The following is a 72,089-nucleotide window of genomic DNA, read 5'->3' as shown; positions in this document are numbered from 1 at the left end:
CCCAATCAATGCGTCTGAACCTGGTCTGTAATCTCAAGGTAACTGCTCACTGTTAACACGTTTTAAGTAATACAGTGTCCCCTTCAAACATGTTAAAGGAGAGATCCGTAAATAACATTCAAAACTATGCGCGAGTAAATACCACCCTAACTCCTAACATCCAAAAAAAAAAAAGAAAAAAAAATAACAATAATAAAAATTATATATATATATATAAATATATAATTGCATGCCCCGGTAGCTATGATATGGAGTCTTTCCATCCACCTCCGGTTGCTTCAATCGGAGGTGCATGCAATATATATATATATATATATATATATATATATATATATATATATATATATATATATATATATATATATATATATATATTTGCATGCCCCGGTAGCTAAATGCTTAGTTACGGGTCTGGGCAAAACCAAAGCCCATTGCCAGTATACAATATTCTTCTGTATGCATTCTTTTCTGTTGAGCACTACTGACACCGTTGAAACGGTGAGTCTTAGGTCGCCTGCGGATACATTAGTCCAATCAATGCGTCTGAACCTGGTGTGTAATCCCAAGGTAACTGCTCACTATTAACACGTTTTAAGTAATACAGTGTCCCCTTAAGACATGTTAAAGGAGAGATTCGGAAATAACATTAAAAACTATGCGCGAGTAAATACCACCCTAACTCCTAACATCCAAAAAAAAAAAAAAATAACAATAATAATTATATATATATATATATATATATATATATATATATATATATATATATATATATATATATATATATATATAATTGCATGCCCCGGTAGCTACGATATGGAGTCTTTCCATCCACCTCCGGTTTCTTCAACCAGAGGTGCATGCATATATATATATATATATATATATATAATTGCATGCCCCGGTAGCTAAATGCTTAGTTACGGCTCTGGGCAAAACCAAAGCCCATGGCCAGTATACAATATTTTCTGATGCATCCTTTTCTGTTGAGCACTATAGTTTAATGTGAAAAAAAGCCTTTTGTGTTATTTTTGTAAATAATGACTTTGTTTTCACAATTTCGTATGTACATATAGCAGTTTACACCTGTTTACACAATATCTTCTTTTGAAATGTTTATTTTATTAGTTTTTCATTTTTTTTACGTCATGCATTATATGCGCTAATTCCGAAAATAAAGCCTTTTATATGATTTATATATATATATATATATATATATATATATATATATATATATATATACACGTTATTTAATGTTCTAGCTGTAGTTCATCAGCACCAGGTATTGCAAAGTATAACCTAGGAAGTGCGTTACACTGTTTACTTTTATGGTCAAGAGAGGCCCCTAGTGCGTTTAATACAGTGCTGTGTTTTGTCTGTGATTGGTACAGTAACATACGTTTTTTTGTTTGTTTTTTTTTTTAAACCTTGGTAATATTAATAGTTGCGTCCCTGCAGCGCTTATTCCTTACACAGCTGCAGAGTTCTAGCATCAAGGGTTACCTGTTTCACACTGCAAGCACCAGATCCTTTCAGTGCCATTCATATAAATATACAGTACTGTTAGAAAGAAAGGTACACATCTGTACTTAAAAAGGTAGAAATGCTTGTCTCTGTAGTGGTACCTTTCAAGGTACAATATATGTACTTTTTTGGAGGGTGCAAATTTGTACCATTTCGTTTTGTACCTCATATGTCAGTTATGTACCTATTAATGGTACTAATGTCTTGGTACTTATAAGTACCCATCGTGACCAAATTGTAGCGCTTGCTAATTTACCATGACGGGTACAAACACTTGTATTTGTACCTTTAAGGGAACTTTAATTAAAATGTACCCCATAAAAAATGATACAGATTTGTCACTTTATGGTACCACTACAGTGACAAAGCAGTTGTACCATTATAGGTACAGCGGCAAGGCTCCACATTTCACTATGTTCTTTAAGTACAGGCATTTGAATTGGTAGTAAACATAAAGCATGTTTCAAAAACAGTCATAGCTGGTAAGTAGTTTAAAAATGAACAAAGTTAAAAATAATGAAATTGGATGCATAAAAGTATATGTAAAATGAATGGCAGCCAATCTTTTTAACACCTCTGCAAAAATCATTCACTCAAGGACCAATAAAACAGGAATTTCACCTTTTATTAATCATGTATGTAAACAATTACAAAATTATTTTTCATTACAATTCATAGTTATAATATGGGGACAAACATTGGAAATTAAAATAAAGAGCACAATTTCTGGGTGTGTAGTCAAACTCAATTGCCTTTAAAAATAGGTTATATAAGCAGCAGCTTTTCTTAACTTACATTTCTTATTGAATGTTAGGTAATACTTTGAGTATTGTAAAGGTACAGAGGATATGTATTACCAATACATATGTGTTAACCAAATTAATTGCCAAGTCCAGTTGCTGGACAGAGCATAGTAGTCACAGTTGAAAACAAAAAGGAACCTTAATATTCTACAAAAAACACATATACATAAAGCCACATATACATATTAAAAACAACTCCAGTTCATAAGAAATTAATGCAATCCAAGTATTATGTTCTGACGACGTAGTTCAGAGGGAGTATTTACAAAGCTTCTAGTGTGCTTTACTATAGGCTACAATTTTTAGTAATGAGTGACAGTGAATTAAATTGAAATTCATATATTAGTGTCTCTTTAGAATGCATGCTAAAATTGCCTTGCAATGAAATGATCATGCTGATTGCTAATTTGTGCAGCATCTTGTTGCTACACAAAGATTATCATCAACTGAATACATGTCAAGTGCCTGAAAATCTATTTCATCTCCTGGTTTTACCACAGTCCAGTCATTATCAAATATTACCCGATAAGCATGGTAGTGTTTCTTATAGGCAACTGGTACTAACATTTTCCCACACAAAAGCCACCGAGTATCCATGTTCAATATGTACTTTATTTGAAAAAATAATGGGATTTCTTCTGCATGTAACAATCCAATAAACACATCCCTTGTAGCATATTTAACACAGTTAATATTAGGATCTGTCATATCAAGTTTTGATTTACAGTATTATTGTAACATGTGCTGAGAACGAATTACTTCTGCACCCTCAAAAAAAGTTAGGTGTCTGAACTAACTGTTCAAGTTCAGGACATTCTGAAATATTGAAACCACTCTGTTGGAGATGATACACAATTAAGGAGTCATAGTTCTCTTTGAAAAATGTGAACAGGAAATTTACATCAAGAATGTCCTGCTGAACAGACCGTGGAAGAATGTTCTTTTCTCTGCACTTCAGGATAAAGCTACATACATTTTCTCTGAAATTTTCCATCAACTGACCTAAACTCAAAGGATGACTATGAACATCCACTGCATTAACATGCTCATATTCCTCCTGACTGATGACTTCTTGAACTACATTTTCATGCGTAACTGTTGTACTATGTTTTCGATAAACATGTCATCTGTAGGATTCATATTTAAAGAAAGTACACCGACAGTTGTTTAGGCCACACATTATAGTAAAACTTGGTTCATGGGCATGGATTAAGCCAACATGTTATATTAATTTAACCAATGTATAAGTACTAAATGCACATTTTGGGCAATGGTAATGTGTTCTAAAAGACATTGTTGGTGAAAATTTAATTAAGGAAGTTAGTAATTCGTGCCAGTGTTGTCGGTAGTGGTTTGTCCTGATCTAGTTTCAACTGTAGAACATTCCGTTGCAGGAAAGTCATAGTGTTCTTGAGATGTGTGGGTATGATACATCGTACACAAAGTAACTTAAATGTTGAGACAAGTTAGCCCTGCAGATCAACCCAATCCATCTTGACTAACACCACTGCATTACTCTTGGAGAATACAGAGCTCCACCCAGTGATTTCTAGCAACTGCATGCTTGGATAAGGAGTAGCTGGCTCATTCTCCAATAAAAAAAAAAAAAACAGGTAAGTCAAACAAATCAGGTGGTAAAGTTTATGTTTCTAACCTTACACTTTAGATGTCTCCTTTTACTAAACTCCAAATACCAGTTGTCCTATAAAATAAACATGGAACCCATTGTATGGTCCTTTTCATATAATGTATTATACTATATTTTGGGAGGGGAAGTGACCTTCAGAATTCTAAATAAGGAAAAAAAAAAGTGGGGAAAACAAATTAGTGCGCAGAATGTGTTTTTAGGGTTTTAAAATGTGCAGAGATTGGAAATCATATAAATTACAAGACAAATGTAATTCTTACATATACTTGAATTAATATGGATTGTTTGTTCTGTATCATGACATTGCCCAATGCTTTGGATGGCAGAAAGACTCATGTTGCAGAGCAGTTGGATCCATTCCTGGTTTTACTGGGAGTGTAATAAGATACCTGATCTTGTTACCTGTACACAATGTGGCTAATCAAGCTAGTAGTTTTATTTCCATCCCTGAGCTTTGAGGCACATCAAATATATATTCAACTTTTGTTCAGTGTCCAAAGTTTTAGGTTGTGGTTCTTTGGCACTATGTGGTGGTTCAAGTACAGCAGATGTTAGTGCATGGGGAGCTTTTTCCCCTGCTCTCAGGCGGTGTAATCCCACCAGACCAAGGTGGGTATGGAGGCTGTCACACTTCCTTTCTAATGAAACGGAAGGCGAAAGTTGGTCCTAGATTTGTGGTTTCCTCAGCACATACCAGCATTCAGTCAGTTTATAGTCATTTAGCAGACACTTCTCCAAAGCGACTTGGAGATGAACTACGCAATAGCAGAGTCACTTACAACAGGAGCTCTGTTTCAAGTCTCATCCTTAAACCAAACAAAAGCCACCATTCTAAAAAGATAGAGGGGAGGCCATTCAGCCCATCTAAAATCGGAGGTGGTTCAGAGGAGCCAACTGATCTCAACTTATTTAACCCAGCCCATTTGTTTACTGGGTACATTTAAACCAATTCAGATGAGGGACAAAATAACTGAAAGTACAAAAAAGGTATAAAAAAATGTCAACACCTTTATTTAGCAGTCATGATAATCCAATAACTAGACAGAACTGCATCTTCAGTTACCACCTGGAGAAAGAAACACGGATGATCAGTATTAGAATTGCATGCAGAACAAGGGCAATGTGTATTTTAAAAGTGCACCACAACTACAGAGTGCTTCATCTCCAAAAACTAAACAATAAAAAAACGTGCCATATCCTCAATAAGACAATCGAAATATTACTTTGCTTCTTCCCATACTCCTCATGGTAGACCCTCCGTACGCCAGTTAAAAGCCACAGAATGTGCAAGAATTAAAAAAACATACCGGCTTCCTCTGCAGACAGAGCCCTCCACTCATCCGCCTCTTCGAAGGGACCAGGCTCCCCAGCCCCCTCATAGTTCTCAGTGTCACTGTGCTCTGGCACCTTGGAGGCATCATAGGTACCTTCCAAATGCTGGTTAGGATCATCAGAATTGTCATTGCCTTCTGCCTCAACATCCAAAAGCCGGTTATAGTCATTCTCGTCAAAGGCATCGTCCTCTGGAGACAGTGCCTCCCGATCCTCTTTGGACACGCCTTCGTAAGACAGCAAGTCCTCCTCCAGTTCAAGAATGGCCGCGCCAGTCTTCCTCTCCCCGTCGTCACCTCCCTGCTTTTCAAGGACCAGCAGGGCATCGCTGCTTATGGTGCTTTTAGTAACTGAGGGGATACATTTAAAAATAAATACATTTTAGCGTACAAGCCAAGGTCTTACCACTGCTACAAGAGTCACTCAAGCAGAAGTTACTGGATCTGCAATTTTTACACCCTTCCCCTTGCTTTCTGGGGGTCGTATACATACCGATGGGCAAAGTCACATCTTCATTTATGCACACAGAGTCACAGCAGGAACAGACACTGTGGTTACCTTCAAGTTCCACCCACCTGAACAGAGACATTAGTAGTTATTCACATGGAACTGCCTCAAGTTACATGCTCCTAGAAAGAGCATGGTGCCTCATTGGAATGCCACCCTCCCAGAACTATGGAAACCAAATTTTTAGTTCTAGAAAATTAACACATCATTAATGGTTGCCTTCATCTTGCACTACCCAAGACATGCAAGGGAGCGATACCTTTAACCCTTAAATGGAACCTACCTGTTCACGTTCTTATCATAGTGGCAAGATTTGGTACTCTGCGTTACCATGCTGTTGCTCGTTACCACCATTGTGCAGTGCATGTAGTACTGGTTTACCTTGGGAATAGAATGGAGAATTATTTCCTTAGCAATATTAGACAGACTATACACCAGATGACTGGAGAGCAACTTGGTCAACTTCTGCAGCTAACCATTTGTGTTCATGCATGCAAGCAGTGCGCGTCAGACATCTTAACTACATTGAATGAGCGTCAGGCCACACCACCTAAACACGGCACGATCATAGCCATTAACTTTGGGCTGCCATTCACTTCATGCAAAAGTCACACTTCCAACACATGCTGGCAATATCGTTTTACGAAGAGTGAACACGGCACTGGTGTCAGAGTAGCAGAAGAAACTCCAATTGCATTGGAAGAGATCTGGGTGCCAAAGCCCAGTATAGGGATGAGCAGGTACAAAGGGAAACCTACCAGAGGGGACAGCGTGTTGAACTGGAAAGCATCAACAATTAAATTGATTGTATTGTTGGTTCTGGGAGGCACAAAATGGGAGCTACAGGTTTCATACTTGCTGTCCACCATGCACCTGGAAAGGGAGGAAGTGCAATGAAAAGAGCATGTGGGTTTCAAGCACAGAACAGGATTGCAAAAAGTAATTTGTAAGCCCTGGCATATTTAAGATGCAATGTCATTGCTGTGGTGTGGTGAGGTAATGCAACTCCAGTGTCAATAAAGTCACTCCCAAGTCATTACCTTGCAACATGCAACACCAAAGCCATATACTACAACTGCCATAAAGTTGAACATTTGCCTCCATCTAAAATTGTAGTTCATGCAAAGTGAACTGTGAGCACAGGGTTGGAGCATCCCTGTGAAGCATTATCAGTCATGCAGTGGTTTTAGAACAGCTGACCTCCACAGAAAGCCAGGAGAGCAGCATCCAGGTTTTCATAGAATAACCAATAGTCTTACCCATAAATTCTCAATCACTGTGTATCTGGGCGTTGAATTTGAAGCTGGAGATGCGGTTGCATAACAGCTGTGGATGAAAAGCTTTGTCCCAGGAATAGTAAGATTTGTAGTAGCTTGAAAGTGTATGGGTTGTCCAAGGTAGAATGTATTCATCATGCGCTCAGGAACCCAGTCACCTAAGGAGTAAAAAAAAAAAAACACACAAGGGGGGGGGGGGGGGAAACAGACAGTTGAAGCATGCAGTTGGGGGGATTAGCATTAAAACGGGACACTATTTTGACATGTGGACTCCCAGGAGAACCACAGTACAGTGTAGCACCCCCGCTTCAACAGTACTTGTCCTCATCTGTATACACCCTATTTAAAATCATAGATAATAGGGAACCCTTAATGATATACAGATCCCAAGACATGCTGTAGGTACTACACTACGCTTTATATAGTTATATAACCGTTGAAGAGTTCTGCTTACCATTAATTATTTTTAGGGCAAAGCCGTATGGGGTCTTGAGACTCTTGAACCGAGTTGGATTCCTCCAAAGCGGACGAATACCGTGCCTGTAGACATGGTGATACCTACAAACAGGAAGAATCAAGCGGACGAGTTTTTCAATGCAATATGACTCTTGGACATTAGCTTTGTTAAACCGCTTTTAAAACCGGGGTGATTTAAAAGAATAAACAAGTCCGCTTTTGCCATGCCGTATAATTAGAAAGAGGTTCCTTACCTATAGTAACGACACTGAAGGGGTACAGTGAATGGCATAGATCTCCGAATTGTACTGTTTTGCACAGATGGAACATATTTAAGGACGTTCTTGTACACCAACTGTCCAGCTTCCACCTTGAAGGTGGTGTAGAAAGAGAATATGAAGTTAGAACATCAGAAAGCAGGTTTAAAATGACACACAAATAAAAGCACACACTACATACATAGGAATCGTAACGTTACACATTGTGCCTGAAACTACAATGACGTATATTTAAAAAAGCGCCACCCCACACACCCTGATGCATCATCCATTGCTTGTAACAGTCAAGTGAAGCTAGAAATATGTAAAGTCAGAACTCTCTACAGCATGGGATACTCACAGACGCCTGGCTTCCACATTCTTTGAGGCCGTATGTAAAGAGAAGATACCCACCAGAGACTCCATTGCTTCTGCAGCTGGTCCCCAGAGTCAACTGGCCTGCTTTACACTTGAATCCGTACAGGTCAGTCCTTACCCTCACGTACATTTTGTTTTCGCTGCACAACACCCGGACCGCTGCAGCAAGACTAATGGGTAGCGGCCAGGGCATAGGAACAGGCTTGGGATTCATGACCTTTTGGAGCTCAGGCGGCACGGGCGCATTGACAGGGATCACCCGAGGGCTAAGCAGCTTGAAAGGAAAGGGAGTGACAGGCACTGGGATGCCGTAAGGTGGAATAAACTTCACAGGGTAAGGCCTTGGTTGTATTGGAGGTTGAACCGGAACATTTTCCTCACTGTGTATCTCCGTCTCAACCTGCTGAATGGTATCGTGCTCCTCGCCCTGCACCTGCACAATGGGGTCGTGCTCCTCGCCCTGCACCTGCACAATGGGGTCGTGCTCCTCGCCCTGCACCTGCACAATGGGGTCGTGCTCCTCGCCCTGCTCAATGGGGTCGTGCTCCTCGCCCTGCACCTGCTCAATGGGGTCGTGCTCCTCGCCCTGCACAATGGGGTCGTGCTCCTCGCCCTGCACCTGCACAATGGGGTCGTGCTCCTCGCCCTGCGCAATGGGGTCGTGCGCCTCGCCCTGCGCAATGGGGTCGTGCGCCTCGCCCTGCGCAATGGGGTCGTGCTCCTCGCCCTGCGCAATGGGGTCGTGCTCCTCGCCCTGCGCAATGGGGTCGTGCTCCTCGCCCTGCGCAATGGGGTCGTGCTCCTCGCCCTGCGCAATGGGGTCGTGCTCCTCGCCCTGCGCAATGGGGTCGTGCTCCTCGCCCTGTACCTGCTCAATAGGGTCATACTCCTCGCCCTGTACCTGCTCAATAGGGTCATACCCCCTGCCCTGTACCTGCTCAATAGGGTCATACTCCTCACCTTGCTCAATAGGGTCGTTCTCCTCGCCTTGCACCTGCTCAATAGGGTCGTACTCCTCCCCTTGCACCTGCTCAATGGGGTCGTGCTCCTCACCCTGTACCTGCTCAATGGGGGCATACTCCTCTCCCTGTACCTGCTCAATGGGGTCGTACTCCTCACCCTGTACCTGCTCAATGGGGTCGTACTCCTCACCCTGTACCTGCTCAATGGGGTCGTACTCCTCGCCTTGCTCAATAGGGTCGTTCTCCTCCCCTTGCACCTGCTCAATGGGGTCGTGCTCCTCGCCCTGTACCTGCTCAATGGGGTCGTACTCCTCGCCCTGTACCTGCTCAATGGGGTCGTACTCCTCGCCCTGTACCTGCTCAATGGGGTCGTACTCCTCGCCCTGTACTTGCTCAGTAGGATCATTTCCCTTGCTGCGTAGCTCGCTATACGTCTCTGTTTCGCCGTGCTCCGCAGAGATCTGCGAAGCAAAAATACCTGCAACTAAAAAGCAGGAAAAAAGGAGGAAAAACTGCATCGCCGATGGAACGGAACGGCGCAATGACCGGGACGCTCCACGGCACCCAGCAAACAACTCCATTATACCCTTAACAAGAACCGAAGAGATACCATAGTTTTTCCAGACCACACTTTTATAGCGCGTCCCATTGACAATAATCACCTGTGACCAATGCCAGCTAATTACCCCTGTAGTCAAATGTGACGATCACCTTTAACACCTTCAATGGACTCCAGTTAAATCAGATGATTCTTCTTGATAACCTCCCATTCAATCGACTGATTCTAGTCAGATCGGGTGTGAAATGTCAGTCTGTCTCTCGTGTGCTGGCAGTTGCTTTTGTTTTTTCTTTATTTTGATTTGCAAATCTAACCCGTAATCTTTGCAGAAACGCATTTATTTGAGTCGTATTGCGTTGCTAGAACTGCAGTACCTAGTAGTAATGCTTGGGATACCACTGCACCTGTATGATTCAAACCACGAGCCATTTTTCTAGCCGCTTTGGTGGTAATCCTACACTATATGTTTAGAACATGTAGTTCAAAAATAATAATTAAACGGGAGAGCTATTTCTTATTTAATGTGACGTCACTTCCATATGTTATATAATAAATATTCTATATGCTATAGAACCAATGTTACCCTCCCTTCCATTCAATCACTTCCAATTATTGGTCCCGACATTTTTCTCCAAAATTTAAAAAATGTCCCGATTTCCAAGGGCGCCAGATTAGCACTCGTTACTTTAATTACAGAAACACTCGGCAATCATATTCAAAAATATGGTTCCAGAATAATATTTTGAATCTAGGTTCCTGTATGCCTACTAAATAAAAAATATTCAAAATGATCTAAATTAAGGGTAGAAATGCAATACATCTGGCTATAACATCTAGTTGAACCTGTGCACGAACTGGAAATTGAAGGCGGCGTGCTTGTGCCGCAGTCAGAGGTTGTTTTTCTTAGTTTAATGCTAAAGCACTATATTCAAATAAGCAGCATGCTTAAAAAAAATAGGTCAGAATCGCAAAAATAAATAAATAAAGTTATGAGCACTTCTACCTAGAACAGCCAAAAGTAGTCATTTTGACGGCTTGCTACAACACATGCTTTTATTGTTAGTTTAACCTACAATACGCTATGTTTTTTTAAAACGTATACAAGCCTGTTTGTTATCTGTACCTCCGAGTTTACAGCAGTATGTATTTGAATAGAATAGAATATTGCTCTTGACTTCTAGATATGTGTTATCCAAATATCTAGTGTAATCCTATCAATTCCTTGGAGACCTGCCGTCTGGCTGTCTAAGTGAGCATATATAGTCTGCTGTATTATAATATTACTGTTACAAGAATTGTTCGATAAATCCTTGATATTTTTGCGTTTTGATCTGAGAGCAACTACAAATATATTTGCCTTGGCATCAAATATTTGGAACGACTTCATTGAAAACAAAAATGCCTGTTTCAAGCTAAACATAAAACATTACATGGACAAGCAGCTGTTTCCGACAAAAGCACGGTGTCGCTGGACAAACAAACCTGTCAAATATGGGATCAGGTTTTGGCTGGCAGCGGACCTGCCCCTACCTGTGCAAAGATAAAACTCGCCCCCCGCTGGTCAGAGACTGGGTGACAGTGTGTTAGGCTGATGTAACCGTGCTTAGGAAAAGAGATGGATGTTACCAATATACATATCTATTATTTCACTGTAATTAGCGAAACAGTTGAAGAAAATACCGGGGAAAATATCAGCAGGATATATCTCTTATAATGCTAGCCACGGTGCTTTGGCAGAAACATTTGGCTCAGAAAACTGCAAAGCTGCAGAGAAACGCAGCTCAAACTGGATACAGTGCGTAGCCATCAAGTGACACACGCATCAGACAACAATGCCAGGTAACTAAATACAATACAAATAAAACTTCTGATAGCTGTGCCGAGTGTGAAAGAGCAGTATGTGGTAAATGCACACAAGTTGATAAGCGTTACATCTGTGTGGATTGTGCTAATATGGGGGCTACTTTGAAGCATGTTTCCCTGAATGCGCATTCCCGTTACACTTTGGGAACGGAGTTATTTTCTTTTTTTATGTTATTTTTTATAAATAATTATTTCGATTTTACAATTGTGTATGTAGGCCTACATATAACCAGTTCGCAGCTGGTTACACAATATTTTCAATACTTCTGATCAGACTGATACTTCTGATCAGACATTATAGTTTTTCATTTTCTGGAAGTCGTGCTATGCAGTAGGGCAATGGTCGGCAACTGTAAAATGCAGCTGTATTTCATTTTTCAAATACATATTTTTCTTTTATCACTTACAATTCATATATATATATATATATATATAAATATATATATATATATATATATATATATATATATATATATATATATATATATATATATATAATGTTCTAATCTGTACATTTAGTTATCCAGACCACATAATGTACCGTACTGTGCTAAGTACTTTGTGCTGTAAGATTTCTAAGGGATGACAGCCAAACTGGATATGTGAGTGTAAATTTGGTAGTTATATTCATATAAGAATTAGCCAAATAAACATTAATTTGTCAAAATTATGCAGCGTTAAATATATTTTTACTAGTTGATATGTAGTTTTTATAGCCATATAATGGACATAGGTTTAACTTTCTATCATTGTTTCAGGCTACTCTACTTGAAATACTGAGAAATAAATTCAAAAAAGAGAGAAAGTCACTTAGTTCAGTGGAGACTTTAGAAGACATGAAAAAAAGTTTGGTGCTGTGGGTCAAGGAAGGAAGCGTGCTTTAATTGCACCAGAGCAACAGCAACCGCTCATGAAAAAGAGAAGAGAATCTGTAAGCCTAACTCTTGGATCTGCATTGACAGAAATAGATTGAAACAGTACATTTCAAATTATTTATTTTTAATTTACATATAATTATACTTTATATATGTGCATACATGTGATTGTGTAGTTTATTAGCTAATTGGCTTTCATGGACAGTACTTGATCTTTAGCATTTTCTCAGAGTAAAGAAAAGCACAGAGAATACATGCAGTAAATGTCTGATCAGAAGTATTGAATTACTCAACGTTATGGTAAATATTGCACATGCAAAGTGAGGAGTTCCCAGGAGAAGACGAGCATAGTATTGCAAAACACTTGGACTCCATAAGAAAAGAAATAACGAAACTGAGGCCGAACATTGAAGCCATATGTGACAGCATGAATAGAATTGTACACACTCGGGAAAGAATGATGGAGAAGAAGTCAACTGAAGAAGTCCTTGGTCTGTTTCCATTCCTAAAGCATCCTAAACTGGTAGGTACTAGTTTTTATTCTACTATGGTGATTGATCAGAAATTAATATTTTTAGTTATAAGCATGTATAATCACTTTAATTAGTCCTCCTAGGTGACCTTTCTGCATCAGCAATCCACCTGCTCCAGCTCTGACAAAACTCCAGTGCTCCTGGTTTTTCCCATGCAACTTCTTTCTGCTCGCGTTCAATTTAGTTTGATTTTGTTTTATTTATTGATTTTTTTTAACTACTACATTATTTATAATTATTCAACTCAATTATTCAACTTTTTTACAGCTCTGTAGGGTCGCCTTGGATAAAGGCATCTGATAAATAAATAAATAAATAAATATAATAATAACTTTACCATCTGTATTTTAGCTGTTGCACAAAGTAGAACTACATTTTGGAGTAAACTTGGAACGGAACCTAAAGAGTGGCCTATCCAGAATGGTAGATCCTATTTTCAGACTCTCTAGTGGGCCTCTTCTAACTAATGTGATGTCCTACATTGAAGATGCTTCAGATAAGACACAGGAAAATGGTAATGTATAAGAAATATTTATTGTACATCAAATTGTTTTGACCTATCTCAGAATAGGATCTATAAATAACTATTAAACAGAACATGATGCAACTTCATTTCGTACACTTAGAGCATAATATTTCATGGGGAAGATAGCTGGTATTTAACTCTCACGGGCATAAAAACCAATGTGAAAAACCTGCATAAACAGGTTTTTAGAAACTTTGTTGATACTGTTCTTAACATTTTTTTGCTCCAATCCATAATAACATTTGTATCAGTGGTGGTCAGTCCTGGTCCTGGAGAGCTACAGTCTTGTGTGTTTTTTTAGGTACCTTTAAATCATTTAAACTATTCTTTATCTGTGCAGTTTAGCAAATAATGAATTCATGAATGTAACTGAGAGCACTGGTGGAATTATTAATTATTAATTATTATTATTATTATTATTATTATTTCTTAGGAGACGCCCTTATCCAGGGCGACTTACAATTGTTACAAGATATCACATTATTTTTACATACAATTACCCATTTATACAGTTGGGTTTTTACTGGAGCAATCAAGGTAAAGTACCTTGCTCAAGGGTACAGCAGCAGTGTCCTCCACCTGGGATTGAACCCACCACCCTCCGGTTAAGAGTCCAAAGCCCTAACCACTACTCCACACTGCTGCTTAAGTTAATATTAGTTTCTGGGGAAACATGGATGTGTCTACACAGTACTTCTGTTAATCCAACCGTCTTGTATGTCACTTACATTTTTGCATATATCTGGAGAACTGCTTATTAAACTGTTATTAAACTTTTCACTGCTAATTCTACTCTATTTAGCACATACTGGTAATACACTGGTGATGCAAAGCCACAGATCCTTTACCTCTCAGACCAGAGTTGCTCAACACTCTTCCGTGTGGTTTGTACTTTGTGTTGACCAAGTAAGTTAATTGAGCTCTACTTTTTAAATGTAGCTTAACTGAATTGATGTATTTAATGTTAAGTACAAAGCCAAATTATCATTTAGAGATATCTCAAAATGAGTTTGAGATATCACAAAATTAATTCCAGATATCTGTAAACCATTTTGAGATATCTTAAAATATGTTACGATATCTCGAATTATTTCAAAATATCTTAAAATATTTTAAGATATCTTCAACTGATTTAAGGATATTTTGAAATATTTAAAAATATCTGTTAAATATTTAAAGGTATCTCTTAATTTGGCTTGCCATAAATTTGTACTTAATGAATTATGAGGGAGACTTGTAGGCAATTAACAATCCCTTTAAAGTAGCCGCAGCCCCACCACACGAGCCGCCACTGCTTGTAGGTATGGTGAGATGCTGCTGAAGTACAATTACACATAATTTAAAACAAATATTTTACAAATCATTTAGTTTAGCCAAATATATTAATTGTTGAATAAAGTTATTAATTATTATTTTAAAATCTATACATGTACCACCATCACCTACGGCAACTATCGTTTTCAAGGGAACAACAAGCCCATTGGCAGCAGATGACATCTCTGTTTGTGTTGATGGAATTGAGATACTCAGTGATTATTGTCCAGGAATGGATATCACCCTTGCTGTTGAATGTATTTTTTCTCTTTATTTTTCCTTGGGCATTGAGTATCCTAAAGCTCTAAAAAATGGTCTGACTTTCATGGAAAGGTACTTCATGAAGCTGAGTACCTCTGACAAAGTACCTTTGCCAGTGTTAAAGATGTACAGTCAAATAACTGCACTTTTACTTGGGGAATAATGATATTGATCTGATGGAATGCCATTTTAACATTTAATCTGAAATTAAATGAATTTATTGTATCAACAATTTAATTTGATTACAAAAACAGAATGTTTGATATAAAAATGTAATTGTACATATCAAAAAAATATTTCTTTTAAATGTAAATGGCTGATTAGAAAATTAATTGTTTCTAACAAATGTAAATTGTTTTTAATAGAAGTTTTGATCTAAAAAAAACTAATACACTTTCAGTTTTAATTTATAGATATCATAAACTCATAATAAGCTCTGATCTAAATACTGTACTCTATCTCTTCTAATTTGTGCCACCAAAAAATGAATAAGAAAAAAGAAACCCACGTTCATCAGTTTCAATATGCATTTTATCTCAAGTTTTTCAAAGTCTATTACATGTTCTTGAAAATGTATTTTGTGTAAGTTCCAGGAAAATCTGTGGGATGCATAGATTTATTTTCCAGTTTGCTCTGAGACACTTTTTTTCACTGTGTAAATAATATGGCTTAATTACTAAAAACACACAGGTCGAATAAAACTGTAAAACTCATATATAACTAAACCTGAAACTGAAACTACACTAATGGTTTAACCTGTAAAAACACTAAATTGTTATATAAATGTTTAATAAATAAAAATTGTTGGCATCTTGAATTGAGTGATTTATCAAAGCATTTACACTTCTGAGGTTGGGGGATTCTAAAGGATGTGAAGACCTCTTAAAGGTATACATTTGTTTTTTTCTCAGATGAACCACAAGTTTCTACATATCACTAAACTGGTGTTTCCATATTAACTAAAACAACCCTCCATAGAATGTTTATTGTAATGTTCATTAGAGTAACTCTGATAGTTCTATATTAAACCTCAATACAAGGTTCTTCAGAGGAACCAATATGGTTCTGTATTATACCATTAATATAAAAATCATGGTGGTTCTTTATTAAACCCCTAATGCAGGGTTCTTCCAAAGAACCATTTTAAAAGGTTCCATATGGCACTTCAAAATTGTTCCAAATCTATACCAGCAGATAGAACCTTTTAGTGGCTAATCAAGCTAGTAGTTTTATTTCCATCCCTGAGCTTTGAGGCACATCAAATATATATTCAACTTTTGTTCAGTGTCCAAAGTTTTAGGTTGTGGTTCTTTGGCACTATGTGGTGGTTCAAGTACAGCAGATGTTAGTGCATGGGGAGCTTTTTCCCCACTGCTCTCAGGCGGTGTAATCCCACCAGACCAAGGTGGGTATGGAGGCTGTCACACTTCCTTTCTAATGAAACGGAAGGCAAAAGTTGGTCCTAGATTTGTGGTTTCCTCAGCACATACCAGCATTCAGTCAGTTTATAGTCATTTAGCAGACACTTCTCCAAAGCGACTTGGAGATGAACTACGCAATAGCAGAGTCACTTACAACAGGAGCTCTGTTTCAAGTCTCATCCTTAAACCAAACAAAAGCCACCATTCTAAAAAGATAGAGGGGAGGCCATTCAGCCCATCTAAAATCGGAGGTGGTTCAGAGGAGCCAACTGATCTCAACTTATTTAACCCAGCCCATTTGTTTACTGGGTACATTTAAAACCAATTCAGATGAGGGACAAAATAACTGAAAGTACAAAAAAGGTATAAAAAAATGTCAACACCTTTATTTAGCAGTCATGATAATCCAATAACTAGACAGAACTGCATCTTCAGTTACCACCTGGAGAAAGAAACACGGATGATCAGTATTAGAATTGCATGCAGAACAAGGGCAATGTGGATATTAAAAGTGCCACAATAAACACACACCACAACTACAGAGTGCTTCATCTCCAAAAACTAAACAATAAAAAACGTGCCATATCCTCAATAAAGACAATTGAAATATTACTTTGCTTCTTCCCATACTCCTCATGGTAGACCCTCCGTACGCCAGTTAAAAGCCACAGAATGTGCAAGAATTAAAAAAAGCATACCAGCTTCCTCTGCAGACAGAGCCCTCCACTCATCCGCCTCTTCGAAGTGACCAGGCTCCCCAGCCCCCTCATAGTTCTCAGTGTCACTGTGCTCTGGCACCTTGGAGGCATCATAGGTACCTTCCAAATGCTGGTTAGGATCATCAGAATTGTCATTGCCTTCTGCCTCAACATCCAAAAGCCTTTTATACTCATTCTCGTCAAAGGCATCGTCCTCTGGAGACAGTGCCTCCCGATCCTCTTTGGACACGCCTTCGGAAGACAGCAAGTCCTCCTCCAGTTCAAGAATGGCCGCGCCAGTCTTCCTCTCCCCGTCGTCACCTCCCTGCTTTTCAAGGACCAGCAGGGCATCGCTGCTTATGGTGCTCTTAGTAACTGAGGGGATACATTTAAAAATAAATACATTTTAGCGTACAAGCCAAGGTCTTACCACTGCTACAAGAGTCACTCAAGCAGAAGTTACTGGATCTGCAATTTTTACACCCTTCCCCTTGCTTTCTGGGGGTCGTATACATACCGATGGGCAAAGTCACATCTTCATTTATGCACAGAGTCACAGCAGGAACAGACACTGTGGTTACCTTCAAGTTCCACCCACCTGAACAGAGACATTAGTAGTTATTCACATGGAACTGCCTCAAGTTACATGCTCCTAGAAAGAGCATGGTGCCTCATTGGAATGCCACCCTCCCAGAACTATGGAAACCAAATCTTTAGTTCTAGAAAATTGACACATCATTAATGGTTGCCTTCATCTTGCACTACCCAAGACATGCAATGGAGCGATACCTTTAACCCTTAAATGGAACCTACCTGTTCACGTTCTTATCATAGTGGCAAGATTTGGTACTCTGCGTTACCATGCTGTTGCTCGTTACCACCATTGTGCAGTGCATGTAGTACTTGTTTACCTTGGGAATACAATTGAGAATTATTTCCTTAGCAATATTAGACAGACTATACACCAGATGACTGGAGAGCAACTTGGTCAACTTCTGCAGCTAACCATTTGTGTTCATGCATGCAAGCAGTGCGCGTCAGACATCTCAACTACATTGAATGAGCGTCAGGCCACACCACCTAAACACGGCACGATCATAGCCATTAACTTTGGGCTGCCATTCACTTCATGCAAAAGTCACACTTCCAACACATGCTGGCAATATCGTTTTACGAAGAGTGAACACGGCACTGGTGTCAGAGTAGCAGAAGAAACTCCAATTGCATTGGAAGAGATCTGGGTGCCAAAGCCCAGTATAGGGATGAGCAGGTACAAAGGGAAACCTACCAGAGGGGACAGCGTGTTGAACTGGAAAGCATCAACAATTAAATTGATTGTATTGTTGGTTCTGGGAGGCACAAAATGGGAGCTACAGGTTTCATACTTGCTGTCCACCATGCACCTGGAAAGGGAGGAAGTGCAATGAAAAGAGCATGTGGGTTTCAAGCACAGAACAGGATTGCAAAAAGTAATTTGTAAGCCCTGGCATATTGAAGATGCAATGTCATTGCTGTGGTGTGGTGAGGTAATGCAACTCCAGTGTCAATAAAGTCACTCCCAAGTCATTACCTTGCAACATGCGACACCAAAGCCATATACTACAACTGCCATAAAGTTGAACATTTGCCTCCATCTAAAATTGTAGTTCATGCAAAGTGAACTGTGAGCACAGGGTTGGAGCATCCCTGTGAAGCATTATCAGTCATGCCGTGGTTTTAGAACAGCTGACCTCCACAGAAAGCCAGGAGAGCAGCATCCAGGTTTTCATAGAATAACCAATAGTCTTACCCATAATTCTCAATCACTGTGTATCTGGGCGTTGAATTTGAAGCTGGAGATGCGGTTGCATAACAGCTGTGGATGAAAAGCTTTGTCCCAGAAATAGTAAGATTTGTAGTAGCTTGAAAGTGTATGGGTTGTCCAAGGTAGAATGTATTCATCATGCGCTCAGGAACCCAGTCACCTAAGGAGTAAAAAAAAAACCCACACAAGGTGGGAGGGTGGAACAGACAGTTGAAGCATGCAGTTGGGGGGGGGGGATTAGCATTAAAACGGGACACTATTTTGACATGTGGACTCCCAGGAGAACCACAGTACAGTGTAGCACCCCCGCTTCAACAGTACTTGTCCTCATCTGTATACACCCTATTTAAAATCATAGATAATAGGGAACCCTTAATGATATACAGATCCCAAGACATGCTGTAGGTACTACACTACGCTTTATATAGTTATATAACCGTTGAAGAGTTCTGCTTACCATTAATTATTTTTAGGGCAAAGCCGTATGGGGTCTTGAGACTCTTGAACCGAGTTGGATTCCTCCAAAGCGGACGAATACCGTGCCTGTAGACATGGTGATACCTACAAACAGGAAGAATCAAGCGGACGAGTTTTTCAATGCAATATGACTCTTGGACATTAGCTTTGTTAAACCGCTTTTAAAACCGGGGTGATTTAAAAGAATAAACAAGTCCGCTTTTGCCATGCCGTACAATTAGAAAGAGGTTCCTTACCTATAGTAACGACACTGAAGGGGTACAGTGAATGGCATAGATCTCCGAATTGTACTGTTTTGCACAGATGGAACATATTTAAGGACGTTCTTGTACACCAACTGTCCAGCTTCCACCTTGAAGGTGGTGTAGAAAGAGAATATGAAGTTAGAACATCGGAAAGCAGGTTTAAAATGACACACAAATAAAAGCACACACTACATACATAGGAATCGTAACGTTACACATTGTGCCTGAAACTACATTGACGTATATTAAAAAAAGCGCCACCCCACACACCCTGATGCATCATCCATTGCTTGTAACAGTCAAGTGAAGCTAGAAATATGTAAAGTCAGAACTCTCTACAGCATGGGATACTCACAGACGCCTGGCTTCCACATTCTTTGAGGCCGTATGTAAAGAGAAGATACCCACCAGAGACTCCATTGCTTCTGCAGCTGGTCCCCAGAGTCAACTGGCCTGCTTTACACTTGAATCCGTACAGGTCAGTCCTTACCCTCACGTACATTTTGTTTTCGCTGCACAACACGCGGACCGCTGCAGCAAGACTAATGGGTAGCGGCCGGGGCATAGGAACAGGCTTGGGATTCATGACCTTTTGGAGCTCAGGCGGCACGGGCGCGTTGACAGGGATCACCCGAGGGCTAAGCAGCTTGAAAGGAAAGGGAGTGACAGGCACTGGGATGCCGTAAGGCGGAATAAACTTCACAGGGTAAGGCCTTGGTTGTATTGGAGGTTGAACCGGAACATTTTCCTCACTGTGTATCTCCGTCTCAACCTGCTGAATGGTATCGTGCTCCTCGCCCTGCACCTGCTCAATGGGGTCGTGCTCCTCGCCCTGCACCTGCACAATGGGGTCGCGCTCCTCGCCCTGCACCTGCACAATGGGGTCGTGCTCCTCGCCCTGCTCAATGGGGTCGTGCTCCTCGCCCTGCACCTGCTCAATGGGGTCGTGCTCCTCGCCCTGCACAATGGGGTCGTGCTCCTCGCCCTGCACCTGCACAATGGGGTCGTGCTCCTCGCCCTGCGCAATGGGGTCGTGCTCCTCGCCCTGCGCAATGGGGTCGTGCTCCTCGCCCTGCGCAATGGGGTCGTGCTCCTCGCCCTGTACCTGCTCAATAGGGTCATACCCCCTGCCCTGTACCTGCTCAATGGGGTCGTGCTCCTCCCCTTGCACCTGCTCAATGGGGTCATACTCCTCGCCTTGCACCTGCTCAATAGGGTCGTACTCCTCCCCTTGCACCTGCTCAATGGGGTCGTGCTCCTCGCCCTGTACCTGCTCAATGGGGTCATACTCCTCTCCCTGTACCTGCTCAATGGGGTCGTACTCCTCACCCTGTACCTGCTCAATGGGGTCGTACTCCTCACCCTGTACCTGCTCAATGGGGTCGTACTCCTCGCCTTGCTCAATAGGGTCGTTCTCCCCTTGCACCTGCTCAATGGGGTCGTGCTCCTCGCCCTGTACCTGCTCAATGGGGTCGTACTCCTCGCCCTGTACCTGCTCAATGGGGTCGTACTCCTCGCCCTGTACCTGCTCAATGGGGTCGTACTCCTCGCCCTGTACCTGCTCAATGGGGTCGTACTCCTCGCCCTGTACCTGCTCAATGGGGTCGTACTCCTCGCCCTGTACCTGCTCAATGGGGTCGTACTCCTCCCCTTGCACCTGCACAATGGGGTCGTGCTCCTCGCCCTGCACAATGGGGTCGTGCTCCTCGCCCTGCACAATGGGGTCGTGCTCCTCGCCCTGCACAATGGGGTCGTGCTCCTCGCCCTGCACAATGGGGTCGTGCTCCTCGCCCTGCACAAAGGGGTCGTGCTCCTCGCCCTGCACAAAGGGGTTGTGCTCCTCGCCCTGCACCTGCTCAATAGGGTCGTGCTCCTCGCCCTGCACAATGGGGTCGTGCTCCTCGCCCTGCACAATGGGGTCATGCTCCTCGCCCTGCACCTGCACAATGGGGTCATGCTCCTCGCCCTGTACCTGCTCAATGGGGTCGTACTCCTCGCCCTGTACCTGCTCAATGGGGTCGTACTCCTCGCCCTGTACTTGCTCAGTAGGATCCTTTCCCTTGCTGCGTAGCTCGCTATACGTCTCTGTTTCGCCGTGCTCCGCAGAGATCTGCGAAGCAAAAATACCTGCAACTAAAAAGCAGGAAAAAAGGAGGAAAAACTGCATCGCCGATGGACCGGGACACGCCACGGCACCCAGCAAACAACTCCATTATACCCATAACAAGAACCAAAGAGATACCTTAGTTCTTCCAGACCACACTTTTATAGCGCTGCCCATTAACAATAATCACCTGTGACCAATGCCAGCTAATTACCCCTGTAGTCAAATGTGACGATCACCTTTAACACCTTCAATGGACTCCAGTTAAATCAGATGATTCTTCTTGATAACCTCCCATTCAATCGACTGATTCTAGTCAGATCGGGTGTCAAATGTCAGTCTGTCTCTCGTGTGCTGGCAGTTGCTTTTGTTTTTTCTTTATTTTGATTTGCAAATCTAACCCGTAATCTTTGCAGAAACGCATTTATTTGAGTCGTATTGCGTTGCTAGAACTGCAGGACATAGTAGTAATGCTTGGGATACCACTGCACCTGTATGATTCAAACCACGAGCCAATTTTCTAGCCGCTTTGGTGGTAATCCTACACTATATGTTTAGAACATGTAGTTCAAAAATAATAATTAAACGGGAGAGCTATTTCTTATTTAATGTGACGTCACTTCCATATGTTATATAATAAATATTCTATATGCTATAGAACCAATGTTACCCTCCCTCCCATTCAATCACTTCCAATTATTGGTCCCGACATTTTTCTCCAAAACTTAAAAAATGTCCCGATTTCCAAGGGCGCCAGATTAGCACTCGTTACTTTAATTACAGAAACACTCGGCAATCATATTCAAAAATATGGTTCCAGAATAATATTTTGAATCTAGGTTCCTGTAGGCCTACTAAATAAAAAATATGCAAAATGATCTAAATTAAGGGTAAAAAAGCAATACATCTGGCTATAACATCTAGTTGAACCTGGGCACGAACTGGAAATTGAAGGCGGCGTGCTTGTGCCGCAGTCAGAGGTTGTTTTTCTTAGTTTAATGTTAAAGCACTATATTCAAATAAGCAGCATGCTTAAAAAAAAAAAAAAAAAAGGTCAGAATCGCAAAAATAAATAAATAAAGTTATGAGCACTTCTACCTAGAGCAGCCAAAAGTAGTCATTTTGATGGCTTGTTACAACACATGCTTTTATTGTTAGTTTAACCTACAATACGCTATGTTTTTTTAAAACGTATACAAGCCTGTTTGTTATCTGTACCTCCGAGTTTACAGCAGTATGTATTTGAATAGAATAGAATATTACTCTTGACTTCTAGATATGTGTTATCCAAATATCTAGTGTAATCCTATCAATTCCTTGGAGACCTGCCGTCTGGCTGTCTAAGTGAGCATATATAGTCTGCTGTATTATAATATTACTATTATAAGAATTGTTCGATAAATCCTTGATATTTTTGCGTTTTGATTTGAGAGCAACTACAAATATATTTGCCTTGGCATCAAATATTTGGAACGACTTCATTCAAAACAAAAATGCCTGCTTCAAGCTAAACATAAAACATTACATGGACAAGCAGCTGTTTCCGACAAAAGCACGGTGTCGCTGGACAAACAAACCTGTCAAATATGGGATCAGGTTTTGGCTGGCAGCGGACCTGCCCCTACCTGTGCAAAGATAAAACTCGCCCCCCGCTGGTCAGAGACTGGGTGACAGTGTGTTAGGCTGATGTAACCGTGCTTAGGAAAAGAGATGAATGTTACCAATATACATATCTATTATTTCACTGTAATTAGCGAAACATTTGAAGAAAAAAATACAGCCTGGTTGTAACAGTAAACAAAGAAGAAGAGCGTTTCCACCTTCTGAGCAAAACTAGTACTCACTGAAAGCAATCACCAGTGTCCAGGTGCTGTATTTTACAATGTGCTGGACGTGGCAGCCATCAATTCCTTCGTTTTGTACAATGAATGCACCGGGGAAAATATCAGGAAGGATAGATCTCTTATGATGCTAGCCACGGTGCTTTGGCAGAAACATTTGGCTCAGAAAACTGCAAAGCTGCAGGGAAACGCAGCTCAAACTGGATACAGTGCGTAGCCATCAAGTGACACACGCATCAGACAACAATGCCAGGTAACTAAATACAATACAAATAAAACTTCTGATCTGGTAAATGCACACAAGTTGATAAGCGTTACATCTGTGTGGATTGTGCTATTTTACAATTGTGTATGTAGGCCTACATATAACCAGTTCGCAGCTGGTTACACAATATTTTCTTTTGAAATGTTTATTTTATTATAGTTTTTCATTTTCTGGAAGTCGTGCTATGCAGTAGGGCAATGGTCGGCCACTGTAAAATGCAGCTGTATTTCATTTTTGAAATACATATTTTTCTTTTATCACTTACAATTCATATATATATATATATATATATATATATATATATATATATATATATATATGTTCTAATCTGCAACAGCAACCGCTCATGAAAAAGAGAAGAGAATCTGTAAGCCTAACTCTTGGATCTGCATTGACAGAAATAGATTGAAACAGTACATTTCAAATTATTTATTTTTAATTTACATATAATTATACTTTATATATGTGCATACATGTGATTGTGTAGTTTATTAGCTAATTGGCTTTCATGGACAGTACTTGATCTTTAGCATTTTCTCAGAGTAAAGAAAAGCACAGAGAATACATGCAGGACTATACATTTTATAAAAAACATTGCTAATAGTGAAATTGTTTTAGTTTATTGTATTTTGGTGTGCTTTACATCACTATGACAGACTGCTCATTTAAAGCAAAGGTGTGCAACCAAATGTGTACAGCGGGCCGCACATTACTAAAGAATAATCCGAGTTTAACCCTTAGCTGCAATATACATAGGCATATAAATGTATATAGGCAATTTCCCTTTTATTTCGTACTGCACGATTCACATCACAAACAAAAATATACAAAACATTAATATTCTTCTGTTATCATATACACACTCATTGCATAATAATACGAAACGGTTTTTGTTTTGCAGACGAGTTGTTCAGTTGTAGCAGCCAGCAGTGTAACAAAAGGCACAAGGCAGTGACGTCAGCTCCCTAGCAACAATCTTCTACAAAGAAACAGACTCTCATTCATATCTAAGATACGACTCCTCACATCCCAAAGCTTGTCGCAACTCCATTCCATACTCCCAATTAGTAAGACTGACGCATTTGCAGTGATGATAGTGATTTTTTGAATAAAACAAAAGACATGTGTGCATTTTTCAGAAACTGTGGTTTTCCAGACACTGTACTTAGAGAAGCTGAGTTAAGAGTATCGACAATAAACAGAAAGGATGCCTTGTACAAAACCAAAACACATATCATCCTATGACCAAAAAAGTACAACACATCATACAAAGAAATTTTAGCATTCTTCAAGATGATCCTTCTACAGCTCCTATTTTCAATAACCCTCCTCTAATGCCATACAGAAGAGACAAAAAGAGAGCATCTGGTCCACAGTAACATTCGACCCAATCTGGACAGTCTCAAGCCGGGTACGTTTCCATGCAATAGGTCACGTTGTGCAACTTGTAAATACATTCACAGCAACACAGTAGTTAAGGGATCAAAATCCTCATTTACTATCCATGATACTTTTACTTGCATTAGTAAAGGAATAGTATATTGCATTGGCTGCATCAAATGTAACAAGCTATATATGGTGAAACAAAACGACGCTTGGCTGATCGCTTCGTGGAACATCTGAGAAATATTATTATTATTATTATTATTATTATTATTATTATTATTATTATTATTATTATTATTATTATTATTTATTTCTTAGCAGACGCCCTTATCCAGGGCGACTTACAATCGTAAGCAAATACATTTCAAGTGTTACAGTACAAGTAATACAATAAGAGCAAGATAAATACAATGACTATAGTTCAAGCAAGTACAAGTGTGACAAAATACAATTCAATAATACAGCAGATAATAGTGATAGTTACATCAAGATATGATTAAATACCAAACACTACAGATTAAACACTTGGCAGATTACAGTACTCTGAAGTACAGGATTAAATGCAGTAAAATAGGGAGCAGATAAGAGCAAATAAAGCGCATTTAAGGAAGGGTGATAAAGTGTCCCAGGGAAAAAACAGAGGAGTTATACAGGTGCTGTCTGAAGAGGTGAGTCTTAAGGAGGCGCCGGAAGGTGGTCAGGGACTGGGCGGTCCTGACATCTGTAGGTAGGTCATTCCACCACTGCGGAGCGAGGGTGGAGAAGGAGCGGGCTCTGGAGGCAGGGGAGCGTAAAGGAGGTAGAGCCAGTCTTCTAGTGCAGGCGGAGCGGAGAGGTCGAGTGGGGGTGTAGGGAGAGATGAGGTTCTGGAGGTAGCTGGGTGCAGTCTGGTCAAGGCATCTGTAGGCTAGTACAAGAGTCTTGAACTGGATGCGAGCGGTGATCGGTAGCCAGTGGAGTGAGCGGAGTAGTGGAGTTGCGTGGGAGAAGCGAGGCAGAGAGAACACCAGGCGGGCAGCAGAGTTCTGGATGAGCTGGAGCGGAAGGGTGGCGGACGCAGGGAGGCCAGCCAGGAGGGAGTTGCAGTAGTCTAGGCGGGAGAGTACCAGGGCCTGGACCAGGAGCTGGGTAGCATAGTTGGTGAGGAAGGGTCGGATTCTTCGGATGTTACTCAGGAAGAATCGGCAAGTGCGTGCCAGAGTGGAGATGAACTGGGAATAAGAGAGGCAGGGGTCCAGGGTGACTCCGAGGTTCTTAGCGGAGGAAGAGGGAGAGAGTGTGGTAGATTCCAGAGGAACAGAGATAGAGAGATCAGAGGAGGGGGAGGAGAAGGGAAAGAAAATGAGGTCAGATTTAGAGAGGTTGAGTATACGAATATATACGAATTAACACCTCTACCTTTCCTGTCGCCAGACACTTTAACAGAAATGACCACACTATAGAAGACATCCCAATTTGTGGGATGGTTCAATGCTATGGAACTAATGCTGTCAGGAAACAATATGTGAACTTATTTTCAAACTAGGCACTTTGGAGCCATTTGGAATGCATATTCTATTCTGAGGTCATCATCATCACCATCAGCATCATCAACATTCTGGAATTTTGTTTAAAAGACTACTTGTTTTTTTTATTTTTTTTTATCAACTTCGTAAAGCACTGTTTTTTTGTATTCAGCCGATGAAGGACTTGTAGTCCAAAACGTCCTGATAATTGATTTTTTAATCAATTATTCTACCTTTTTAAGTACCTGAAATATCTTTTTCTTTTTTTCTTTTTTCTTATTGATCATTTTGGTACACAGCAGTTTTCCTTTTTCTCAAACTTTATATATATATATATATATATATATATATATATATATATATATATATATATATATATATATATATATATTTATATATATATTTTAGCTCAAAGAGCCAGCTGCCCATATATATTTTTATGGGTGCTACACTATATTTACAGTATAACCGAATTTGTACGTTAATAAAATATAAACACAATACGCTGTTCTAAAATAATTGTCAAAATAGAGATCATGTTTTAATGTTTAATATTTACGCGCTCTTATATTGGAATTGGAGTCGATACAAAAAGTTACAAATTTCTAGTTAAATACTCTTTCAGGCAAATGGCACACCTTTTAGAAATTAAATTCCCCTGTCCTGTTCCTCTGCTGGTTAGTTAAAATATTCCCCCTTATGTTATTTCACCAGGAAACATTTTTTTAAAATACATTTTCATCTAATTTTGCTATCAGGTCATCTGTTGACAGCGAATGTCAGAATGACATTTTCACGAATTTCAACTGCCAAAACAAAGTTCTTGATCGAGCTCTACAAAAATCACGTGCGCATGCGCAGATTCATTTTCTCCTTTCTGGGACGTAAACAGGAAGGTATTGTACCTTAGTTATTTGTAGGACAAATTTGTACATTTGACTTATATTTTTATATGTTGTACCTTTTTATTAATTGAAAAGTACAAAAATGTACCAACAAGGATCTTAAGCGTACCTTAAAGGGAATATGGTATTGTTTGTTCTTTGGGGCACATAAAAGTACTCCAGTTGTACCCTTTTTTCTAACAGTGATCTATCTATCTGTCTATCTATCTATCTATCTATCTATCTAGATATAATATATTTCAGTAACAAATCACTTAAATGGTTTGAATGTTCTCAAAACTACCCGTTTTTATATGTTCTTGGATGTGCAAGCATACCAGTTACATGTGGACAATTATTAAGGATTACAGGTTTATTATGATTTAGATGAATGCTTTGTGCCACGGTACAGTCATTACAATGTTTGTTATTATGCCTGATTTTTTTGCAGCACTGCATTGTGGTAGCATCGTATTATTAATTTCTTCAAATATCATGTCCTCCTTCCTTTAAATAATTATTTATAACAGATCCTTAAACTAACATTAAAAGCCTTAGAAAAACTATATATATATATATATATATATATATATATATATATATATATATATATATATATATATAACGCTGTTATTGTAGGTCAGCAAGACTGGAAGACAAAAGAAGCCATTAAGAAAATGAAAATGAGATACTTTACCATCATATCTGTAGCAGGTAATATATACATGTTATAAATCGCTCCCTACATTTTTGTACATACAAATAATTTGTTGTTTCAGACACAACCTTGTACGGCGATGGATCCAATGGTTACTGGCCTAAGAGTGAAAAAACAAAAAAGTATGTGTACATAAACAAATAAATACAAAAATTGCCACCTGAATTTACCAGTATATGCCCAAACGAAAATGTATCTAATCCCTCATTCCCATTCCCAATGGCAGCTGAGCTGTATTGGAAACTTGTGAACACGTTTGATTATTAGGCTGTTATGTTGTTCATCCTTGCCAAAATAAACCACTAGTTGTGATTATCTTTTGGTTAGGTGTAAACAAATACATATCCCAGCATCGCAGAGACGTGCTGCATCTATCATAAAATTGTAAAATGCATAAAAATGGTTAAATCATTGTGCTGTTAAATGCTCTAAAGTCCATCTGCGCCTTTTCGAAGTCGATTAGGTTGATCACATCAGTCCCTTCGCCAATTTTCCAAACATTAATGGCCTCATTATTATATACTTACAACCTGTTGGTGTTATGCCATGAGTTACCACATTGGACTTCGCTATTCGTTACCATGTTTTCAAAGTGAGTTATTACATTAAATAAGCCATGGCCCAGGTGTCCATTCAATAATGTATAGATCTGCTTGGATTTGATGTCAGTAATTCTGCCAGACCCTTTTTTTTAGTCTAATTAACGGTCTTGTACATATATTTTTCTTTAGTGTTCTTAACTTCAGAAACTGTCCAAGCAGCAAGTATCACTGTAAGTATACACGATGCAGTGATTATTTTATTATATGTTTTCTGTATTGAGATCTAATAACCACATTATATAATTAGAATTGAATTGCATGCCAAGTATTGAACCTTACAAAGTAAACAAAAATACTGAATATAGTATAGTACAAAGCTGTTAAAACTGTTCCAGGTGCCTGCCAGTATCTGTTTTCATATTGTTTTTTTTATTTACACAAAATGATAATAATAATGAAAAGAAAAAATAGTGTACCTGTTTATTACACAGATACCTGTTTTGGAACTATTCCTTGGTTGCACATAATGTTGAAATTGTTATCAATGTGTATTGTATTTTGTACAGTGATGTAAATGCAAATTTCAGTTAATAATGCATTTGTATGCCAATGACGTCTGTTGTGTTTTTGTTTTTTTTAGCCGTCTTGCTTGAAATACCATAAGAATAAAGAATGTCATCGGGTTTATAAACCTGTTTGTGGAGATGATGAGACCACCTACTCCAATGAATGCATGCTGTGTCTGTTAAATGGGTAAAATACATACCTCCCTTTTAATACTTTCATAAATCTGTTTTTACCATGCATTAATTTATTTAAAAAAAAATCAACTGCATTTTCTGAACACGCACAAAAAAATGATTCCAAACACTAAAGCTACCTTTTCCTTTTTCTTTTTTTGTATCAGAGAAAGAGTGAGAATTGTCAAGGAAGGAGCTTGCTAAAACAACCTGAAAGATGTTCTGCGGCAGTGTCCTGAGAAAAGTTTATATATTACAAGACCTCTATTAATCAGAAATGCAATAGGATACAGGTTGTAGTTACCAGTTCACTGTCAATGTTATAGTCTTAATATATTGCATTGTTAATATAATTATTTATGATATAGGCTTCCGTTTTATTAACAAACCGACCTGTATTTGTTTTGAATAAAACCTGTTTAAAAGGGAAATGCTATACAGAAGTTGTAGTGTACTCTGTTTACAGTTTTACTTGGAAGTTAATTAATTGAATTCAATAAAAGAGAAACCCCAGTAAAGAGACATTCAGAGTCATTGACGCACCCAGTGGTCCCTACTTGACCATCTCAGACTTACAGACTGGTCTACATCCTATACATATACTAATGCAAAATATGTTTACCCTACTTCAGTTAACTGGGGACCAGTGTGCTCTCATCCTTCCAACCTGCTATGTTTTGTAACCTGCATCAATTTTGCCCTTATAAAAGTTTCCCATAGCAAAAGCATAGCAAAGTTTAATAATGCACAGTGAAAGCACGGTGAAGAATCGGTAAGCATTCTAAAGAACAGTGGGGTATAATAAAGCATATTAATAAACATGGAAAATCAGGGTGGTAAATGTATAGCATAACCATGGGAAAACTGCAAAAATAACATGCAAAAACAGCAAAAAAAACTTTATAAGGGTGGCTTCCTCATATCTGTATCATTTGCACCATTTCACAAATATAAAAGTAGAATATAAATGCCATGATAACTGATTTACAATATGCTCACCTAACATTTTGCAGTATTTACTTGCATTTTTCTTGATTTATGAAAGGATTTGTCAGCAAACATAACAAATCTGTTGGTGTAAAGTACATTTGTTTATAATTCTGTATACAAAACCTTGCACTGGAAACCAAATATAACGCAGCATATTTAGAATTTATATACTAAACACTTTATGCTTATTTGGGTAAATAATTTTTTTTGTCTTCAAATTATTATTGTTTTTAACGCATTTAGGTTTAATTCTTAAACAGTCATACTGTGTGCAAACAGATTTTACAGCCACATCCACCCACTTATTTAGTTTGGCAATACTGTACTTGTTTCAGAAGTGCTAGACACAAATAGCAGAGCGAACTATCAAAATGAATCCAAGTTTTGTCCTTGTTTTTCTGATCTTCATTTGTTTCTCTGGTAAGAAGTTTTTTTCTTCTTTTTATTAGTTTGTGAGCAGTCTGGTTTCCATTTCTTCTCAATGGTACTTGGTTAAAGTTTTGAATTCATTTAAATTGCATAAATGGAATCAAATGTACTGTATTTATGTTGCATGTTTTTGTGTTCTTTTTTTAAACTACAAAAACGCTAAGAGCAAGACATTCAAGTATCCAATGGCAGTAATATACAGAAATTGTGGTGCTTAATTTTACTAGATGGTTTATATATATATGGTTTATGTTTTTTTGTATGAAAGGCACTGATTCATACACAATTAATCAGATAAATCTATAAACAGAAATGTACTTGTGAAGCTGCCAATTTTGGCTTGTAAATTATTAAAGTGCAGTACACCAGCAGTACAAAGTTAGAGGAAAACAAATCAAAGTCCATATAATGGATTTATACAGAGAGCCTACCCCTCTTATTACATTTTGAACTATGGTGCCACACTATCCTTCTGGTTTACAGCCCAACATACAATACACAGTATGTTTTTATCCGTGCCATTTAAATAATAGAAGTATCCTGATAATAAGTGAACGGTTCATTCACCCCCTACTGGGACTGTACTGGATACAAATCCAACCTCAAAACCGATTAAGTTATCAGCAAAGATGTCAGTTATTTTTCTTTAATGCATCACAATAGCAATGGTTTAAACAACAGATACCATTTATAACCTGCAACTCATACATATAGCAGGGGTATTCCTATCTGCCATACCTGTTCCTCTGTGGTTTCAAGCAGGATATAGGTTTGTGTCCTACAAACAACATTCACTGTTAACAAGGTCTGGAGTGGAGAGATGACTAAACTGAGAAATGTAAAAAATAGACACAAATGATTATGCATTAGTATTAATTGAACATGGTTCAGGGACACTGGACCTGTGGTTACTTAGGTAAAATGAAAGAATACAATGGGCCTGATTGTAAACTGTGGGCAAATTACCACATAACAGATTCACTATCAGATGAGAAACTTGCCTGCAATTTGCACACAGTGGAATGTATATCCCAATGTAATTTGTGGTTGATGTTTGTTAATATGTACCAGCGATTTCGATTTACTTCAGGCATTTTCTAGGAATACTAATACTTTTTTCTTTCTTTATTATAGACTCAGAAGCAAAACCTTACAGAACTGTAAATACAATTACGATTTTCTTATTTTTATCACTGGATAAAACCTCATATTTGAATCATAAATGTCATACTCTTTGTTTATCACAATGCAATGCACTGCTTGAAGTGATCAAAATGAGATTAGTTATACAAACAAGATTACATTAAAGACCATATTTACCATTGTGCCTCAAATTATTATTATTATTATTATTATTATTATTATTAATATTATTATTATGTAAGTTAGCAAAAAACAAACAAACAAACAAACCAAAAACATCTAAAGACCCCAGCTCCCCACAAAGTTATTTATTTGGTAGCTTTTTAACATCAGTCAACAAATTGGTGGTAAATGCCTTGGGAATATGTAACATGGTCAGGAAGGCCAACTAAAGCAGTGTTAACAAACACTCAATTAATTTGATTAGTTAGCACAGGTACATCACAAATACAAATTGTGCTAAAGAAACACTATTACTGAACTCCTGATTTTAACAATTTGTTTTTAATTGTTATTTATGAAACCACTCACTCTGTATTCACTGGTTTGTGTTTTTTTCCTAGCCTGCCTGTTACAAATACCCACTCGAGGGATGCCCTTTCATTTTCTCACCAGTTTGTGGCACAGATGGCAACAGCTATGCAAATGAATGTGTTCTGTGCCACACAATAAGGTGAGAAAAACAAAAACTATCTACCGATAGATACACACAGCTATTTGTGTATGCACATACACCAATTAATATGCTTACGTTAAATGTTAGCTCTGATTGTTAGCAACACCCACTTTGAGCTCTACTGTCAGTATTTAAAAGAATGCAAAACAATCCTTTAAAATCTTTTTTTCTTCTAATACATCCAACTGGATCTTTACCCATGTCATTGTTCTCTATTATTAAAAATACATCATTTTATTTTCATTCTTTTGTATTTTATATATCGAACAGCCTTAAGAATCTGTTATGAACACAACCTCACGCTCTGTATTGATATTTCAGTTTTAAAATATTCTTCACTAAATTTTCAGAAAAACCAAGATGATGATCCAGATTGTCAAAACCAGACAGTGCTGAGCAAGTTTCCCTTCAACCCAGTTATGCTTCTCATCTTACTGATGTGCACAAACAAGATTGCTGGACAGACACTAGAGGAAATTTTTACTTCTCAATAATACAACTGTTTTATTTCCTGTTTTGACAATGTAATGTGAGAGCTTTTCTTTGTATTTAGCAGTCAGGTACCACATTCTTGATTTTGAGATAAAAGGCCATCTTTTTAGGGTTGTTTTAAGGAATTGTTGTTTTGAAGTAATGCACTTAAACAGTTTCTTAAGTTAAACAGTTCTTTGAAAAATGAGAATGAACTTCTAAACCTGTCTAAAAAAGTTAGGATGTTTCTTTAACTGTTAACTTGATTTAATTAATTAAAAATAGATTTTAAAAAAAGCAGTCCTTATGTTTTGTGAATACATTATAATTACAAATCTGACTTGTACTGTTTTTTTTTTTTTTTTAATTCAGTAGCTCAGGTTGTTTTAAATTCAAATTGGTGCCTGAGCAATCAATAAAATATTTAAATAATTGTACAGAATGTGTCTTGATATCCAGGTTAGACTGAAAAATCTTTTCCAGCAACCATCATATACTTTATTACAAAATGTTCTTTCTGCTTTTATTGTTTATTAACAATTTAACTAAGACGATTATTCATTTATAGCTAAGTAGTGACTGGCTCTCAAACATAACCCCACAAGAAACGTTTTATTGAGTGTCAAATATACATTCCTTTTATGTGTAATTAAAATATCAACACTGGTAAGTTACATCTCACCTGTTACCAGTGGATTACTTATGTTCCATAGGCTGTACAGCTGGGGGGGACAGGCACAAGGATAAGAGAGTAAGATGTTTAGCGTTCCCCGCATCATTCAGCTTTCACAGCAGAGCAAAGTGTTCAAGAGAGGGGCGACACAGTAACAAGACAATCTGATCATTTATCAGTAGGCTGTGATTTATTCATTTATTTATTAAATAAAACAAACAACAATTAAAATCCCATGTTGTTCACATAACCTTTGAACAGCAAGGAATATTCTTCTTGTGTTGACATCTAGAAGATCACAGCAGTGAAGGGAAATAAAGAATGCACTGTTTTTATGCAATCATATTTCTTGACTTGCAGGACACTGAGCGGTGCCTATTCAGAATCCTTAAGATACATTGAAGTGCAATTGATTCAGCATTTCCCATCTTCATACTAACTTAGGGAAGCCAAACTGCTGTCCAATCAATTTTTAATAGGATATATTTACCTTCATAGATATAAATAATCCCCCCCCAAAAAAACAATGAACTTTAAATGGTCTATCCCCTTTGAAGCAACTTTGTTGCACCATAGCACTGCTCAGTGTGGGATTCTGGCACCCTTGGCAAAAATCAGGAAGGACATTCATAAGAAACAGGAGCAGCAATAGTGCTGCTAAATAGAGGGAAATTAAAATCCCCTGAAATGAGACTGCAGTGAGTTTATCCAGATACGTATTGTTATTAATTTGGGGTGGGGGTGTAAAGGAGATCTTCCTTGGTAAATTATCACTTGTCCCAATTTATTATCTTTTGGTTCTTTACGTGTTTTGTAGCAGTAAGTCAGGATATGCAAATATTTCAAATGCAACACCACAGCTCAACTGCAGTTAACGTCGCAGCTATACCCTTGGAGTGAGTTTGAACATACTGTAAAAGCATTAAGTGCCAGGAAGCAACAGCAACTGTTTATCTATAGCATTGTATTTTTTATACATATACTATTTGTATATTCCAAATTCAAGTTTAAAAAACAGTAAAGAAATAAATGCTCTTCAAGAAACACCAGTGATAGTGTTTCTAGTGACAATTAGAGGGAAGAAAAAAGTTACAATTTTACAATTACAGCTTAGTAAAATAATGCTCTGCCAATTAGCGACTGCTGTGATTCTCTCACACCCAGGTGTGGCTAACTAAACCAGATGGATTTACTGAGCCCTAGGATGGGACAAGAGGCAAAAAAGAGGAAACTCTGTTAATATTTCTAAATTTAGAAATAGCCTAAAACACAGAAATGTTCCCCCCCGAAACAAAACAACTGTATTTTTGCAATCGTTAAATAGAATATGATCTTGAACAAAGGGTCTGCTGTTCTCTCGCAGTGCAAGGGAATGGAGAGAAGACAATGTCCAAACTACAGGCTGAGAGAGAGTTACTGGGTCATCTGTGCTTCCATTGCTTGCGCTGTCCACTCGGGCGCTGCCTGGCTGATCTTCTCCAGGAGGTTATTGACTTGGAAACACAGCGACTGGATCTGCTTGTCCCAGGTGGGCAAAGGCTCACGAGCTGAAAGCAGAGAAGGCAACACGATATTTACTGCCGAGTAACTTCTTTGGACCTTGTGTTTGACAGTCGTATGCTATTCACTCTATAGGACTCCTCTGGAAAAGGTATTCCACTGGGAAAATATTTCAGTAACCATGTCCATGTCATTCTATATTACCTTTCGAAGCCAATACAAGTATCAAGTAATATTCAGAGGAGTTACACAAGCTCAACATCTTTCTTGGACTGTGTGCCGAAGGGAATCACATCTGTTTCACAGTTTCACAAAAGTAGCCACTGTAGGGTTTCTTACTAATTGTGCATGTAAGTGAGACACCTAGTGGTGATGTTTAAAGAATACAGCATACCGTACTTACTTTCAAAATGAACAATGCCATCTATCTGATCGATGAAGCCATTCATTCGACCCTCGGTTATCATTTGGGAGGCTATCTTTTCTGCCTGTCCACAGAAACAGAGATCTTTATTGACATGTTTTATTGGGAGAAACTGTTTTAAAAACAATTTCACTAAAACCCTTGACAATTTTACACAGTCACATGAGGTTAACAACTTAGTTTTACTGGTAATAATTAAATATATAACAAAATAATAACAGTTCGGCAACTTAATTTATATTCTGGTATTTTTATTATACAACTACAATAGCTTCACAATAAACACAGGATAAGAACAAAGTTTTTTTTATTATTTTATATTAAAAAAAGCTTTCTTCAGCCCAAATTGGATTCACAACTTATTTCAAATTAAAGTGGAAAACATTTTGTCAGGGTTAGTCAATACATTCAAAACAGTAGTACTGCTTATGGTAAGTCAGTACTAAAGATGCCATGAAATGCTTTAAAAAAATATTTTTTTAATGTACTTTAGTAAGACCAAATTGTTATTTAATGAAGTGCACTCCCGTTATAATGCGGGATTAGGGGCCCAAGCTTGCCCCTACGTTATTTAGTGCCCATTATGTAAAAGCAGCAGCAGATAATGGACATTGCTCAAATCAATTGTCTTATTATAGTAGCAGCACTGTGTTTTTGTATCGGGTTTTGTCAATAAACTACTGTACTACATCTTATTACACTTTATGTACATGTATTCTGTTCACAGTCCTCAGAACACAGGCGGAAGAGAAACCGAACCCTGGATTGAGTAACTGAAAATGCTGCATTACTTGTCAAGGCTATAACGCCAACATAAAAAAAAATAAGAGAAACTATGCAGTCATGACCGGTGAAGATGGGTGTGGATTGTGGTGGCCTCCTTTCATTTATAAAAGCACAAGGATAGAAACCTTAGGAATTAAGAACTAACTTAAAACAGTTATGGTATTGAAGGGAGAACAGTCAAATAAAAACACTTTTTATAGACTAACTGACCTTAGCGCCTGAAACTAGTCAGGAACCACAAAACACAGCTTTCAAGTATGACTTGCTTTTTTAAGACTTACCTAATCTTCTGGTATATCTGTATAACTTTCTTTTAAAATTGACAGTTTTCCAATCTTATTGTTATTTACCAATATAGAATGATTTTTGTTTATACCTAGCTAGCAGCCCCTCTTCGTTTCTGTTGCTTCAGCATTACAATATTAATGTGGCGTAGAAGGCAGCAAATTTAAAGGCCTCTAACAATCACACTTGCTCTCCCAACATGCTTTAATAATCTCTTGAATCAGTGCACAACCTCATCTGAACACAATTAATAAACACGTTTCGCTTTTTACAAGCAATTTTTACGTCAAACCATTCCTGCATAGTATAGTTTATTCACTGCAATGTATTTGTGTCAAAAGGTATAGCGGTATTAAAATGCTTTAAGTAAAATGTGCTTGACGATGTACATTCTGGTGAGTAAGCGGTTCTGCTTTGCTAAAATGCTTTTAGTTAATAAATTATGGTAGCCAAGGTCATATTCACCTTTTAACCCTCTGGCCGCATTATAATGGGTGTGCACTGCAGCTTGTCATGCTCTCCATTGTCTTTCTCTAAGAGACTTTGAGAGTATGATTTGATAGTCTGCATTTTGTCTGAAAAAACTTTGTTTGAAAAACTTTTCAAGCGTCATTATTAGTATAAGTAGTTTATTTGTTCCCTACCAAGTCGCATCTGTAACCAGGGGCTTCAACAGCGGGAAAAGAGCCCTGCACAACAACACAGATATATTCAAAATAATCCAGAACATTCCATCTACAGATGGTGACAGTGTGGCCCTTCTAAGACAACAGATACAACAATCTCTCGCTCAAATATATATATATATTTTCTTCAGATTCTCCATTTATCTTTTAAACATAATTAAAGTTCACAAACAAGGGTCTTATCATTTTCTGTTGTACTGTCCAAATGCTTTCATTTCAAGGACCAAACATATACTGAAGACTCACTGAACTAGTTTCATTCTTATTTAATGCACATTTTGTTTCTATAGTACTTGTTGAAACAATTTAAAAAGTATGATTTATCAGGCAAATAAAAAGTTGGGAACTGTAGTTCTGGCTTGCCAAGTTGCATTCACCTTTATGTAGATGTTCTTTTCAATAAAGATGGTAAATGTGTGGACTGACTTGTTCCACTTCTTAAAGTAGGCTTTAATATCCTAAAAACTACATTCAGTAACTTGGTCGTAAAGAATTCAAATGATGTGACTATGTTTTGGGGTCTTTGCCAGACGGGTTTTTTTTTACCAGATGGAACAATGGCTTAATTTGAGCTGATCAACACTTGTTTTTATCACAAATAATACCTAGGAAGCTCTCTAATTGGACTTCTTCATACAAGTAAGAACAACATGCCCTGTAACTTGATGTTACATTACAATTGTATTGAACACATGTCTGAATTTCTGAGTGCCCAAATATTTAACCTCAATAGGATCGATTTATAAAAGGGGCTTGCTCCAAAGTGCAATTTGCATAATATTCTGCAAGAGGCAAATAATAATGTTAACAAACAACTAGAATGATTCAAAAAGTGCACTATGTGTGTAACAGACCCATATTGATATACATGGTTTCTGGTAATGTTCCTGTTAATAACATGCATTCTTATCGCACTATTTTTTGCTTTCCAGCTGGAATGTACCCTGTCTGCTTTAAACTAGCCGTTACGTTTGAAAGTTGTAGAATTAAAATTAAACACATTTTTCTTTTCATTGTTAACATCCTGACAACTTTTTACATTTATAACTTTAAAGTCAGTTTCAAAGCTCTTTTCAAAATGTCCGCTCTATTGCAGATAGTATTATGCAGCAATAATGATCCATGATGTGGTACGGAAGAGAAAAGCCAGAGCACTTTTATTTTTATTTTTAAATCGCTCTTCCTGCAGTCATTCAGAGGACAGATCTCAAACCCCAGTGCACTAGAGCGGACATTTTGAAACTGACTTTAAAAAGTTAGAAGTGTAAAACGTTATCAGGATGTTAACAATAAAAAGAAATTTACAGGTCTGTTATTTAAACAGTTGTAGCAACACGTGGGGACGTATCACACATTTCTCAGAACCCCGCTACTTACTCTAATGTATTTTATCGTTGGCTTAATAAATAAACATTAACTGACATAACAGAACTATTTCAACAGCACCAGGGAATTCTTTTGATCATTTCTGCTGGTTAAAAGTATGAAATAATAATATTCAAAAATATATGTTGACTGATTATAAATTTATCTGGTATAAAAATATATGGTTTTAATTTTCTAATGTAAGACCCAAAAAGAAGACTAGAGCATTTTAAAATAAGCACAGTCCAAAAAACAACTTGTTTGACTGAAGTGCTACAAAAGGGTTGTGCGCTACAGCTCTGTTTGGTGAAAACAACCTCTTACCTTGGCTGGTGGGATCTCCAGTAGGGCCCCCAGCTCTTCAAATGTAATATTATTGTAGAGCTTGCTGGCAGAAAGCAGGTTGTGCTCAATGACTGCTCTGTCCAGGATACTTGAACCTACAGTGGAAAAGAGAGAAGCTGTCACAGCACTGACTTTTTTCTAATACACTTTCTGTGAAGTAATGGGACAAATAAAACACATACTATATTAAAACACACCTTTACAGGCCCTGTTTTTAGATAATTCTTTTGGTAACAAAATCATTTTAAACAACCCTTTGACTTTTGGTTCCAGTCCTTAATTCCTGATAATAATAATAAAATTATGATTTTTTTTTTTTTATTTCCTAGCAGATGCCCTTATCCAGGGTAAGAATTGTTACAAGATATCACATTATTTTTACATACAATTACATTATTTTTTACACATTATTTTTTAGATACAATTACCCATTTATACAGCTGGGTTTTTCACTGGAGCAATCTAGGTAAAGTACCTTGCTCAAGGGTACAGCAGCAGTGTCCCCCCACCTGGGATTGAACCCACAACCCTCCCGTCAAGAGTCCAGAGCCCTAACCACTACTCCACACTGCTGCCTTATGAGGACTCATTCCAATTAGCCTTAAGCTGGGAGCCTATTAGTGACTAAAACTACTCCATCAGGGAATTCCCCAGGCATCACCATATATTAAATAGGTTAAATATTTGCAAGTCCTAATCACAACTGCTCAGTATTTTTTTTTCTTTCCATGGGCAAACATCTTTCCTGTATTTATTGCCTTTTCATTGTCCTTCTTATAGCCAGCCCAGCCACCCTCACTCCATCTCAAGAAGTAGGTTTGTGTAGACCTAGCTCTGGTCTAAATGTGTTCTGACCATCTGCTGTGGTTGCTTTCTGATGAGGCATTAGCATGGCAGCAAACTCCTGCAGCTGGTTCCCCCGAATGATCCTGTCTAGATACATCTTCTCCAGGATCCCATAGGCAGCCAGCTGCTGACAACGCTCGTCCTTAAACAGAGTCGCCAGCATGCGAGAGCGCTGCTGTCCTGCAAAACCAACAAAACAAAAGGTTATACGCCCCACTGCCTTCCTCTGTCGTCTGTTATAACGCCACACTCAGACCGACAGCAAGGATTACATCACTGTATACGTTTCCCACTGAAAAAGCACCACAGGCCCCAGTTGGAAATTACATCATGGGAGCCCAAAGGATTGTAACCATTGAAGATGTCCTTCTACACAGACTGCAACATATGGATCTAGCTGCTGCTTTTAGTTAATGCATCCTTTAGTTTTTAAGCCTGACACAAGCTTGGACCACAAATCAAATCTGTGTTGCTCACCAGTTGCTGCCTACTTGTCTGAGCTCATGGTGCAAGAGAAATATAATCCAATGTCATACTTGTTTTCACTACAATACGAACTCTACAGTAAAAACATGAAGAGGTACCTGCCGATGCCAGGATTGTGCAGTGCAGGGCGTGCTTCAGGGCTTCCAGCCGCTCACTTTCATGTACAATAGATTTATATGAGAGCTCGTTGTATCTCTGTGCCGCTTCTATAAATTTCCTTTTGTAGTCCAGGACCCTGGCATAGCACACCTACAAGTTTCAAGGGAAAGAACTTGTGTATGTGGGAAATGTGTGTACTGATCTTGTAGTATCAACATTGTTACCACCATACAATACATCATTCTGGTTCAGCAATTTCCAACAGAAGACATTTTACACACGACTAAGCTATTACAATATATATTTTTGAAATATTTCAATGTCCTGTAGGAAAGCTTCAGTTACCTTGTAGTGTATTTGCAGCTGTTCGTTGGTGGACTCGTTTTGAAGCAGAGAGGCTCGATTAATGTAAGCTTCAGCTTGGACTGGATCATCATCCTCAAGGTATAGACGAGCGATTTTCAAATAGGTGTCTAGTTTGTAATCCACATTGTACTGCCTATTAAATATAGAACACATAATGGATAAAGGACATACAGTGCAAGTGATTCTACGATTAGAGATGTCACCCTGCAACCCCAGGGATGGAAATAAGACTCCTTTTGCATAGAAGTTTTACCCACTCCAGGTTTTACTACAAGCTTGATTAGCCACAGTGTTTAGGTAACAAGCTCATGTGTGTCTTATTAAACTCGAAGTAAAACCAGGAATGGATCAAACTGCTATGCAATTGGAGTCTTATTTCCATCCCTGAACCCTACTGCAGATCAAGTTAAATCACACACAGGTTAGATATTTGCCTCTTTGCAATTTTCTTAATTAGAATTTGAAAGCGTCTTTCTTTTCCTTTTTTTTTTTTTTACATTGAGATCCCAGATATTGGGCCATGATGACAATAGATTACTAACCAATAGCGGCCTTATATTTGAGTTTGATCGCAGTGGACATGGTTTGAAGGTCTAATATAAAGATTACAGTAAACCAATACTTTAATTTCTAGTTTGAATAATGTTAGGTTTTACTTTTGTTTCATCTCATCCGTGTGTTTATCCCACTAACAAAACTTTACACTTGACTAATTACATTTAGGCTGTAGTATTAACTCTGAAATGTGGCAGTAAGAAACAAAGCTACCGTATTTTGGTGCAAGTTAGAAATGGATAACTTAAGGTTTTTAGCAAAGTATACTTTTAAGAGGTGTATCTTTAAGAGAATAAATCTCAGTCATATCCAGTGGTGAGCAAAACGGCCCAGCGTAATGATACAACTTATGCTGGACCAATGTTAATTTTGCTGTCTGGAGATCCTGAAGTAGCATTTATAATGAGTTTAATAACTGGTTAAAACTTACTTCAGTAGACCAAAAAAAGAGGAATCTGCATTATCACTGAACTGAAAAAAAAAAAAAAAAAAACACATGGTAGTTGCTGCTTACTTTTGTCCCGTCTCCAAAGGAATGCCCACTAGGACTAGAGCAGCATTCCTCCAGTCCTCCTCTTTCTCGTAGATGGTTGCAAGGTGCTGTCGGATTGAAGCCACCTGAGAAACCATTTAAAACCAATTAAGACAGGCCTGCCGAGACACTGCTATGTTGTTCGGCCAGGAGAGGACCACACTTTATAGGTTTTAAAAATGACTAATACCATTGATTGAATGACCACAGTTTGACACAATAGTATGATTTGTCAAGGCCTTGAAACCAAAATGCTTTTTCTATTATTTATTTTTATTTTTTTGAAAGGAAAATTGTTAATATACAAAAACTGCTAAAATGAACCAGGCTTGTAACTTTTTTGTAACCATAAAAGTTTGACTTTTCTTTCTCTAAAACAGTGCAAATCTCTTATAAATAAGGCTTAATATTTCTAATCCTAAATGACACAAAAAACAACATTAGGAACTCAAATTGTTTTATAAAAGTATGAAAGTAAAATAAGTATAGACCTAGCCTAATCAGTAGAGACACCAGAAAAATAATTTTCAAATCTAAACAGACCCTCGTGAGGCATATTGTGCCTCAAGTTTCATCCATGATGACGCAACTAGTTTTTCAGCAGGTCTGATTCATAACAGCTCTACCTCACCTGCTCTTCAAATGAAATGACCCTGGGCTGGATCTTCTCCAGTGTGAAGTGGTATATCTCCTTGGCGGTGCCGTCGGGAAGATTGGGAAGGTGAGTGCAGAAGTCAGTCAGCAGCTGCCTTGAGATCACTAAACTGACATTTTCATTCACCACTAAGGCAGGTGAAAACAACAAACAGAAAAAAAAAGACACTTCAGACATCAATGAATTTAATAAGAACAAACTGCTAAGTAATATTTTATAGGCGACATGAAAAAGCAATATTGTAAATAAATCAGCAACATTAGACTTGTGGGGATGGGTCTGCCAGTCTATCCTAGTTTGAAGGCTATCAGGATTACAAAAAACATGTGGGGAAAATAGGTGATCCTGTTTTTTAAATGGACTGTACTGTACACCTTGCTTCACGAGCTTCAAGATGCCATTTATAACATTCAACAGCTGAAAGTAATAAGAGCCTGTCTATTTCTCACAGTGCAATGCATGCAGGTTTCAAGGAAGAAAAAAGGATTTTCTCACCAACAGCTGGAACGACTGTGCATTTGGGAAAGGTGAACTGTGGGAGAATGCTTTAACCACACACCAAAGAATGTGTAAAATGAAACATGCGGGACACTGTAGAATCCTGTTTATATTGACACTGGGTAACAAATATACCAGAAAAAGATGAATCTGAGGTAACAAAACAAAAATACAAAATACACTTACTGGCTTCCACAAAAGCCTTCAAAGCCTCGAGCTGCTCTGCACCACTAAACTGAACGGCCTTTTCAAGGATCTGTCGATACCTACAAGAAAAGTTCATTTGAATAACGAGATTTGTTATTTTAATTTTATTTTTTTCATAAAAAGCTTTTTATGTCTTGAAAGTTTTAGAAAAGATGAGAAACGTCACCAGGAATACATGCAATATAATATTGCAGCTAATTATTAAAACAGTGAGTTTTCAATTTATAAATTACTTTTCTTCATTAAGTAGGCTAGGCTACTTCTAGTGATTGAGGGGTATCCTGTTGGCTCCTAATTCTCCGTGGATATACAGCTGTTTGCTGTTTTTCAATTCGCTCTATTTACATATACAGAGTAATTAGAAAGTAAGTTACCACACCAAAGAGTGCGTTGATGTGGTCAATTTACTCTCTAATCACCCTGTATATGTGTGTGTGTGTGTGTGTGTGTAATATATATATATGTATGGAGCACACAAATTGTAATTACAATCATATAATGGGAATATTGTTTAGGGTAATGCAGAATTTTGTTAGGCTCAGAATGTTTATTCTCAGTGCATACTCGTAACAAATATCGTTATCACAGATGATGAGCTGCAGGGCCGGGGTGCCACTGTCTGTAATATAAATGATGCAGTGTTATATGGTTAGTGCCATGGCACTATCCTGCTTTGCAGCACACAGAACAGATCTACGTTGTTGCCCGCATTATTGGTGAATGGTTTTCTTCTGCTACTTCTAGCTACTATGGCTGTACTGAACTGTTAAGCACCGTTGTGTTTATGATGTTTATGCGGAAGAGGTCTAGTTATGTAACAGAATAATGAATGACTCATAAAAAGCATCTTTCTCGTCGACTGTAATCGTTGATATTTGATAACACAAGTCCCTAATATCAATGCGAGTACTGCGATGAGATTGTGTGACTGCGGCAGTCACTACTGCTATACCGGCAAAAAGAAACTGAGCTATTCTTTAAAAAAAAATGCGTTTCAACAAAATTTTAGCGTTTCTTTAAAGACGTGCACATCCCACCAGTGTCGTATTAGTGTACTTACTTCCCAGCCAGATCTTTGTGCGATCCACTAGAATTCATGAGTTGGGCCAACTCCTGTCTCACCGCCGCCGCCATCTTCCTTTCTAGATTAAATTAAACAGTTACAACCAACAACTGTCTGCTGCAGGAAAGCAAGAGGGAACGCCCCCAGCCTGGTAAGTGGTAGCAAAAATAAACCGCCTGGTTTTGAGAAACGACGACTTGGTCCTCCAGCAGTGTTATATGAACCGGTGATAACGAGATGAGACGATAACCAAAAATATATATATATATACGACGTCACTATAGTTCACGTTGATTTTTACTGTTCACCTGGAAGTTCGGGGAACGTGTCATCTGCATGCAATTCTATGCCTTCTAACACTCTGCTTTTCCCGAAACCTGACGTTGTTGGCTAACCAGTTTGTTTATATTACCTGCAGTCGTTTTTTTTAAATAAATATTTTTATTAAAATGTTAAATAACATACATGCAATCTTGTAGTAATGCAAAGATACTCTGAAATATATAATTTAAGCATTCACACGTGTATAAACCTAAACCCCAAACCCATACCCATAGCTTCAGTTATAATCGGAATGGTAATGTTACAATCATATATCTATTTTTGTAATTCATGTATACATGGCCCCCACATTTTAAGCAAGTATTTTAATTTTCCTTTTTATCTGTCTGGTAGAGCCTGTCCAGCAGTAATACGGCTGCAGTCTCACAAGCTTCCTCCTTGAATCTTTCCATCTGTGAACCAAACACAGTGCCGCTCCTGCTGTACTGCCTACAGCAGCACGGGGCAAGAATGCAACACGCAAACTCAGAACATGTATTTACTTTGTTTGCGTTTTTTGACATAGACTTGTGAAGTAAATACCTTACCGCAAATAAGTCAATATTCTTAAAACATTATGGGAAACTTCAATTTTGAAGCGAATGAACATGAGATTACTTTTCACGTTAATTTTAATAAATGTGGGATTGGCTTTGTCCACTGTGTCATGCAATCCAAGATTATTATTATTATTTTAATGTAAACCCAATTTGTTTTATTTAAGCACAATGAGCATCTGCCCTACCGTTTTTCCTCTTTATGAAGACAGTTTTGCTGTACACCTACGCATACTTAACTTATCAGTGTGTATTTGCTTTATTTAAATAATCATTCTTAATAATGACGCATACTTACGCGGACATTAAAAAGTAAAATCAACTGTTTATTAGTGGCTGTACTTTTACATGAATTAAACACACAGTTTAATCATTTCACGTATCCTGAAAGTGTTACAATATGTTCGAATTGTACTAGGGAGGGGGGCTGATAACAGTATAACACTGTGTGGTATAGCTTGGGATAAACATAATAGGTAAAACACAATATAAACAAAACAAAGAGGGGGAATTGACAGATATGCCATTCATTTCAACCTCTAAAAAAACGACGGATATTTACGTACCGTCATGACGCATTACGTGGTTTCCAAGGAGGGCGCGGCATTATTATGGGATGGTAGAGGTGGAATGGCGCTCGGCGCGTGATTTTGAACAAACGTCTCAGTTTCTTTGCGATCGAGATGCAGCAGTAAAGAGAAGGGCTGAGAGCCAGAGTGTAATACAGTAAATATCAACGCACGAAGCTAGACCCATTTGAATAAAACACAAGGAGGATCCGGATCAGGAATTCATGTAAGAGACAGTGGCAGCAAAACATAGCCATACACCGAACGAGAGACTGGTGAGTGAGCTAGTATTATAAACACACCACCACACCGTGACTACGTACTATGAGCGACGACGGTAGTCAGTCGCAGTAGCTTTCCTGCATTGGATCGGAGACACACAAATGACCTGGGCTGACACATGTAGCCATTTGGTACACTGGTCTGGGAAAGTGCTTCAAATCATGACAGTTTTGCTTGGTCAGCTGTTGTTTACAACGAAATGATAGTTTGCAGAATGTAATGTCATGTTTTGCTGACGCAGAGTGGATTACCTGCTCCTTAAAGCAAATATAGTCAAGCTGCACTTGTCATTGTAAAATCGGACTTTTCTGACACATTTCCAAAATGTGCTGACTGGAATATCACACGCAACACACACTGCACTAATAGCTGTCAACACACCCGTCATTATATTACTTTATTTGACCCAGCAGACTGTTGCCAAGACTTTGTGTGTAGGTGACATAATTACTCAGTACCGGCAGAGTGAGTTAGTTTAACCATGTGTTGGATGATGAAAATGCAGAAAGTGTCATTTTCTATCTTGTTTTAAGTTCTAGAGTTTTAGGTTTGTTTGTTTATTTTAATTATCGGTAATTGCCGTCTGTAAGAAAAGCGCTGGAGTTAACGTGCTTACATTTTTGTATTTTTTTTTTTTTAATATATAGTACGTGGGTGTTTTGACGTGTAAACTCGGAGCTTGTTGTAACACAGTGGGGCTCAAGCCCATGCTGACTCGGGAGGGTCTCTGCTGCTAGTACAGCTGTTCCTCTGGTGTCAGTGAGTGACATTCATTTAGTTTGTGGTTCAATGGAATTGTACATCTCAAAACACTCATGCAAACAAAATGGGATTAGTTATGTTGCTTCTGTTAAGATCAGGTTTGTTTAAAGCGATCACTCTGAGTAGATTTTCATTCAGTTGCCCTACTTTTTAGTGTCCAAAGCAAAGATGCATTTAGATAAGTGCGACATATAGCTAAACACACATTCATATATTACATTATGTTACGGTGTTTAATGTTTTGTGTGCAGATTTACAAACGCATAGCTTTTGAAACAGTTGTTTGTGATTATACTGATTGTTTTTTTTTAAATAAATTATATCCCCTTTTCTTCCCTGTTCGTGGTCTTCGTGTGTGTGAGTGTGCGGAAGATACTCGTGTTTTTTCTTGCATTTTGGAGCACTTCTGTTAGGTTTTGTGTTTTGTTTCAGTTTTCTGTCTTCCTGTCTGGTAGTTTGTAGTTATTTATTTAGTTGATTTGGTTGTTTATAAACTTTAAACATGTTTGTATTACTTATAAACTGTACGGTAACATTCTACATATCATGTGTATTATTGTCTCTTATATAGTGAGGTTTGATGGGCGTTTTTTCTCTTTGCTCTTGTTTTCGTGGGCTTGGTGATGAGGTTCTTCCTTTGCTGCCCAGTGAAGTTGAACTGATGACGAGGTGAAAATGGCGGATCTTTCGAAATCCAATCCCAGCCCTGAAATAGAAACACAACACATTCACAGCAGGCTGGTCTTTGCTCAAATTTTATACAGACGCAAAACCAGCCTACACATTTAAATACCTTTCGACTAAGAAAATAAAAATATGTGTTTGAAATTATACCGATTTATAAACGCGGCGATTAATTTGGCGGATTGTTGAGGTAAGGACAAATATTTTGTTTAAGGATCTTCAAAGGCCTAGCAGCCGCCTCATAATGTTTGAAAAAAAAAAGTTATTTATTTTTTTTGGATTATATGAGCATGTTGTCGTTAAAGCATTACTATGACAACGTCCGTGTCTGGTTTGCAATGTGCGCACAGACGTCGGATTTATCAGGCTCAGTTAAGGACGTAAAAAAAAAAAAAAAAAAATCGATGTGATTGCCGGCGGATTTAATTTATCTCGATGTACTATAGACAAAAGATTGATGTTTTCATTTTCTTTTCTTAAACGATGTTAATTAATAAATGATAAAACTGTTATTCTAAGGTGTATGTTGGATTTGAGTCACTTGCTATGTTGTCTAATTTATGGGTTGTCTATTGTAGAACTACATGTTTCAAATGATTTAGGACGTAGCAACTGGACGCATACAAAGAAAATAAGGTAGATCATTTACAGTAATGTAGTTTTCTTAAAGGTTCTGGTGTTTAAAAAATGCATTAGGTTTGCGAACTTGGTACTGACAGCACTACTAAGTAGCAGGTGACAATGCCGTTTATACCGATACAAGTGTCATTCTCTAGGCATGTTAAACAATTATGTATTCCTGTGTCTGCATCCTCCAAGATTTGAAGTCATTAGCACTGATCTGTTCCCTTTGCAAATGCAATAGACTTAAACCTGCTAGAAAAATACCCACGAGAAAATATTTTCACTTGCCTGGGATATGATGTAAAAAAAAAAAGGTATTTAACTGCTTTTTGTCACGTTTTTGCAGCTTACTATAATACAATTATTTTGCATAGCGGCTTTTGAAAGGCCTGTGGTGTTATATTGTTACTCCCATGTATTTACAAGCCTGCCCTGGATGAACCATTGTCTTCACCATTGAGGGTGCAGTTCTATTCTTGTACGCATCCATTCCACCATGAAGGGTACTTTTATTCTGCGGACGCTCAAATCATAATAGCTAATGTTGGCTGGACAGTACTGTATGGCACACAAGGTTACTTTTAAAATAAAACATTTCGGTGATAAATAACATCGTAAAGCCCCAATATGAAAAAATTGCAATCTGAAAATCGTTTTAAAAAAAATTTAATCCAAGCACAGTACTCAAAAGCAACTGATTTTGATTTTCATTGTTTTCTGTTTTTGTGTGTGTGGTGGATGCAACGGGATAACTGTGATGGTCTGAAAATGCCACAATGTTTTTTTTGTCAACTATTGACAGATTTAAACTGGGTGGTTATTCTGCTGTACATGTTATACTACTGTTACATTTGATTGTAGTGGAAGTTGTAAACAATACTAGTGGTGTATACATGTGGGTACCAGTTTTTTAAAGAAAGAAACTGAGTCATATTGATAGTGATTGAGAATGATAAATGCACGTTCAACTCAGACTTAAAATAAAGTTGCATGTTGAATAATTGCATAGTGGTATTTAACATTTCTTAAGATGTTTTGATAGATTTTCTCATTTCTAGCCATTCTATAGTGTGACTGAGACGTATAGCTAAAATCCTGACTGTAAATCCTCTTCAGAATCCAGATTGTTTTCCTGCATGAGTGATTGGCTGTGATATAAAATCCCTGAAAATGTTGCCCTTCTGTTTTTTTTTACCAAAATGAGACGCTCCAGGCATTGTTGCAGAGCTGTGTATTATGCCTGGTAGATAGGGTTGGTACCTCTGGGACATTCCCCATGTGGTCAGCTGTGTGCAGACTCAATGGCAGCCTTGTCACTGGAGTGGCTCCCGAGGCTGAGAGGACTTCCAATTTGGTTATCAAAGCAAGGGAAAGAGGAGGTTCATTTCCAGCTAATGAAGAGTTTTCTTGACAAAGGGGGGTTTTCAGTTCACTTTACCACAATTCCTTGGTGATTTTAAATACAGAGAAGACAGACGGTCGAAGACATTACAAGAGTAAAATACATCATTCTATATCGATTTTAATTGATTGCGCTCTTTTAAGTAAATTTTTCAGTTGTTTACTTCAGCCTACAGATTGAGCTTCAGAATTGAGCTGAGAAAAAACGAGAGAGAAGGTCCGTGTCACTACCGTATACTTCAGGACGTCCTGAGAACTGTTGTTGGCTTCAGCCGCTTTGACTAAACAGGTAATATTCCCTGACTTCAGCAGATCAAACTATAGTAGGGATGGGAATAAAAAACATATTTGAGTACTCGAGCACTACACATTTCTGCGTTGCCTACTAAATTAATTTGGGACTCATGGTTCCCGTCTTCAGAGACGGCATTGGTGGAGTAGATGGAAGTCTGATTATTACATAGTTTTCTAAGATTTTAATTACTCATAACAATGACTTTGGTCTGTGGTCAAGAAAATAATTAGTTTGGCTTTGCATTCTTGTGATAAAATGTGGGCCAGTACTGATCGGCTTTCAGCAATCGGCCAGTTCTGTATTTGATGACCACAACAGGCTCTACAGAATAGGATCATTCTGTGTCAAATCAACCAAAATCCAGGAAAATTCTTGCCTCAACATTTAGATTTTGCTTATATTTTGTGTAGTGGAAGATACAGGTCAGATATTTAAGCTCAATTAAGATTTCACCCCCTTTTGAGGGATATTTGAGAATGTAAAAATGATATTTAGAATGTCAGTAGCCCTATGAATGCTTCTGTACAGATAGCCAGGTAGGTCTTCTGTATAATTCATGCAAAATAAGTACCACCACTTTAGTATTTCTGTGTTGTGGTAGCCTTAAAATTGAAACATTGTCCAGTTGTCAAATTCCTGAGTGATTTTTAAGTTCATGTTCCTTCTAAAGTAGAAGAGATATCGCTTTCAAATTGATTAGGTGTGCTCATAATTTAACCGACTTTCTATATGCAGCTCTGCTACTGTCTACCTACTTTACTGTCTGATTTAATGACCCACAAAAAGGCTTCAGGATGAAAGTATTGAAAATTGCCCCATATTTTAAGGGCTGAAACCTCTTGTGGGACACGAGTTAACAAACTGACCTTTGGTGAGCTTATAGTTGAGGATTTGAAGCACTTGTGGTAAAATAATTGACTTGGTAATCTGTGTCCTTCACAGTTTAATAAATGTACAAACATGAACAACACGCATTTATGTTGTTTTGGGTTATATTGTATAATATTAGCAAATAGTTTGAATTTAACCCAAGAGAAGCCATAAAACGTATAAATAAATAAATCCATTGAACTAAAACCACAAAATGTGTATAACCATTATATGCAAGTGGTTTGTCATAGGGCAACAGAGGTACTGTTGACCTCGTATTTGTTCTTTGTTGCCATCTTTAAAAATGGATTCTTGCAGTTGAAGTTCTGAAACAAGCATTCATGGGTTATAGATGAGCGTTTGAAGGACTTGTGGTGAAATAATTAACTTGTTAATCTGTCTCCTCCTTCACAGTTTAATAATTCTCTCTCCAGGTGGGGCACCACCACTATATAAAGACTTTAATCAGTCGACAGCAAGTCACAATCCATCACAGGACTCATTCAGAAACATGTCATAAAACCGATATCTGTTCTGCCATATAATTAAGACGGATTTCAAGAACTTTGTGTCAAACGTAGTTGTACCTGTAATTTAGATATCCGAAAATGCATAAAATACCTTTTTCTATACCACTGGAAAAAACAGGTGGCGACCGATTACCAAGTCAATTATTTCACCACAAGTCCTTCAAACGCTTATCTATAATTATATTTCTAGTAGAAGAATGTAAACTGACAAATATTTATTTGTTTCTTAAATCAATTGATGTCACATATTCAAATAAACAGAAGACTTTCTTTAGATTCTACGTCTCTGGTTAATCAGTGCTGTAATAACAGGGTTTTGCTGTTTAGAATACAAATGGAAATTATATTTGATTAATGCTGGTAAATCAGACCTTTGCTTACAAAACTTGTTGAGGTCACTGGTGCCACCTAGATTGGGATCTGAGGTCTAGAAATCTGAGTAGTTTCATTGTAACAGCTGTGTGTCTGCTGATCTGGAGATCTGATCTTGAATAAAGATCCTGATAGAAACTTGGGTTGACAGTGGTGCCCGGCATTACAAGTGTCAATGGCTTGTTAAAAATAAAATCCCCCACATGAAGCCCTTTTTTGAAGTTTTGCTTCCAGAGTTAAAATGAAGCCAGTCGGTGACACACCCAACATCCCACTAAGTATCCCCTGCCAAACATATAAAAAACATGACAAGGTGTCCAACTTCACAAAATGAAATATATTGTTAGCAGTAAGAAGCACCTCCTGCACATTTGGATGCATGGAACGATAGTCATCTACAGATATACCCAGATTCTGGTACTCAACAATTTTTGCTAAAGGACGTCCTGAACACATTTCCTCACTGTCGTCTAACCAGTTCTCTAAATTAAAAATGGAATTGTGACATACAGGTGTAAGACGCATGGGCACCTCCACTCTTATCTCCATTGCAGGGAATAACTTTTGCTTTGTTACTCGTGGTATATGTGGCTGATGTGGGAGAATTACTGCACTTCCACTTTTCTACATGTGTCTAGACTTTGGAGGAGTCACTATAACATGGTGTCGGTCATGTGATTTCTTCTGAGCCAGAATGCAGTGTGTCAGTTGGACAGACACCTGTCTGCGCTTGGCATTTTAATGTTGAGCATTGAGTAAAGGTTGCCAAAAAAAGGGTCAGCTATAGGCCAGCTGGTGAAGCGCATGTGCGCAGGACTGAGAATAGCTGTCGTGTTTGGAATGTTTGGATACACTTCTTTGTGATGGCTGTCTCTGAGTTGGAGGAAGAGGTGTTGAATAGCAGTTCTTGGATTGTAATTGTAGAATATTGTATAGGGCGATTTCAAGCTGATTTCCATCATGGATGAGGGCAGAGCATGCAAAGTGGATGTAGCCTAGTTGAGGCGGTCGTGTGTATGTACTTCACACATTTAAATGGATGTATTAATCCTAATGTAGAAATAAATCAGTACGACAGTTGTTATCGTCTCTTTATGTGTTTACAGAGAGGGAAAAAATCCAGTGTACTACACTGAAGTTCCACTTCTTTGCTTCTGCAGACAGAGCAATGATGCATTGATTTAAATTAACTACAGCTTACACCAGCAATCATTCAATCATTGCATCCGATAGACATAACTTCACTCGTGAAATGGTATGAAACTCGAAATCCTAAAATGTCCATATAAGTGAAGAAACAGAAATGCTTTCCAATTATGAAGACACTTGGTAAGGACATTCTTTATTGAGTTATATATATTTTTACTTAAGCAGATTTGTTTTTAAAATGTAACACAATAAGAATAAATTAGCCGTTTCCTCCTGGTACCGAATAACATCCTGTGTTAGTCTACCTCAGCAACTATATTCAATGAGTGTGCCTTAACACGCTCCCATTATAAAATGGCAGCAATCCTAGAGTGCAGACGTTAGCCTTCCTCCATTGACTAAACATTGGTACCGTAATGTGTTCTGGATCATACAATGGTAACAAGGAAGCATAGAATGTTGAACAGTACGCTGCATAGATTGCAAAGGGATGCTGTGTTTTGGTTATTTTTTTGTGACTTCATCATGGGAGCACTTGGTTAGTTTTTTAATGGTGATACAGTGTGTCTTATGCAGCAGTTTTAAAGTTGTCTTAATATGAATAGAATATTGGTGATGATGGGATTTCTGCAAGTTCTTTATTTGTTCCTCAGCCAACCTGCTGTCCTAAAGAATGTTTATAGTAAGAGGCGTGTTATGGCAGCACCTGAGGAATACATTTCTCAACTTTTACTGAGGAACATTTAGCCAGGAGACAGGTGTTTGTTTGTTCCCCCCCCCCTCCTGCTAGTTTTCTGTTCCCACAATATCCCACTTATTCAGAGCCAGAGCACCAGCATTGTTGCAGTAGAGGGATAATCTGGATACGCTACAATGCGTTTCTTGTAAACCCTGGAGGGTGTTCTGTAACCAGTTAATATTTACACATTAGAGTTACGGTCTTAGTTGCACAGTGTGCTGTTAACAAGCTAACCAAGGCTTTAAAAAACAGTTGCCCAGTTAAAATGTTAAGGGATTTGCAAGAATGTTGTGCAGAATAATTTAATTCACATTTCAATACAGATTTTACAATAGATATATTAACAGTACAAATGTGCATACTGTAAATACTTTATTCTGTATTCAAATACTGTAAGGCCTTGCATAGTTTGGCTCCTGCTTCTCATTACCTTGTCAATGATCAAAAATAACTAATAGTTATAATACTACAGTAATCTATGGATTCTGAATGTATTCTCAGTGTTTACTTCCTTATGCCAAGCAGAAGTCTTAAATTACACAACCAGTGTCTTGTAACAGGTTTTTATCATGCATGCATTAGATAAGGGTTACCCCCACTGTCTGCTGGTTTTCATTCCAACTGAGTTATCAATTACTTAATTAAACCCTTAATTGAACTGATAATTTGCTTAATTAAACCGTTTTACTTGTTTTCAGCTCTTATAATGGGTGCATTCACAGAGATCATTCTGCGCAGATTCTGTGCAGAATCTGACCCTTTTAGCCAATGATCTTCTAGGAATGATCTCCATGAACGCACCCATTGGCTAAATTGGTCAGATTCTGCACAGAATCTGCGCAGAATGATCTCAGTGAATGCACCCACAGTTGTAGATTTCGTTAGCTCTAACATTTTATAAGTAACTTGAACTCTGCTACTGTTTAAGAGCTGAAAACAATTAAAATGGTCTAATTAAGCAAATTATCATTTCATTTAAGGGTCTACTTAAGTAACAGAGAGCTCAGTTGGAATGAAAACCAGCAGACACGGTGGGTCGCCAGGACCAGGATTGAGAAATCCTGCATTAGATAACAGTGTACAACATTTTACAGCTATTTTCCCTCACCTAGCATCTTGTCCCATGATGGTTAACTGGAACACTGCTGCAACAGGGGGATCCTGGTTTCATAACTGGATGGCTTTTTTTTTTTTTGAGAGAGAGAGAGCGCAACATTCTTTCCCGGCACTACTCCCACTGAAATATAAATTCATAAATGAATTAATACATACACATTGCCATGAGATTTACAGTCTATTTTTTTTAATAATAAAATATCGTACAGAATCTCATAAGCATTTCATTGCTATCATTATAAAGATATTTGTCAATCTTCATGTTTTAATAGTTTCATAAATCGATGGGTTTTTTTTTTGGTTTTTTTTTTTTTTTTAAATATCCCAACAAGTACACGCTTGACCATGAACTGTTAAGTTACACAACACGATTTTTTTCTAATCCGCTATTACCTTAGCGACTGCTGTAGTTGTGTGTTTTTTGTTTTGTTTTGGTTTTTTTTAACCTTTACTAGACTGCTGCATTTAAATGTCAGGTTCATGTATTAAAAGCAGTATCACTGATTTGCTAATTTTTCAAAAAACATAAATAATACCTTATGTTTAAAAGATTAGTCAGTGCTTTGCCACAGGCTCTCAGGCAGCCATTTCTGGGTTTCTTTGTAACCAATAGAAGATCAGCTTCTTCCACAGCTAGCCAATCAAAATTGATAAGGATGGTACGTAAACACTTTTTAAAACCATTTTGTGCTTGGGTGCTAGATTAACGCAGTTCAGTTTTCCAAAACTTGCGTGGCTCTCTAGAAATATACCTGGAATGTCTTTCTTGCAACAGAACAAACATAGGAAAAATGAATAAATAAAAACGGCAAAACTTGTTGTCCTTCACACAAATCTTGTTTCCCGGACATCGAGTGATACGAATTTGCACACCCCTGCCACACCATACATCACACAACCTGTTGCATGAGGTTCCCTTATTGATGGCTAAGCTACTGAACGCTACCTCTTAGCTGAAATGTTAATTGAACTGGCTCTTCCATTCACAGTTAATGAATTCCTAATGATTATTGCTGCTGGTTGTTTTGCAGTGGCTAAGTCTTGGAGTAGCAGCAGTGGCAGTGTGTGAGGATGGAGGTGGTGTCGGCGGAGGTGAACAGCCTGCTCCCCGAGGAGATCATGGACACAGAGGCCATTGTGCTGGTGGAGGACGACCACGTGGGCGCCGTGGACGACTCAGAGTTGGAAGAAGAGGTTCCCATGGAGACAGAGCTTGCAGGGATCGTCAACCTCGACACTGCAGTGCCTCAGTCTGTCCAGGTCTCTGAATCAAAGACCACCAGCAGCATAGGCAGCCAGCTGTTATTGACCAGCTCCACCACTGCCACAACCACCAGCATGACAGGGCTCAAAGCAGCAGCACCCATGCCAGTCAGCACGCAGCCTAGCAGCAGTGTTAGTGGAGGGCTGCAGAAACTCAATACCCCTGTCACCATCACGGCCAACCAGGTCATCCTCAACAAAGTCTCACAGTCCCCCTCGTCTGACCTCAAGCCCACCACCACGCAGGTGTTCAAACAGGACGGACAAAAGCTGTTTGTCACCACCATCGGCAAGTCCGGGCAGCCCATTGTGCTGACACTGCCCCACACCAGCCATCTCGCCCAGTCCCCTAAGGCTGGTCAAGGCCAGGGTATGGGGCTAGACACCAAGATACAGCCCCAACAGTTTAAGGTGGTGACCATTGGGAGCAGGACCGACCTTAAGCCTGTGATTGGTGTGCAGGCCATGGGCTCTGGGAATCAGCTGATTAGCACATCCCAGCATTCAACACTGCAGGCCCAGCAATTAAAAACAATACAGGTAAAGAAATAAGACAAATGTAGGTGTAGTAACACAGAATGAATGAACTGAAATACAGACTGGTAGAAAGTACAGTTTGTGGTAACTGCTTTTCTAGTCTTGATTGTTATACACACAACATATGTTTCTAAATGCATGATCATATGTTATGATGATTACACAACACACTCAAGGATCTATCAAAAATGCCTGCAGTACAGACATTACTGTCAAACCAAAATTAACAGAAAGTAGTCCCTTTTAACAAAATACAGAATATTTTATTGTGTGAATGATTTCTTATGGAAGGTAAATGCCAGTATGGTTATATAAAAGTACTAAAAAGAAACTGCTACGAAGAGTCTCTATCAACAACAAATGTTTATTTTTTGAAATTATGATTTGGTGTTTTAACTTTCAGATAAACTACAATTAAAGGCATCTGTACTCCAATTACATTTTTAATTAATTGACTGTTTTTACAATGCAGTAATTGGCATGGTTACTCCATAGTTCTTAACGGTGGCAAATAGTGATAATGTACCTTTTTGACTAAGTTTGATTAAAGTAGTTACTGGCTGATTGTGTCTACCCTGTCCTGTTCAGAGGATAAGTACTGTAGATTACTGGCATCAATTATTATGTTAGTGGGCAGCATTTGGAAAGTAAAGTGTAAAAATTTATGAATGGCCCCAGCCCCAACCAAATCAAAGAGATCACAATTTGCTTTGTACAGTACCACTTGCTCTAGTTATTTATAGTCAAGAAGCATGTTTACTATTGAATATCAAGGACTCTTCACCTCTGAACCCCCTTCATGTAGTGTATAATTAGGGCTCCTGATTTTCGTTTTTAACCAATAAAACACGATAAAACATGAAATCGGTGGATAGCCAATAAACACCGGAAAAACTGTGGAAATGGTTAATCAAATTCACGTTGACTTTACCCTATTCTCATTAAAATAAAACCTACTACAAAAATAATAAATACATTTCCCAGTGCTTCTGGGCAATGTTCTGCCTTCCTGACTTGCATTTATCATTGATTCGTTCTCAATACTTTAAACCCGCCCCAACTACTGAGTGACAGCACATTCCTACATTTCTATTGGAGACTCCACTTGCGAGATTTAAAACGAGATTACAATCAGGTTGGAGGCTTGTTAGCGGGATTTCAAGCTGTATTACAGTTAAGATACGGAGGATTTAAAACAGAATTATGGCGAAATGTACAAAAATGCCTGCAAACAAAAACCCCAGAAGAATGTGCTCATGACTATAGGTATTTCGTTGTGGAAGACAGCAAAGGAAAGAAGGTACAACTTAAGTGTGCAAGTACTGTTGAGTTACTACTATACATATTTTGACAGAAAAAAAAAAAACGCTCAAGCATTTTGGAAAGTAACCGAAAACACTAATTTCGTACAGTATATCAAAAACAAAAGCCCAAAAAAAAACAATTTACATAAAAACTCGAAAATAGCTAAAGAATAAGCACTGAAAAATACAATTAATAAAACCTGAAAAACAGAAGCCCTATGTATAATACTTGGATGATATTCCTGTTATTTTATTTTTTTATGTTTTATCAAAATGGTGTTGTGGGACAGTTTTTCCAAAACTAGTCCACGTAGAACAAAAAAAATGAATCTAAAATTTATGAAGGAACTACTGATTTGTAACTATTCATATCTCATATTTATTTATTTATTTATTTATTTATTTTTTGGGTGAAAGCTGAATCATTTTATTATTATTTTTTTTAATTTAGTCATTGCCAGTGGTTTTCACCCCAGTTTTCTCCCCAATTTGGAATGCCCAATTATTAATTTTTTATCCCGGTTCAACGCTGCAACCCCCCAGTGACTCGGGGAACGGAGGCTGAAACACGCGTCCTCCGAAACGTGTTCCTGCCAATCTGTCATTTTTCGCACCCGCAGGCGCCCTATCAGCCACAGGGGTCGCTGGTGCACGGTGGACCGTGGATTGCCCTACAGACCTAAGCCCTCCCTACCTGGGCAGCTTTCGGCCAATTGTGCGCCGCCCACTAGGAACCCCCGGTCACGGTCGGCAATGACATAGCCTGGATTTGAATCTGCGCTCTCCAGGCTATAGGGCGCATCCTGCACGCCACGCCTTTACTGGATGCGCCACTCGGGAGCCCCCGTGAATCATTTTTAAAGATTGCTGTTTTGTTGTTAGCATTACTCAGATAGTAGTTGAACATACTGTACTGCTAGTTTATTTGATCTTTTATAATAGTTGGGCATCAAGGGTGAATATCTTTTCCTCTTCTGCATTTATTTTTTATTGATTGAATGATTACTAAACTGCAGGTTCCCTTTGGGTAGGACTCAGTAATTCATGGGTCTGTTAACTGATTCCAGCAATTAGTTTATACATTAACATTTTTAATATAAAAATGGGTGTTGCAAATGTTTTAACATTTTCAAATTGCATTTATTTGATTACCTGTAAAAACTTAATGTTGCAGATTGCTAAGAAAACACAGACGTCTTCAGCAGGACCAATGATCACAAAATTTATCATCACAAAGCCATTGAACAGTAAAGCAATGTCTGGTCAAACTTCTGTTTCGCAGTTGATTGGAGGTAATGGTTCTTGTCCATTATATATTCAAGGCACTTTGTTGGAATCAAAGCATCATAGGGGATATTGCCAGTTTATTGATGAATTTCCCAGGAGTTCCAGCACTTGCCGTCTAATGTTTATTGCCTCCCTCCCCATATACAGCTCTGTTTGAAAATAATACTTTAAGCCTCTGCCATGCCCTAGCTCAGGTATGAATGTCACATAAACAGATTGCTTGTTTGGATTTGTATTTTCAGCCTCACAGTATTGAACCTTTAACAATTTAAATCATCCATTAGGACTTGCATGTTAAAATACAAATACTTCAATGTATGGGTGATTCACTAATGACACACACACACTCATTTTTAACTTGGATGTTTCTTTTAGCACTATTTATATTCGGGCCTAGGTGAGATGTTTTTTGAGAATCATGTGTAATTTCCCTTCTACATAAATGGAGATCGACCACTCTGCTTTGGTTTAAGTTAAAGTTACATTTGCAGTTTATGAAGATCTGTGGTGTAGTTTTTATAACATCTTTCTGTGAATTTCCAGCCTCATGTTGGATTTTATTTTTTTTCTATGTATTTATTTATTTTTTTTGATTGCTGATTTGCAGGCCGAGTCCTTACCCAGAACCCTCCTGGCACACCCCCGAGGACACTTTCTTTCTCGGAAAGCATCGTCGGAGCTGCTCTCGGTTCAACACCGCAAAGCAAGATTGCCATCTCGCCCCTCAAATCACCCAGCAAGGTCAGGCCTCTAACTCCTGTAACAGCAAGGGCTGTCCCCTAAACCTGTCGTCATGGTTCTGTGAGCACACTTGGGACAAATTTGAAGGGGCCAATCAAACCAAATACTATAGCCCTTAACCCTAAACCCCTATATAAAACTCTGGCTATGGGGGTCCCTGAGTGGGTCGCCTGGTCAAGGATGGCCTTGTGATGTGCAGGGTGAGTCGTACAGTCAGGGAAGTGCAGGTTCACGTCCTGGCTGTGTGAAGGGACCGGTCTTCGCTGGGGATTCCGGATGGAGTGTCTTGTTGGTTCTCCCATGGGTTAGGCAGGGACTGTTTCTCCTCATCGTGATACAGCAGACCCCACTCCACTCTCAAGGTTCCTGGGCGTGAAAGAGGAAGTTGGCTTGATCGGAGGGCACCCACTGAACTTTCAGTTCTCCTGAGCTGTGTGGGGAATTGCTGTGGTGAGGGAGTCTAATTGGACATTCTAAATTTGGGAGAAACTTGGGGTTAAAGTAATCGGGCACTCAATGTTGGCTGTATACTGCGATTTATTAGTAGTACTCTATTCCTTGCTAACCTTATTGTCTGGCTGCAGCTGACGGTGGTGTCTGTGGCCTCCCAGTCTCCAAGCTCACCTCAGAAGTCAGTTGGGGTCCCGTTGAGCATGGCCCTGGGACAGCAGTTCCTGACAGTGCAGCAGGCAACCCAGTCTTCTCCAGCCAAGGGCATTTCCAATCACTCCACACAGCAGGTAAGTTCCTGTTCTGAGTTTCACCATTGTGGTGTATATGCTCACGTCATTTAGTAAATTACAAAGGTGGTGTTGGGTCTGTAACCAGTCTATTCTTCTGCTCTTTGATGCAGGGAGTGAAACCTGTGCAGACCATGACAGTAAGTGGAGTGGGCACCCCTCAGTTTAAAACAATCATTCCTCTGACAACACCACAAAATGTGCAGCAGATCCAGGTGCCGGGCAGTAAATTCCACTACGTGCGTCTCGTCACTGCCTCCACGGGCAGCAGCTCCCCGCAGACAGGCAGCCCCAGCATCAACTCGCACTCTCTACAGCAAGGTAGGTGTCTGCTCTAAATGTCTTAATGCTGGACCAATACACTGTAGAGCGCAGTGGTGGTGCAGTGAGGTGATGCACTCGATCAACTCCGGAAAGCTTGGGATCGAATTCAGCTCAGGTCACAAGTTAAATGAATTTGGTAGTCTTGACTTCACCCTCAGTGGACAGTAGTTTACAACCCAAAACCTCCTCAAATTGCCTTTCTTTGATCAAGAAAGCCATAATATATCATAGGGTATGTGGAAAAGTTGTTAACAATGTTAATCCCTGCTATTCATGTCTCACAAATGCTGTGGGGGATATCTTATTTTGTGCCATACTACTTTTTTTTTTATTTCATTATACATTTGTATGTTAAATATGATAGTTTTGCAACACTTAAATGATCCATTTTTATTGTTCATGCTGATTTATCCATACAGGTGCTGAAACCTGGGTGTGCTAAATTATCTTTTCAGGATTTTTTGTAATTCAGTTCTCTCATCTCTGTTAACAGCCAAACCGGTAGTGGTGAACACAACACCAGTGCGGATGTCGGTTCCAATTGTCTCTGCACACACCATGAAACAGGTGGGTAGAAATTCCTGATACAAAACCCGTCCAAATATTCTCATCCTAACTACTGGTAAGGTTGGGACAGCAACTATTCTATGGTTTTAGTTTGTGTTGTCTTTAATTAGATAATTGATGGGAGTTTTTATTTACAAAATCGTATAATATATAAATGCAGTTTATCGATGATACACGGTGCTCCACTGTGAGAGAGATTTAATTTTACCCAGGACAGTGGCCTGTCTAGATCTCTCTGGGCAGGTTATAAAAAAAAATCCCTTTGTTGAACCAATCAGTCTTGCAAGGACGGGAGAAACTAAATGTTGTCAGTAAGAGATGAGTTGATAACTATATCTGAACTGCACTCTTCTTATAATTTTATACCCCGCAACTGGATATGCATGCTAATCCAACTGCGATGAAACTTCCTGTGGAAATTCTATAGAGTATCAGAATCTTTGATTGTTTGGGATATAGCTTTATAAACACTCTCCAGGATTTGATGCAATTTTACATAGACATAAGTTTTATATTAAGTTGTTCCTTGAAGGGTAAGTGCCATTTTTTGTGTTTTCAGGTGGTCCCAAAATCTCTAAACGCAACTTCACAGATTGTTAGTACTCAGTCACAGCAAAGGCTTATCATGCCGGCTACTTCTTTACCTCAGATTCAGCCCAATCTGACCAACCTGCCCCCAGGCACTGTCCTGGCACCAGCTCCTGGCACAGGAAACGTGGGGTATGCTGTCCTCCCTGCTCAGTATGTCACACAGGCAAGTAAACGTCTGTGTGTGTGTGTGTGTGTGTGTGTGTGTGTGATTTATCCTCAATCAGTTATACTGTGAAAACAGAAAGAGGTGCTGAGGAAGCATTTATTTTTCTGTTAGCTAATCCAAGAACCTTACACGAAATAACTTTGATATCAAAGATCTCTCACTTTTCCTGTGAGACAGGGACGTGCATGGCATCAACATAACGGTACATCCGTTTTAAATGGAACAAGTTTCGTTAATGGTTACTAGAAAGCCTGGTCTTTATAGTACAACGGGCCTTTTCACAATGTCTTATCCTGCATTGGATGCATCATATTTTATTAAAGATTTGAATCTGAAGATCAATTATTAGGCAGTGTGTTTCCAGGGAACACAAAGAATATGAAGCCAAAGCTCAGATTTTGTGCAGTAATCTATAACAGTATACTCTGTAATACTATAATCTAATGTAACAATAAATATTTATATTTTCAGCTCCAGCAGTCAGCCTTTGTGACCTTGGCAAGCAGTACTGGGTTTGCACCAGGAGCAGCAGCTGGTATCCAGACCCAGGCCCGGTTACCACTCAATGGGTATGTCAGTTAAGAGTAGCAGTGCTAAGAATGTGAAGGGATACAACGTTCAGTGTCACAGGAGAACGTTATATAGAGGATACAGTAGAAAAGGGGTATGGTAAAATATTTTACATGTGAAGGATACCTAAAAAAGCGCAGAGTAAGTTGGTTTTCCTAGCAAATCAAATTTGTTTGCATATCCAAATTGTTTCCCCACTCATTAATTGATGCCATCTAGGGTAGGTCTTTTTTAAACTCCTTTGTTGAGTTTTCATCAATATTTGAATGGTGCCAAAAGGAGTTTTATTTATTTATTAGATTATACTACTGTCCATCATAAAAGCACATTGGATTGAACCAAGTATTGTATTATTTCTATAAACATTTGTGACATTATACTTAAGAGTAAACTAATAACCATTCAACAAAACCTAAAGCTGGTTGTTATTTGTTGTGTTTAAAACAAATGACTAATTCTACTAGCTTGAAAGTACATAGTTTTGGCCCCATAGCTGACTCCAAATTAGTATGTAGAATATGTATTTAAATTCAAAAGCACCAAAGATGTATTTATTATATAGAGGTCGGCATGGGTACCCGGATTTTAAATGACCAGACCTGGGTCTCTCTTTACTACCTGGGTATCGATTATGAATTTGAGAATTTAAAAAAAATGTAGCAAATATGACAATGCAGTTGTAAGCGCGGGTCTCTGGCCGGTGTAATAAAGACAACGTTAAAACAAGCTTTTGCATGAAGCCTTTTCTTAACCGACAGGATATCAATGTTTTACACAAAACAATAACACACAGTGAGCGGCAAGTACACCTCAATAATAAGAACTGCAAACTGCTGCTGCTTCTCAGGAACTAAATCAGAAAGAAAACAACATAGCATCCTGTTGGGTTTATGTCCGTGATATCCATTAATAATAATATCCGTGTGGCTTCCAATATGGAATGCTTGATATACAGTTATTGCGCAGATATAGTTTCTTACAAAAAAGATCAAATAAGTAGCTGTTTATTTAAAAATACAGTATTGTGAGCAGAGTACCCTAGAAAACAGACTGAAAACCGTAAACTTTCATTTTATTTTAATGAAGTAGATCAACTAAGAAAGCAGAAGCACTGCAAAATGTGCAAAGTACAAAATGAAATCAGTATGAGAAACATTACTCGCACACTTAAGAAACGTGCACCTGTTTTGTTTTGGGTTAAATAAAAAATGTTGTGGAGCACATTAAGTAAGTGTGCGAGTGCTTCCTCCTTTTCAATGAAATATTTCCTTGGCAGAGTTTGTAAATTCCGTGTTCTCCTGCTTTGGTAAAGAAATTCCACACAACGCTCCTTTGCTTGAATGCCATGTTATCAACAACAGCGGAATATGACCAATAGATGTGCAGAATCCCGCAGCATGAAGCGCATTTAACATAACTGTATTCAAACAGAGATTTATTATTATTATTATTATTATTATTATTATTATTATTATTATTATTATAATGTTTCCACTACTGATAAAGTTTACACAAGTCTATAGATCTGAAGAGACTAAATGTATGTGTACTATATAGTATTTAAATATGTATCATGCACTTAAAACATTAATATATGCGATTTTTGGGGTTTTTAAATCATTACCTGAAAAACGATCTGTGTATTTTACATGACGGGTACCCGGTTCTGGATTTTCTACCCGTACTGACCTCTAGTATTATACAATGCATGTAAAAGGTCAAATGAAAAACGGAGTTGTCGGAGGTCAGACAAATTGCACATTAAAGCGTACTTTTTTCACTTCACACAGGTTGTCTCCGTCCGATTCTGCATCGCGACCCAGGAAACCGTGTAACTGTACAAAGTCCCAGTGTCTCAAATTGTGAGTATGCACTGCTTTCTAACACTGTCATTTATAGTACTCCTTCAGCTACAGTGCATTTCAACTAATAGGCTTATACTGTGTATTCCAATGCAAATGCATACAATAGCAAGATTAATGGTATGAAAAGTTATACATTTAGTTTACTGGTATTTTGATAATGAAAATTCTATTACAAATGAAGTATTTTAGGGATGTGAGAAATAAAAATGAATTGGGTTGTTGCACTACAGTTTCAGTTCTGTGTAGACTTATAAGGGGAACATTTCTGAAAGCCATTTGATTTGTGGGTTTTTTTAGGTACTGCGATTGTTTTGCCAACGGAGAATTCTGTAACAACTGTAACTGCACAAACTGCTACAATAATCTGGAACACGAGACGGACAGACTTAAGGCAATAAAGGTAAGAGTGTGATGATGGAGACTAATATCTTCAGTGTATGTGGCTACTGTTGAAAACATATGAATGGTGGTACATTATGTTTAATCCTTTTGCAGGCATGCCTAGACCGCAATCCGGAAGCATTCAAACCGAAAATTGGAAAAGGAAAGGAAGGTGAATCAGACCGACGGCACAGCAAGGGCTGTAACTGCAAACGCTCAGGCTGTCTCAAAAACTACTGCGAATGCTATGAGGTGAGTTTCACCACTGGAGCCCAGCCTGCCTCAGGCTGCTGATTTGGTAACACCTTTCTGTCTTTCTTTTGGTTTAATAATGTACCAGCCGAGTCACTGTTAATGTAAGCCTCTCAGACATGTTGGCAGAAGTCAGAAAAAATATATAATGATATTTTCCCATTATATTTTTGCTGCATACAGTGGTATAGGTAAATAAAACCAGGCCAAAGAGCTTGTGATGCTCTGAAGACATGGAGTGGTTTAAAGCTCTATGAACAGAAGGGGGAGGGAGACCTGCACCCCACTCCACCAAACTAATAATAAAGCAAATGAACTATCCAAGTACATTCATTAGGCAGGTACAGGGATCTATTTATGAGTCAGTTTTTAGAACTAAAATTTAAAAATAACATTTTTTAAATGTATGAAACTCATTTAACAATATTCTCTAGCCCAGTTTCATGAATATCAAAGTTAAATGTCTTCATGTGCCCTCCGCAATCTAGGCAAAGATCATGTGCTCTTCGATATGTAAGTGCAACGGCTGTAAGAATTTTGAGGAGAGTCCGGAGCGGAAGACTCTGATGCACTTGGCGGATGCAGCGGAAGTCCGTGTCCAGCAGCAGACGGCGGCCAAAACCAAGTTATCATCCCAAATCTCTGATCTGTTAACAAGAACAACACCGGCTGTCACCAGTGGAGGGGGAAAGTAAGTGAAAGTGGACTTGTAATATACTTTAGAGCTAGTCCGATTTCAAAACCAATCATGTGGACCTTTTTTCCTAAACACATGTTGAGGTTCTGTGTGGTATGTCTCCCATGTCTTGAAACTTGAAATACATACTGTCTAACACAATTTCTTGGCATTCCCATAAGCTTTATTTCCCTTTGCCTTCTAAGTTGCTCTTGTGTGTCTGTTTTATTAGATTTGTGGGGTTCATGCTTATGGAGCACCCTTTTTTCACGTATTTTCTTGATTCCAGGTTGCCCTATACGTTTGTCACCAAAGAGGTTGCTGAAGCGACGTGTGAGTGTTTGCTGGAGCAGGCGGAGCAGTCGGAGAAAGTGAACAGGTCCCAGGCCGCGGCAGAGAGGATGATCATAGAAGAATTTGGACAGTGTCTTATGAGGATTATAAACTCTGCTGCAAAATCAAAAACTGACCCCTGCTCTATGAACTGCTGAACTCTCCAAATAAAGCCTTTGTCCTCAACAGAGAATGGAGCAGCGTTAAAAAGAAAGAAAAGAAAGGTTTGCCTCTGCGGTACTGGCGATGGACACCTCTGTCTAAGAATAATCCGTTTGTTTGGAGCTTGTTTTAGAGTGACCTGATAATGCGATCGTGTACAATTTAAAAAGATATTTTTATGAAATTTTCCTTTGGCTCTTTGACTTTTTTAAATCATGTTGCTTCTTTCTGGTGATATGATGATGATGAAACTTTTAACCATTCTTATTTCCATTAAGCTATATATAAATACCTTTGTATCCCACTCTCACTAAAAACAGTTAATCTTTGGTTTGCAGGGTTTTTTTACCATTAGCATTCTTTGCAGATTAATTTGTGAAGTAAGGCTCTTTCAGGAACCAGAACTAATCACTGACTTTTACTTGCCCTTTAGAGTTTGGGGACTTCTGTTTTTCTTGTTTCCAGATTGATCTATCCATATAGATGAATCTTATATAGCCATGTACCGTTTTCAATTTACTATGAAGCTGCAAGCAGGTAGACTACATTAACTGCAAAGGGTTTTTTTTAATGATCAGTGTATCAATTTCTTTTTTTGCAAAAGGGAAGCAGCAAATAAAATGTAACTGTGCAAGGAGAATGGACGAGATGGGTCATTACATTGCTCACAGCAGATCTGTTAAGTTTTTAGACAAGGGAATTAACTGTTGTATTTGAGGTTTGAATCAAAGTTGGTTATCTTTTCCTTTATTGATGCAGCAGTAATGCATTGAAAGGATGCTTGTTTCAAAATCATTTAAAGACAGTATGCATTTCCAAAGCTTTACTGTGGTGGCCTTCATTGCATTACACTGGGTTTTGCCAATATAGCAAACTAATGTGGATCACCTGCTTTGATTCTTGTGTGTGGAATTGCCTCTCCTCTAAAAAGCATAGCTCACCTCTCCATCGTTGTGTAGATATACACAGATAAGTTCTAGAGGCAGGCACCTTCATTTGTGCCAAGTGACTGTCTTGTGTAGACATCCTCGTCAGATCTGCCCAGGTCCTGTAGTTGTTGAGCGGTGCTCTGTTTTTCTACAGCTAATATATATGAAGGTCTCTTACTGACTTTCAAGTAGCCTTGGCTCAGTGAGAAAGCAGAGAGTATAGCTGGTACCCCCCCCCCCCCCCCCCCCCCCAAAATCAGCCATGGTCTGTCAGTGCATTCTCCTCGTTCTGCAATGTGCACCCACTTGATTTTCGTGGACCCTCTTCTAGTCAAATTGTAATCTACCCATCTGGGTATCTGCCATGAACATCACAAGAGGATTATAGACTGCATCTTTTCTTGCTTTTTCCTAAATAACAAGCTGGTTATACAGATAAGTAACGGTTGTGAACTGAGTACACTGTCCATATTTTCAAAGTCAGCTTTGTTCCTTAGATGACTTGATCATGATGGCATGCCAGTTCTCAAAGGTGGATAGCTCTCTAACAACCCCACAGCCTTCATCTCTAACAGGGCAGGGTACATCAGTGCTTTTTCTTTAGTTTTTTTTTTCTCATTTCTGATCTGTAAATACATGTGCAAAGCTAAAATATTTTCTTGTTGTGGTACATTTACTTACAAATAAAATATTACAATTTGTACTTGTTCATATTGATGACAAGAATTACAACATTTGCCCGTTTCACTGTAGCCCTCATATTCCCTGTGTACTTGCTGGTTGTTGTCTTTTTTTGTTGTTTTGTTTTTTGTTTTTAAAGGGAACAAACAACGTCACAAAAACATGAAGTCAATATCCTTATTTTAGTTCATTTTATTCACAGAAAATAGCACAGGTTAGTTTTTTTTTTTTAATGTGTACATAGCCCACATGCTAAACTGCTTCTGATTCAGACTGGGGAGTATGGAGAGATATTGTATAGTATAAATGTAAATTAGTGTAAGTGAATAACTGGTTTATTAGAGCTTCTTTGTACTTTATCAAGGTTTAAACATTTGCAATATCCTTTTTCACGAACTGAAGCTCTGTACTAATATGTAAATATGTTGTGTTTTATTCTTAATTGTACCTCTGTAATGTGTATTTAAATCTTGTGTGAAGCTAACTATCTGTAGTATTTGGATTTGTAGATTGTGTATGATGATGGGGTGACCATTGCTTGTTTTAATTTGAAGGTGGAATCCAATGTTTTTAGTTCCGTGTTTGTTAGTTTCCTTTTTGTTTGTTTTTTTCTTTTCTTGTTTCAACCTGCTTTGTAAACTCTTCTGCTTGTTTTTGTGTAGAATCATTTAATTTATCAACCCCCCCCCCCCCCCCCTCCTTCAGTTACTTAGAAGCATTATGGCAACATAGTAAATAATATCATTCAGATTTATTAAAGGAAAGATCATTTAATTTGCAAAAAAAAATTATATTTAGTAAACATACTAAAACTGTTCAGTGACAGTCTATATTGTACGCAAACTATAAAGCAAATAAAATTTATACAGTTCTGTAAAATGTTGTGTGTATATATATATATTATTGTGTGTGTATGTATATATATATACACACACACACACACACACACACACACACAGTGCCTATAGAAAGTCTACACCCCCTTGAACTTTTTTCAAATTTTGTTGTGTCAGTGCCTCAGAGTTTCATGCATTTAAATGAGGATTTTTTTCCCCACTTATCTACACACCCTACTCCACACTGTTAAGGGGAAAAAAGTTAAATATTAAAAATACAAAACTGAAAGATCATAATTGGATAAGTCTCCACCCTGGAGTTAATACCTGGTGGAAGCACCTTTGGCAGCAATTACAGTTGTGAGTCTGTTGGGATAGGTCTCTACCAACTTTGCACATCTCGATTTGGCAATATTTGACCATCCTTCTTTACAAAACTGTTCAAGCTATGTCAAGTTCCTTGGGGAGTAGGGATGGTGTTCTTTGGGTGATGCACTGTGTTGGGTTTGCGCCAAACATAACGCTTTGCATTTAGGTCAAAAAGTTCCATTTTAGTTTCGTCAGACCACAAAACGTTTTGCTACATGGCTACAGAATCTCCTGAGTGTTTTTTTGCATACTTCAAACGGGATTCAGGGTGGGCTTTCTTGAGTAATAGCTTCCTTCTTGCCACCCTACCATACAGGCCACATTTGTGGAGTGCTTGGGATATTGTTGTCACATGCACACTTTGACCAGTCTTGGCCATAAAAGCCTGTAGCTCTTGCAAAGTTGCCATTGGCCTCTTGGTAGCCTCTCTGATCAGTCTCCTTCTTGCTCGGTCATCCAGTTTGGAGGGATGGCCTGATCTAGGCAGGGTCTTGGTGGTGCCATACACTTTCCACTTCATAATAATCGTCTTGACCACGCTCCAATGGATATTCAAGGCTTTTGAGATTTTTTATACCCATCTCCTGATCTGTGCCTTTCAACAACTTTGTCCCAGAGTTCTTTTGAAAGCGCCTTGGTGCTCATGGTTGAGTCTTTGTTTTGAAATGCACTACCCAGCAGAGGGAACTTACAGGAACTGCTGAATTTATCCTGAAATCATGTGAATCACTACAATTTAACACAGGTGGAGGCCACTTAACTTGGTGTGTGATTTTGAAGGCGATTTGTTACACCTGAGCTAATTTAGGATTGCTATTACAAGGGGGGTGGACACTTATCCAACCAAGCTATTTCAGTTTTTATTTTTAATTAATATTCTACAAATTTCTAGAATATTTTTTTCACTTGGAAGTTGTGGGGTAGGATGTGTAGATAAATTAAAAAAAACAAAAACTATTTTAATGCATTTTAATTACAGGCTATAAGGCAACAAAAGGTGAACATTTTGAAAAGGGGTGTAGACTTTCTATAGGCACTGTATATATAGGGAGAGACAGAGAGAGAGAGAGCATCAAAAGAAACTTATCACTATTATAACACATTTATTTAAAAAAGGTATATGATGGACATTGACAAAATGTTTTTGGTTTCTTTTTAATCACTTGATCATTCATCCTTGACCATGACATGCTTGAGTGACTATGACTGAAGCATATGCACTTAATCGCCTAATTAGTGAGACAGTTGATTGGACACTGGATATGGAGTGATTTCTGCTGTTGAATTGCAAGTTAGAATAAAAACAATAAAGAAAATCACAGAAAAAAAATCCAACATGCCACGTCTGTCAAGAGAGCAGCGTCTTCGTGCAATCGGCATTTTGGAGGCTGGACTAGGGCAGCGTACTGTGGCGTCGTCATGGGTGCTCAGAGCCAGCAATTTCAAACCTGGCGAGACGCTATAACCAGACACACTCTGTCAATGACAGGCCATGAACTACGAGACCAAGAGTCACAACACCTGCTCAAGATCGACAGATCATTTTGCAGCATCTTTGTGATGTCAGTTGTTAATCAGCACAATAAAAAGTCACTGCACCTGCTCTAAAACAGAGTTTGTCATTTTTCAATCACATCTAGTGAATTTTATCCAAATATAAGTGATAAGTTTCTTTTGATGCTCAGTACTGACCCTGGCTGCAGGGTGTAAGACTGTTGATGGTAAATGCTGGGATTACTTTTGAACTCTAACGCTGTTATTTCACTAGCGCCGTTAGGGTTAGACTGCTAACAGAGCCAAGAAAGTTTCTCCGTGAGAACTAGAGCCACTTTAAAGCTGAGAAACAATACAATTTACAAAGACAAAACAAAGCTGTGTTATTTACAACATCATTCCATAGATTTGTCGTATCAGAAAAAAGTCCTTTTAACATTTGTTAACATTCTCGAGAGGTTATTTTACGTGCAGATTTAGGAGGTTAAACATGACATCATCTCTTACAACTCGGTGGGGAAAGGAAACCATACATTTTCCAAATGGTGTTTGTGGTCAACTGGTACAGCAAACAGATGTGTTTATCAAGTAACAATTCTGTAGAAAGAAAATGTGTGGGAGATTGCTCTTTTAATAATACTGATCTAACTGTAGAGCCTACTGTTTACTTCTTGGTATATTTCCATTTCCATGGAAACACTGAATAGGTGCTGTAGACCTGCACACAGAGTGCCTCTTATCTAGTGTCGTGCCCCCTCCCTCTTAATTTCACCTCTAATGGTCACTTTTTACCAAATTTAACTAACTATAGTATTGTGAAAGTTTAACTTAACAAATGTGCAATAGAAAAATGGTACATGTCTTTTATATGACTAAACATTGCGCTTCACGTCGGTGGTGCCCCCTGCTGGTGGTAAAATATTCAAAAAAATCGTGTGTACATTTACCCATCCTGCACTGCGCTCATC

General features: G+C 38.4%; 3 protein-coding genes and 1 long non-coding RNA gene across 12 annotated transcripts; 2 read left to right on the top strand and 2 right to left on the bottom strand.

Annotated features, from left to right (window-relative positions):
* Positions 1 to 16,857: 16,857 nt before the first annotated feature.
* On the bottom strand, positions 16,858 to 17,786 carry LOC131723140 (uncharacterized). Its single transcript, XR_009320154.1, has 2 exons — positions 17,192 to 17,786; positions 16,858 to 16,935 (listed from the first exon to the last, which is right to left on the bottom strand). It is a non-coding gene; the product is annotated as an uncharacterized LOC131723140 (long non-coding RNA).
* Positions 17,787 to 23,791: 6,005 nt separating this feature from the next.
* On the top strand, positions 23,792 to 33,695 carry LOC117973130 (trypsin inhibitor ClTI-1-like). 5 transcript variants are annotated; one of them, XR_009319926.1, is made up of 8 exons: positions 23,792 to 23,915; positions 28,482 to 28,542; positions 29,152 to 29,192; positions 29,603 to 29,715; positions 29,870 to 31,112; positions 32,256 to 32,281; positions 32,828 to 32,937; positions 33,291 to 33,695. XR_009319926.1 is itself a non-coding variant. In XM_034924390.2 (4 exons), the coding sequence occupies exons 1-4, from the start codon at positions 31,064 to 31,066 to the stop codon at positions 33,334 to 33,336; spliced, it is 231 nt and encodes a 76-aa protein (XP_034780281.1). In that variant the 5' UTR covers positions 30,987 to 31,063; the 3' UTR covers positions 33,337 to 33,695. The 5 variants fall into 5 exon arrangements, 1 of the variants encoding a protein (XP_034780281.1); XR_009319924.1 differs by lacking the exon at positions 23,792 to 23,915 and adding an exon at positions 27,265 to 27,714; XR_009319927.1 differs by lacking the exons at positions 23,792 to 23,915; positions 28,482 to 28,542 and adding exons at positions 27,265 to 27,714; positions 28,342 to 28,416.
* A 557-nt stretch (positions 33,696 to 34,252) lies between these two features.
* LOC117408983 (COP9 signalosome complex subunit 4) lies at positions 34,253 to 44,932 on the bottom strand. 2 transcript variants are annotated; one of them, XM_034014472.3, is made up of 11 exons: positions 44,780 to 44,932; positions 43,699 to 43,778; positions 42,991 to 43,142; positions 42,342 to 42,445; positions 41,252 to 41,405; positions 40,906 to 41,056; positions 40,331 to 40,501; positions 39,455 to 39,570; positions 37,724 to 37,768; positions 35,988 to 36,072; positions 34,253 to 35,631 (listed from the first exon to the last, which is right to left on the bottom strand). In XM_034014472.3, exons 1-11 carry the CDS (start codon positions 44,851 to 44,853, stop codon positions 35,498 to 35,500), a joined length of 1,266 nt encoding a protein of 421 aa, XP_033870363.1. In that variant the 5' UTR covers positions 44,854 to 44,932; the 3' UTR covers positions 34,253 to 35,497. The 2 variants fall into 2 exon arrangements, with proteins under 2 accessions (XP_033870363.1, XP_033870364.1); XM_034014473.3 differs by lacking the exon at positions 37,724 to 37,768.
* A 1,290-nt stretch (positions 44,933 to 46,222) lies between these two features.
* LOC117973126 (protein lin-54 homolog) lies at positions 46,223 to 67,973 on the top strand. 4 transcript variants are annotated; one of them, XM_034924380.2, is made up of 14 exons: positions 46,223 to 46,504; positions 56,085 to 56,856; positions 59,332 to 59,449; positions 60,052 to 60,185; positions 60,770 to 60,925; positions 61,039 to 61,246; positions 61,743 to 61,816; positions 62,376 to 62,570; positions 63,045 to 63,142; positions 64,934 to 65,005; positions 65,306 to 65,408; positions 65,504 to 65,641; positions 66,130 to 66,332; positions 66,607 to 67,973. In XM_034924380.2, exons 2-14 carry the CDS (start codon positions 56,125 to 56,127, stop codon positions 66,806 to 66,808), a joined length of 2,433 nt encoding a protein of 810 aa, XP_034780271.2. In that variant the 5' UTR covers positions 46,223 to 46,504; positions 56,085 to 56,124; the 3' UTR covers positions 66,809 to 67,973. The 4 variants fall into 4 exon arrangements, with proteins under 4 accessions (XP_034780271.2, XP_058870704.1, XP_034780274.2 ...); XM_059014721.1 differs by lacking the exon at positions 46,223 to 46,504 and adding an exon at positions 47,779 to 47,942; XM_034924383.2 differs by lacking the exon at positions 46,223 to 46,504 and adding an exon at positions 47,949 to 48,147.
* The last annotated feature ends 4,116 nt before the right edge of the window (positions 67,974 to 72,089 follow it).

This window comes from Acipenser ruthenus, chromosome 1 (genome assembly GCF_902713425.1).
Source record: "Acipenser ruthenus chromosome 1, fAciRut3.2 maternal haplotype, whole genome shotgun sequence".
NCBI classification, from domain to species: Eukaryota; Metazoa; Chordata; class Actinopteri; order Acipenseriformes; family Acipenseridae; genus Acipenser; species Acipenser ruthenus.
This window is presented reverse-complemented; position numbering and strand designations above follow the sequence as displayed.

Bases quoted from the DNA above. Each gene is read 5' to 3' on its own strand.
- LOC117973130 (XM_034924390.2), top strand. From the start codon at position 31,064: ATGAATCCAAGTTTTGTCCTTGTTTTTCTGATCTTCATTTGTTTCTCT. The intron at 32,282-32,827 runs GTAAATACAATT...TTTTTTTCCTAG, and splicing joins AAGCAAAACCTTACAGAACT to CCTGCCTGTTACAAATACCC. The intron at 32,938-33,290 runs GTGAGAAAAACA...CTAAATTTTCAG, and splicing joins GTTCTGTGCCACACAATAAG to AAAAACCAAGATGATGATCC.
- LOC117408983 (XM_034014472.3), bottom strand. From the start codon at position 44,853: ATGGCGGCGGCGGTGAGACAGGAGTTGGCCCAACTCATGAATTCTAGT. The intron at 36,073-37,723 runs GTAGGGAACAAA...TTCTGTGGACAG, and splicing joins CTGGTTACAGATGCGACTTG to GCAGAAAAGATAGCCTCCCA. The intron at 35,632-35,987 runs GTAAGTACGGTA...CTCTGCTTTCAG, and splicing joins TGGCATTGTTCATTTTGAAA to CTCGTGAGCCTTTGCCCACC.
- LOC117973126 (XM_034924380.2), top strand. From the start codon at position 56,125: ATGGAGGTGGTGTCGGCGGAGGTGAACAGCCTGCTCCCCGAGGAGATC. The intron at 56,857-59,331 runs GTAAAGAAATAA...TTAATGTTGCAG, and splicing joins AGCAATTAAAAACAATACAG to ATTGCTAAGAAAACACAGAC. The intron at 59,450-60,051 runs GTAATGGTTCTT...GCTGATTTGCAG, and splicing joins TGTTTCGCAGTTGATTGGAG to GCCGAGTCCTTACCCAGAAC.